Source organism: Patella vulgata, chromosome 5 (genome assembly GCF_932274485.2).
Source record: "Patella vulgata chromosome 5, xgPatVulg1.2, whole genome shotgun sequence".
In the NCBI taxonomy this organism is placed as follows: Eukaryota; Metazoa; Mollusca; class Gastropoda; family Patellidae; genus Patella; species Patella vulgata.
The window spans coordinates 17,555,070-17,627,158 of record NC_065883.2 but is presented as its reverse complement, the minus strand read 5'-3'; the positions used below and the strand labels follow the sequence as shown (position 1 = coordinate 17,627,158).

The 72,089-nt window shown below is 36.7% G+C and overlaps 2 protein-coding genes and 1 long non-coding RNA gene across 3 annotated transcripts; 1 reads left to right on the top strand and 2 right to left on the bottom strand.

Moving 5' to 3' along the window:
* Nucleotides 1-5,678: 5,678 nt before the first annotated feature.
* Nucleotides 5,679-8,414, bottom strand: LOC126820991 (thyrostimulin alpha-2 subunit-like). Its single transcript, XM_050549236.2, has 3 exons — nucleotides 8,164-8,414; nucleotides 7,597-7,772; nucleotides 5,679-6,373 (listed from the first exon to the last, which is right to left on the bottom strand). Exons 1-3 carry the CDS (start codon nucleotides 8,318-8,320, stop codon nucleotides 6,281-6,283), a joined length of 426 nt encoding a protein of 141 aa, XP_050405193.1. The 5' UTR covers nucleotides 8,321-8,414; the 3' UTR covers nucleotides 5,679-6,280.
* A 29,562-nt stretch (nucleotides 8,415-37,976) lies between these two features.
* Nucleotides 37,977-56,960, top strand: LOC130013003 (uncharacterized). The gene is made up of 2 exons (XR_008788276.1): nucleotides 37,977-38,173; nucleotides 56,748-56,960. It is a non-coding gene; the product is annotated as an uncharacterized LOC130013003 (long non-coding RNA).
* A 1,277-nt stretch (nucleotides 56,961-58,237) lies between these two features.
* Nucleotides 58,238-59,090, bottom strand: LOC126821573 (N-acetyllactosaminide beta-1,6-N-acetylglucosaminyl-transferase-like). Its single transcript, XM_050550028.2, has 2 exons — nucleotides 58,684-59,090; nucleotides 58,238-58,481 (listed from the first exon to the last, which is right to left on the bottom strand). The coding sequence occupies exons 1-2, from the start codon at nucleotides 59,088-59,090 to the stop codon at nucleotides 58,238-58,240; spliced, it is 651 nt and encodes a 216-aa protein (XP_050405985.2).
* Nucleotides 59,091-72,089: the final 12,999 nt, after the last annotated feature.

The following is a 72,089-nucleotide window of genomic DNA, read 5'->3' as shown; positions in this document are numbered from 1 at the left end:
GATGTCTTACCCGTGTAAAATGGTATGTTACGGCGAGTTTTTGGCGTGAGGTAAACCAATAGAAACGTCAACGCTGATTGATTAATCAATGTCTGACGTCATAAGGTTAAAAGCATGACGCGACCTTCCACTACAACTGGTCAGATAACGAAATATAGATCTGTAATTTAATTAAATTGGGCACCGACGGTTTCTTAACTGGAGGTTCGGACGAAGTTTTGGCGAAATGAACCGATTAACTCTATAAATTTAACTCCATTAATTTCGCATCTTGAATCTGGCCATTAGCCATGGTTTCATTAGTTACCGACTGCACGCCTTTCCTTAAACATACATTATGCAAGAGCTAAATCTGATTATTGCAAGTCTTAATTTAGGCTTCAGATGTTATAGAAATTATAAATTAGATCTTTTTTTTAAACAACAAGTCCAAAATCAACTCTGTAGACCCACGGATGGCTCGGCTACAGCTCGGATTTAAATATGATTTCACTAATTGATTAAATCAAATATGGGGCAAACTGATGAAAATACGTCAGTTAGATCGTGGCTAAATGATAGAGCGTTTCCGTATGCCATTGAAAACTTTACTTGATAATCGAGATATGTAGGTGGAGTTAACGCCTGTCAATCAAACAATCGGCCAACGTGAAGACGCATTTCGCTACCATTTCTAGTCAAATATTACAACGATGATAACTATGTTCAGAATAAAGTAATTTGACTGAATTTTCAATATATTCTTCTTTCATCATCTACATTTGAACTGTTATACCAAGAATGGCCAACTCTCTATAAAAATCTCCCATAATGTATCTTTAATGCTTCCAACTAATAGGGTGTCTAGATAAGCTATAACATTCAGAGCTTAATGCAAGACCCCAAACAAGAGAGTGTGTAATCCTCAAACATGACCGCAGGAATGGAATGGAAATCAACCATTCAGTATCCGGATCTGTTCTTAGTGTGTCCACCAAAAAAAATAGTTTACCCTTAACTAAAATCTTAAAGGCAGAGATCGAATAGTCCGAAACTTGCTTAATGGTGCCGTCAGAGGGCAACGATCTTTGGTTCCCCAACACTGGAGTAGACCGTTCGGGCGCATTCTTTTCCACCGGTCTACCCTGACCCACCTGTTGTAGAAGAAATGGTATCAGCAGGAGAAAAATGCCAGGTTCGTGACTAGAATGATCATTAACCTCGGACTGGCTATCGGAGTCATATGTTCATTCACCCTTCTCTGGAACATCGTTACGAAAACCTGTATATTGGCATTTGGTAAGTTCAACTTCAGGTTTGGTCAAAGGTCACGAGATGTAAACAGCGCTAGCCCTAATGCTTACCCTAACCTACAATCTCGCCAACAATTACGTGCCCAAACCTTATATTATTTACATCTCAGCAACCATGACGAAAATTGAGCTGACCTTAACAAATAGAGTTAGCCATGCACAGTAGGCCTATTTGAATCCCCGGCGTGTGCGTTCGTTGAAGGTAGTTAGGTCTCTCCCGCAACTTGAATGGTCACGAGGTGTAAACAGCGCTAGCCCTAATGCTTACCCTAACCTACAATCTCGCCAACAATTACGTGCCCAAACCTTATTTACATCTCAGCAACCTTGACGAAAATTGAGCTGACCTTAACAAATAGAGTTAGCCTTGCACAGTAGGCCTATTTGAATCCCCGGCGGGTGCGTTCGTTGACGGTAGTTAGGTCTCACCCGCAACTTGAATGGCACCCGCAACCTGAAAAATGTCTTAACGGAGTCTTAGTCCCAGCGATGTTACTCTTACAGGAATCAAAAACAAAAAGAGATGCAGTCTCTTAAAAATTGGAAGTACTTGGCCACGTCTTCGGACGACGCGACCATTGTACGTAAACCACCAGACAACGACGCGCCTCTGGAACAGTAACCAATAGGCGTGTTTTACGCTGTGTCGGGTGTAAGAAAATACTACCGTTTCACTATATAACGATTATGCTGCGTAAGGTCGCTGTCACCATATGACGATCATGCTGCGTAAGTCTATAACCTCTAAGTACGCCTTAGGATCCAGATCTTTACGAATCGAACATCGCCGTGAGCTTGAACTTGGAACTACTGTACAATCTTTACACGCCAACTGGGGGTCATTGGCTGATATAGGATGATTGCACCTCGGATAGAGTGGCCTCTTCTCAGAAACCAGTGTCTTATCCGCCACAATCGTCGCCAAGGTGATTAGGGGTGTGAGGGTAGTATGGAAACCTAGATATAACCCTTATATCTTGTATTGCTATACTTCAAGACACCATACAGCGCTACATTGAATGAGTGTAAAGGGTACTAATGAACGTCGTAGTCATTTTCTGGCCATTTTTGTGCTGGACAGTGTGCAAGTGCTATAGATTTTGCTATATCTACATTATTTTTAGAAAACCCGTAACAACTACTTTTGCACCATTCATGTACTTCCTTACTCTGATTTACCACATTTTGAAAATATTCGAGAGAAAGGTGATCTCTGTTAAAACTGAGCGTAAGAAAGGTTATTCGACAGTTTTTCCTTAATCATACGCCAATATGTGGATGTATTAGATGATATATACTATTAAAAAAAGTAGGGGATATTTGATTTTTAAGTGTTATTAAAGTCAACTAATGAAACTGACGAAGAAACAAATGACAAAATGAAATGAAGTTCACATTCATCGATTTATTCCAAATGATCGTTAGACTAAGTAAGGCACAGACTGACCATTATAAGGGTAAAATGATACCCGGGGTCAAACAGCAAAGTTACCACAGCATCACAACCAAGTCAGTAACGGGTAAATCCTCCTCTGTTTGCCAAACAAGCATTGATCCGACGTGGCACTCTCCTAATGAGACGTCTAAGGTCATTTTGGTCCAGATTGTCACATTCCTGTTGCAACGCAGCAGCAAGTTCTTGGACATTTGCAGGACGTTGTTGACGTTGACGTAACCTCTGTCCAAGCATGTCCCAGACATGCTCGATGGGGGAGAGGTAATGTGGTGATGTTCTGTTGTTTGAGGTAACCTGTAACGATCCTGGCCCTGTGACATCTTGCGTTGTCATCCTGGAAGATGAAACGGCGGCCATGACGTCGTGCGAACGGCACAACATGGACTGCCAACATGTTGTCCCGGTAGTACTGGCCTGTAACACGCCCTGCAACAACATGTAAAGCCGTTCTTCCAGCAACAGTGATGCCTCCCAAAACCATAACAGAACCACCCCCTAATCGATCATGTCTGATGACGTTAACGTCTTGGAAGCGCTCGTTTCGACGACGCCACACCCTCCTACGTCTGTCCAAAAAATCAACAGTGAACCTTGACTCATCTGAAAACATCATATTGCTCCAGCGTCGATTATCCCAGTGTTGACGATCCCTACACCAACGAAGTCTTGCCTGAATGTGATGATCTCTCAGACAAGGGATCACGCGAGGACGTCGGGCGCGAAGGTGACCCCTATGCAGTCGATTCCGAATCGTCTGGCCACTCACTCTCAAGGCCAAGGTACGGATAAATCGATCCTGGGCTTGAGTTGTCGACCTGAGCGTGGTCTGTCCTGTACATATTGTGTATCACGGTATCTGGACCATAGCCTGCTTATGACAGACTGAGAAACATTCATCGTCCGCGCCACAACCGCCTGTGTTGTGCCGATCTGTAGCATGCCAAGGGCACGTAACCTTTCATTTTGGGTAAGCCGACGCATATCAAAATTTGTTTTCTGGTCACTAAAACAATTAAACTGATGTTTCCACCCTGGAATTCAATGCCACAATGACTGTAACATTCAAAGTCAGAGTCGTGCAAATCTTGGGTTGGACCCCCATGATGATCCCAAGCATCACCTGCATTCCATGCGGTAGCTATTGGTGCGTTTGGGCGTCACATGTAACTGGAAATGTTTCTTCTGTTAGGTTCTATAGTGACTTTTTTCGTAGTCATTTGCATATTTTAGTATTATGCCCCCAAAATCAAATATCCCCTACTTTTTTTGAATAGTATATTACCGCCATCTCTGTCCATCTGTCGTGTAACCCATTGGCATAGTTAAACCCATTTGTTCTGAAATCTACATTTTATTGTGGTAGTTTATTGCCACCACCACCCTTAAAATGCTGGTATGATTAGTATATATGTTTCTGAAATGTTTATTGCATCCCCTATTTGTTACGAAATCTTGTTAGCACCTTAGCAGTTTGAATTGTGGTCTCTATCATTTTATAATTAGTGAATCATGTATTGACCCAAAGAACAACTCCGTAGATGTGGTCCTTTGTTACTAACTCTTTCGTTCACATTTCGAGTTGGTATCTAGATGTTCCAAAGTCCAAAATTGATACGGGTTTTCTAATCTATTGAAACGAAGGAAGCTATTGGCAGTCTATAACCAATCTAGAGTTTAGGCACGAAATCGTGTTAGAATTTTATTAGCTCTATTTCTCAAATTCACGATGGTATATCCTATAATAATTCTTTTCTTTTTTTTTACATAAATCTTATTAAAGTCCAAATCACACATAGAAAAGACAATTCAAACCAGGCTAAGAATAACAATCATAAAGGCATTCTGCGACAAGTCCATTGAGTATCTGGCCTTAGCTAGGTTTTCAGTAATCATGTGATTGTTGTGTTATAAGTCTTGATTAATTTTATTTTGTGGTTGATTATAAGACTTCACAATTTTCCAAATATGTCGCACCGCAGTCTTGTAATTAGTCACGACTTTCAAAGCCCCGTTCATGAAGATGTCGTTAGCGTATCAGATTACAATTGGCGGGCATGGGTGCATATCTCATCGCGGCGATGAGAACACGGGCGCCCAGAACATGAAATATTCGCTCACTACAGGAAGAATATGGGAATCCAAATTTAATAGATTTCATACCGGTTTTAACATCATAGATACAGTTTCTAACTTCTAAAGAAACTTTTTTTTATATGAAGGTTTTCGTTATTGTGAGAGGTCCCCGAGTGTCATAAACGTATGACCAATCTAAGCACGATGACCCCCATGATGAATTGTAGCACGTCTTATAATCAGTTTTTTTTTCATTTTGAACTAAACCTATAAATAGTTTTATAACAAGACATTTGCATAGCTTGTTGTGGAGCTGGTGATAGGCTAAACAGTAATTGTTTTGTCCACCAACTTTTAAAAAAAAATGAAATGGGATTTAACGTCCTACTGTTCTGCTCCTAAACTGGGCTAATGAAGACGTTTTTTTAAAAAAAAAAAAAAAAAATCAATATACGCATACACTTGTTAATAATCCATTTATATTTGATTTTGTCTTTCGGGTAAGCGCTATTGTAGACTGGCATAGGCAATGCAGTGTAGGCCTACTATAGGAACAATTCTCCCGGACAACAGCCCCACGGCCTATACTGTTGCTTCGAATTCCAACTTTAAATTGGCCTTTTACATCCTTGTAACGACTAAGGATAGAATACTAAAGATTATGCATGATTTCATATTTCATTTTTTTATTTTTATACATAAAATAGCAATTTAATACATACTTGCACAATTATCCATTTTCATCTTCTAATATAATAAAACGCATAATATAGTAAATATCAACAAAATGTAAAATAAACTAATATATTTATATATATATATATATTATACATATAGACAATAACTGGGTTTTTTTAACTATCAGATGAAACAACCTCTTGGGACCTGTACATTTTGTCTCAGTCTTAACCATATATATATATATACATATATAATATTGTATGCCTCTCATTCAATATAAAAAGCTATTCTATTTAAGTCTGATTATCTCAGTGTCACGAAGAGAGCAAAATGTAGAAATATATAATTCTTTCAATTTGAGATTCCAGCAGGGTTGCTAACAAAGGAAACGTACTATAGCAGATTATCGGGTTCTTTTCTTTCAATTAAGCGCGGGACTTGATCAGAAGACCTTCAAACCGATGGGCACATAGTATATAAGCTCGTAGCCTTCATTACTATTTCAACTGAATAAAGGAAATGTATTAATGGCCTTCCCATATCAACATTGCCATACCTGAATACAGAACCATATAATGTAATTCAAGTATTGGCCTCGAGTTCATCTTCAGCATCTCATCGCTACACAATGATATCAATATTACGTAGAAGGGGCTTGCTAAAAGTCATATTATCACAGATCACAAAATCACATCCCATTTTACAGTCTTTTCCCTGGAATTCATAGAATGCCATTTGTTTGTGCATTGTAATTGCTGTTAATGATATATCTAATTTATCAACCATGTCTACATATTGAACAACCACATTCTGACGCGGATTTGAACGTCACATTTCGAAAACCACCTACACACCAAACACGCATAGTTACCTGAAAAGACAAATAAAAAGAAAACATCAAATTACTGCGTGGTTAGAAACTGCGTTTGTGTGATATAATGCAGAACCTTGATGTGAGCAACTCTTCCACAACTTTTTTAGAATTCAGTCATTCAAAACAGACCCCCCCCCCCCATCTGCTTTCTTTGGAACGCAACATACTATTATTACCTTATTGCATAAATGCCGAGTAAATGGTTACAAATATGCTAATTGTCCATCCAAATATTTAGTTTGCATCGATTAATATGTATAGGTGGAAGTTCGGTTTGTATTTTAGCTCATTATCTAGCCAACGTTCTATTGAGGTGTATTTATTTTAAATTGATATTTCCATAACAGTGTTTGAGGATTAGACGGGGTCCCTACTTCATGTCAAATGTAAACATAAACGCCTTGGTATGGATGTTACAACCCCACCTCCAACAAAGTAATCTAAGCTTAGATGTCCAATGGCATTTAAAACCAACGAATTAGCTGTGGTGAGTATAATTACTTCTTGAACTATCAAGGTTGGAAAGGTCACGTAACATATTTCTATACTAGCAACCAATTCTGTGTCTTATTGTTCCCCGTGTATTCAAATCCAATATAATCGTCCAATATATTAGCACAATTAATTGGCAGAATATTTAATAAAAAGAACAAATCGATATCTGTTGTTATTATTTGTTGCAATATAAAAGACCTGACCTTATAAAACAACAGGATGTTTCTTAAAAGCTAAGTCAGACACATTAGCAAACAATAATAGAACAAAGTGATGCTTTCAAAACAGTAGGTGCATTTTCTGTGATCGCTATATCCCTTTTTTAGCGAAATATTCTGAGGATAGTCGATATCGCCCAGGAAATCTTATGAAATTCAAGCAACGTCGTCCCATTACATTTATTAATGTCTAAGGGTGCTGGAATATTAGCATCGGTACATAATTCTGAGCTCAACGTCTGATCATATTTTCTCCTAGAAAACGAATTTCCGTTCCACAGACTATAAACAATCATTGTCAGTAGTTACAACTACGATTCTCAGTTGATACAGCTTAATGCCCACTTTCGAAACTCCCTGGTCACTTTAATAGAATCAGGTATTTCTCTAATCTAACAATGTATGGAACAAAAACAATTGAATATTTCGTTTGACCCAAATCGGGGATTTAGCAGCAGAAAACGTGGATGTCTTTCTAAATCAATTAATATTGTAAGTGACACTCACGTCGTATGTTTGAAGAATACTGCAACATTCAGCCCGAGAAGTTATTTCTAATGACGGATTTGATGCTAAAGTTTGATCCGATGATGGAATGGCATAAGATACACAAAAACCTCTACAGGCATTCGTTGTAACACGGAACTCTACACAATTAGGAATGTTAACTGCTCTTGTATGGGCTGAAAAAAGAAATCATGTAGAAATTATATCAGTTAATCTTTGTTCTTCGACCAGTAAGTACAATAATATTCGTTTACAATAAACATTTACGTCGTTAATTATTTCATTTCCCTAGAATCTGAGTAAAACAGATTTTTTAATTGTCAATTCGTCTTCCGTTTTGTTCTTTTGCATTTAGGGTGTGTTACTGGGAAAGGGGTACTCTAGTAGGGCAGCAAATTATCTTTATATTTTTGGGATATAGGAATGATAATAATATATGTGTTGGGTTTACATATAGAAATAAAGGAATCGTAGAATGTCTACATCAGTGGTATAATTTGATAAGTGTAGAAATTCCAGAAAGGCTAAGCTGTGTACTACTATGACCAGAAACAGGTTTAGACTTACCAACTTTGGTGCATCCCGGTGATTCCCACGAATGACGTCTATGACCAGGAATTCTAAATGCTAAATTTGTCTGTGACACTATTAACAGTAAAAAGATTATCAACGTTCGCATAAACAAACACGACATAGAGTATATAAAGTTTTTGTTGCACCTCATCTCAAACCTCCAAGCACCCTTCCCCACCCTCTCTTCAGATCTCACGTTTGAGGAATTGTTTAGGTTTAATCTTGAATTCTCTAATTTTTTCAATCTGTTAAAAGGCACATGTTGTAATACAGCCACACTGGAGATTCTTCTATGGTTTAGTATCGTCCCCAAAACACACTCCTGAAATAGAAGTAGTATACAATATAAAACATTGTTTGTGCAATATGAATGGCTTATTAAATAATTCATCGATACCAAACCCCTAAAAATTAAAACTGAATGCCACCCTTTTGGATATCCTTGTTTATATGCAATTGTGAGAGAAGACGCTTTTTATTTTAATACATGTAGGTTGATTTAATATTACGAAATATTTGATTTCATAAGTCTAGATATATGATTATATAATCAAGGACAAGCGTCAAAAAGAATGACGAAATAATGATGTACATGTACCTTAAATTGCGAAACTACTTATTGTTTAAAACATATTATAATGTAGATAGTTTCCTTTTAGCGCCATGATGTATATTGTCGTCAATCTGTTGGGTTGCCCGTCTACAATGTCGTATCCAGTCATTAAAAGAACGTTTTCGGCTCTATATTAAGAAGGCGCCTAATGATTTTGATGTTCCTTGAACAAATGATTGCATTGTACTGTTAGACTGGATTTATATAACATTTAATTTGCAGAATACACTTTTATTACTGGGAAAATAATATTGTAACAATAGAATATTGCGTAACATCGGCAAATTGAATTCTACGAGTGTTTATGGAAGTTGATAACTGTGCGTATTTTAAACAAAGGTTGGTTCACTGTTTTGAAAATTCGTCATACAGGTCAATTGTCTATTTTCAGCTGTTTTAGAATGTGGTAGGAATAAAAACATTAAAACTAAGCATCTTTAGTACCAGAATCAGATCATTAATTATTGTTATAATATGTTGCTGGCTTTCTCATTATTTTTATAAACAGATATAAGTCTTTATAAACAGATATAAGTCTATCAGCGAATCTATTAAATCCGATTCAACATAGTAAATGTAACCAAGGCTACATTAACTCGGATAAATTCATTTCATTTCTATTAGCATTTGGTTAGAGTCATTCATAAAAATTACTTTAGTAAAAATAAATTTAATTGTGACATATCGCAGATAGCTTTTATGGATCTGCATCGCACAATATGTAGTAAACATTCTGCTGATGTAATATATTCTATTTGATGCTTAAAAGAGAGAGGAATTGGGTTTAACGTCCACTCGACACAAACTAGGTCATTTCGGGACTAACATATGGTTCAATTTTATTTCAATAATTCGCTTGAGCGTAGGGGTCTTTAGCAGTGCTATTTGTTGCCTAAACACATGTGTTGGATTTGCCACGGGGAATCTGGATAAGGCAAACTGTACCCGCCGTACATCACGAAAAATAAATCAAACCTGACGGAAACTGAACGTAAATGTTTCGTTCGTATGATAGTCCACCACACTTAATGTGACCCAGAAACGTATCTAATTGGCGTAGATGGTGGATATTGATTAAGCTTAGGCTAAGAGATGAGCAATGTGGTTGGTCGGGACTTTGGAACAACTCTGCTTCCAAATGAAGTAGAATGTTCTCCATTGGGGTATAGATGTTCATTAGATGAATGTGTTTGCTAAGTTCGATGCTTAGGCCCAGAGATATGTTTATAGGTTCGTCAGATTAATACTTTGACCGTGAGCATTTACTGCGTCGGTTAAGCGGAAATAAAAAGAACGGTTTAAACGATACTTTAAATTTATTATTGCGGTTTTACAGATTCCATTTGGTGTCTATATCACTACATTGATATATTTTCTTCGTACCCCAAAAACCTAGACCACCAAACATTCCTCTCATATCTTTTTGTGTTTTCGTCTTTTCCCAATTTTAACATTGCATCAGCGCAAATGGTTTGTATTGCTGGCAGATTTTTAGGAATATTCCTAAACTGGATACTGCGGATTTCAGAGTATCCATTGTTATGTCAGTGCTTTTGAGAAAACAGTGTTTCATCTGTGGTTGAAAGCGTTCCACCCAACCGAAAAGAAATGAAATGTGGTTTAACGTCCTACGTTTTGCTCCAACTGGGCTAATGAAGACGGGCATACGACATATAGTGTGCTATGAGGGACATTATTTCCGGACAGCGGCGCTGCGGCCTACTTTTATATCGAATTCCAACTGCTAAGGGATCCTTTACGTGCATGTCAATGTGTACACGGGACCTCAGGTTTTTAGTCCTATCTGAACGACTAGACAGCTGTCCTTGTCAGGCTCTCCGTACTGCACCAATGACAATGGGAAAACCATGCCGGAAAATCCGATGAACTCTCTCGGCCAACACCGGGAGCGAACCCCATGCTTCCCAACCGAAACGAGACGAGAATTAACATCAACGAGGAAAATAAAGGATGACCAGTGGTCATTTGATAAGTGACATACTGGTCGATCTGGTAAGCTTGCTTTAGATATAAATTTGCCACGTACTTAAAAGCTTATTGAAATGTGTGACTTTCAAGTAAATAGCTAGCTGTACGTATTGAAACACATTTGTTGGTAATCTCTTCTGATTTATCAGCGTATTCTCAGAAGCTAAAGTTTAATCCACTAATAAAAATAATTAATACCCATGAGGCCAAACTGGACAACTCGGTGATAAGAGTTGACGAAGACGATATTTTCACAAATTGTACCGAAATCACATTGACTTGTTTATATTTATTTCAATGATACTTTTCAATTTAAGTCTCATCAACCTTATTATGGGCAACTAGTATTGCATAGTTTGCTTTACGACCAATCAAAAAATATTCAGTGTATTATTTGTTACCTTGTAACATAATGCTGAGATTTTACAGGGGAGCCGGTAATAGATGTCACAGAAGGCAACAAAACCTCGGCAATATATAGCATCTCGTGATGTTAATGGCCTTTTTCAAGATGAACTTAACACAAATTGTATTGAGATATTTCAATCACAAAAAAGTGTAGATAGGCAAATGTCAAAAATAAATTGTACAGATAAAATGTTACGTAGTATGATTATCCACAACGCATTAACTTTCCAGGATTTTATCTAGTTTTGTAACTTTAATCATTGTTTTTCCATAGTTATTCTATATCTGCTTTCTAAACATAAAAATGACATACTTATTTAACCCGACGTTCATCGAGAAAACCTACGAGAATATTAAATAAATAAGTGCAAAAGAGCAATACACAAGGAAAAGTGTCAGTCCTATTGTGTGCAGTATTGCAGTCTGATCTTGTTTCTGACTCTTGCCCATTAAAACCGAGATAATGTGGAAAAGTCAATGATGATCGAAATTCTCAAATATTTAAAACTCGGTATAATAATCGTACCGAGAGACTATCGAAGCCATAGACAACATTCTCAGACGTTTACTCCCATTCCAAATTAGTTAATTCTTTTATCAAATTAGATCATTTCATATAACATAGTATATTTCAATAATTCGCGCCAGGGTCTTCAGCACTCGGGAGAAAGCTCAAGAACGGTCGTACTATGGACCAGGAACTGGCCATGTTGGATGAAATTCAAAAATTTAATTTACCAAATCGATGCAGAATTATGCAAAGAAGAAGCATGTTAATTTTCAAATCGACCGGACTTGCATTGACGGAGCCTTAGGCTTTTTCGACGAGCGTCACCAGTTCCTGGCCCGAAAACAGTGGGTTTATCAAGCTGCCCTTCATGAACAAGAGTAGTTATGGAATTCTGGTGCATAGCCCAAGTTTTAGAACACTAGATGGCTTTTGAGGTAAACCATTAACTACTGCCCATCAACAACGTGATTGCCACATGTGTCATACATTATCTAAAATGTCAGCATTTGGCGTTCAATATTGGATCTAAGAAATATCTACATATTTTCATCACTCTGCACTTAAAGATACATTATGGGATAAAGAGCTAGCAGTTCTCACAATAATGTTTAAGAACTAGATAATGTAAAGGCAATATGCTGAACATTTCGATCATCATTACTAAAAAAACATAGTCTCGGTTATCCATTTGATGATTAAATCATGAATGAAAGTAAATCCAATAAATATCGCAGGCTAGCGTTGACATCGAGAGTTGATTATGGTCTGGATAAGTTAATTAATGTCTAATTAATAATTTAGATACCGTTTCGGGTCTAAAGAAAGGCCTGGAATAGGCAGATTTAGCTCTTGCACAATGTATGTATAATCTACAAAATCTTTCCCATTTGAAATTATTGTTCGAATTATGAAACAACATTGATTAATTATGATAGCATACAGCCATATTATAAAAGTAAACTAAACAGCAAATAAGTATCTTATTGTGCAATATAATATAAACATACATGACGAAATCACTAGCCTCCGAGGGATTATTAATCATGTTCTTGTGAAATTCGTCTGCGTTGAATAAATTTGTAAATATTTTGAGTCCAAATGAAGTCCCCCATGTCAGATATGTAATATGTACATAAATCACTAGCCTCCGAGAGATTATTAACCATGTTCTTGTGAAATTCGTCTGCGTTGAATAAATTTGTTGAGTCCAAATGAAGTCGGATATGTCTATGAAATTTTGTGTACGGGATAGTGTCGATATGAATGTGTTTGGAATGTTATTCAAAATAAGATGGGGGTAGAGGCAACCTCTTGGTCATGTTGAGACTAACATGTAATTTTCATGTCTAAGTTTTAACATGCAGGTTTGTTTTTTTTAGAAGTTGGAGGAGTACCCAGAGAAATCCACAGTGTTTGGAGGCCCAAACACGTAAGAATAGGGGCTTAGATGGTTTTATTTGCTTCATCCTGGAGTACAGTTTTCTCACCGCATGGTCCAATGAGCAACATACTTCAAATACGCCTTTGTGTGTACTTCGCTTCCACATAAGTAATGTCACCGATGTCGTTAATTGATCTATTTACGTTTCGCCAAATGAAATAAAATGAAACGGAGTTTAGTGTCCCGCTTTTCTGCACCGACCGGGATAATGCAGACGAGAATACGCCATGCAGTATGATATGAGGCAAACTTTGCCTACTCTTAATACGAACGCTTTAGAGGGTTATTTTACGTGCGCACCAACAAGTACACGCTGTACCTTGCCCGGCCCGTCGTCCTGCATCACTGACGACGGGAAATTACGCTGGAAAATCCCAAGGAACTTTCTCTGCCAACTCCTAGATCACACCCGGGACATCATAAACCACTCGCCACGCCTTTTGCCAAATGAACTGGCTCTTAAATTTGTTTTATTAGGAATCATTACTCCCAATAGCCATGATTATTGGGATGAACATTCACATTTCTAAGATATGGGGTGGAGGGGTAACGAACGTGTACTCGTAACAAATTCTGCTATGTTTTAAATTCTTAAGTACTATTTCTCAAGTAGTTCGTTGTAATGCTTCCACTTTTAACATCCGAGGAACTACTTAAATAATCATGGCTCAGAGTGTATATCCAAAGCAGCGGGAAATAAGAAAGAATCGCGTACTTGTTGATTTTCAAGTGAGACAGATTAGATATTTTTACTGCCTTGTTGGGATTAATTGTGTCAAGCATTGTTGATTAAAATAACCTGACAGAATGAAGTGGACAAACTGAGATGAGAAAAGTTAAATTTAGACTCAGCCACCTACGAAAATCGTATTCTCTTTCATCTTTCAGGGACGTCAACTAGATGTTGATTAGGCAACATTTCCTAACACGGTGGTTGACAATGTGATTTGACCAGTCTTTCAATTATATACGAATAAAGATTTGAATGTAACTGATGTAGGAGTACCTAATGGAAGGAATACAGGGAGTTTCCGAAATATACTGAGTCGTTGTATGAAAGATAGTATTCTAAATCACAAAAAGGTTTATCTGTCAATACGAGGCACGACCGACAAATATCTTTGACGATTTACTTTCCCTAAACACATTGTTAACGATGCGACAAAATGAACAATATTGACTGTAGAAACACATTCCGAGGGAAGCTTTCATTCAGCTGATGAGTAAATAATCTCTTTCATTGTGAGAAAATATAGCATGTGTGGGAGTTAATAGTGCTATATTTAATTCGTTAATGTAGCGTAAAGTCTACAATCAAGTTAGGAAGCTTCAACAAACAGATCTATAAATAAATACTATTGACATCAAATGGAGTTAAACGACCAAGGAATCACTTCGTGTCGGTATTCCGTCAAAATAAATAAGTTTATGACTGTTTTCGACTTTCACATGACTTACCAGCTGGTATTTCTTTATTTATTTGTGCTTCTGTTAATCAAAGCCATGTATTCCTTAAATATCTATCTATTAAGGAGAGTCGCTTATAAATTACTAATAATATAATATTTGAAGAGATAGTGCTTTTTCATTTCGCTATCACCGTCCCCTTTAACATGTAACAGGGATTCCGCTTTGTCTGGCAGAGACCTGCTTTACACATGGTTATTCCAACAAGGGTGGTGTTTGAACCTGACTTTCCATTCGTGGTGGTTGGGATATTCTACCTCATCATTTCAGGCTTGGTTTTGACGCAACTATTCGTATAAAGCACGATGTGGACCTAGTGCTAACTTCCTTGTGATATTTTTCCCTTTACGATTCAAACACCCTTTTCAGTAGTTATAATAATCGTTTTCATCTGTATTATATAACTCGAGTGTTAATGTCAATTTTCAGATATGGTGACAACGATACCAAACCTATGTAGTGTGAAAAAATGATGACAATAACTTTAAAGATGTCTTTGATGTCGGTATGATATGATTGTTGATCTTGGGATTTATGGACACTGTGCATAGGTTTTACTGTAGGTTTGTTCATTTACTTGAAGTAAGATTAAACTGTTAGATATATAAGCATGTTTAAGTTCATTGTTGGCCGTTCAACAGACGTAAAACGGCCCTCCCAACATAATATATTATAATATATTTCCATTGTTACTAAAGGCATTTGGGTGTATGGTACCAGAGAGAAATTCACTTGACTATTTCGTGAATTTGTCAATTAGGACATGTTTGCACGGACATTGTGCGTAATGTTGCGGGACCGGTATTCAAATACCCAGGTATCTCGAGGAAAGCGGTAAATAGAAGACAGAAGATATATTAAACATTAAATCCTCTTACCTTTTGTTCATACAACCAACAATCTATCCGATTGCTTAAAACTATCCGATGAAATTAACTGCAATATCATGAATAAATTTCAGTTTAGTGTCCACTCTGTAATAAATCATTGAAAAACTGCATAAAACTATGATATTGGATTTTCTAGCATCATCCTGATTCTCGCAACAACACAAAACATTATACAAATAAAACAAAAGTTTTTCTACAGTTTGAGTCCCGTACAACAAGTTAACGTTACTCGATTAATCCCAAGAAAGTTTTCAGTATTTACTTGAAATCATATACATATATATATATTATCTACCAATTAAGTGGGTGTATATCAGAATCTTAGCGTTCTGACAATATTTCATTGTTTTTCATTCTATGAAAACATGGGATCGATAAGGATATCGTTCAACCTAGGTTTATCGCGAACACACGTACACTGACAGTTCTACGGGGATTACAATGAGCATGGAATTAGCAAATCGACGTATCCGTTCATTGAGATGACAGCCTACACATACTGACACTACGCCGACCCACTCCACCAAAACCAATTGTAATTTCAGAACAACATTACCACCTCTTAATGTTATTTAGCCTACGTACCATATTAAACACCCCCTAATAATTACTGTCAGTTAATCATTTGAAAGTATGTTTATTACGGGACTGTGTGTAGTAATGCCATGAATAGAACGGCGATAAAATCTGACAGAATTAAATCTACACATCTTTTAATAAATCATTATGTAGCAGCATAGTGGTCCCAGGTTGCAATTCGATTAGTCTCAACACGTTCTTATCTGTGTTAGTTTATCAGGTTTCGTTGTCCAATAACGAACCGTTTTCAGCTTAATCTTGTTAAATAAATGCCGTTTAATCCCATCAATTTTATACGCCAGTCACCATTAACATAACCGACACGATTTTCTGGTGGAATATTTGCAAGAAATCAAAGTATTTTCCCGTTACTTGTGCATATTTTGATTTACACACCTTGGGATGTTCTTTCCTTTGATCTCCATGCATGTTATGGAACATATCACCCTCTGATGACGTCGCAACAGGTTTACATCCCTCTGCAAAGAAAAGGGACACCGATTCTTTCTTTTAAGATTTTATTCACTTTTGTGTACAATGTTGTCAAACGACTGAGACGATGAACTGTGCCTGGCCCATGTTAGTTAGTTTCGTGATCTGACAATCAAGAACTTGTCTAAAACTCACAAAGTCTGGGTTGTTTAGTATTATGGAAGGGTATAGCTGCCAATATTAAATGCTCTGCGAAAATGTCGTTTCCATTGATTATATGTAAAAAGTACAATGTACAAAGTCCTAATACCGATAATGATTAAGTCAAAATACCTCTAAGGCAGGAGTTAAATCTAAAACATCAAATGTTAAGTGTTAAATGACAAATGTTTTTTTGGCGTGTCTACATTTTACATTTCTCTCATTCCATTTTACATTTGCGCTCTGCCACATCCCATTTGTCCCTTTTTGGCTCACTAACGTAAGGTATTTATGTGTGCGGCATTGTTGGCACATTCACTGAGGTCTTGTCACTCGAAATTGAAAAGCGTTTATCATTTTTATACGCCCACATTTCCATGTATCGGAAAATAACTTAACGGATTATGGCTCCTGATTGTACGTAAAATCACGATTTTAGCTTGTTGACACTCTAGCGGTCACAATTTTTACGAAACTTGTAATGCATGTTTATAACGCAAAGATCTAGGTTCCTTTCGATATTCGCGCATACTGGACGTTAACTTCCTGAATTATGGCCCCTGATTGTTCGAAAAATCGTGTTTGTTGGTTATGGTCCCTCTAGAGGTAACGATTATTATCCGATTTAAATCGTTCGAATTTCGTGTAAATCGGACCAAAACGCCCCCCGTCCGCAATAGTGTAAACATAGGTATATCAAGGTCGGGGACCCTCTAGAGGTCATAATGTTGATCCGAGTTTGATGAAACTTGAGACTGATGTTTATAACCCAAAGATCCTGGTTCCTCTCGATATTCGTAACTTCTGGAATTTGATTTACGAAAAATCGCGTTTTTAGCTTGTAGTCCCTCTAGAGCAAGCAATTTTATCAGATTTAAAACAACCCCTGTGAGTCTGATGATGATTGAGTTCGAATTTCGTAAAAATCGGACCAAAACTGCCGGACAAAATGGCCACCCCTTGTGATTGTACAAAAAATCTTGCTTTTTAGTTTGTGGAGTTTCTAGAGGTCACGATTTTTTTTAACCGATTTTAAAAACTGTTTTTAAAAATATATTACTATTCCACCAAAATGGCCACTCTTTGCACGCATAATGTGTAAAAGTATGTAATACGAAGGTTGTAGACCCTCTACAGGTCACAGTTTTTATCCGATTTTGATGGAACTTAAAATATATCTTTATATCTCAAAGATCTCGGTTCCTTTCGATATTTGCGCATTTCAGACTATAACTTTCTGAATTATGGCCCCTGAATGCACGAAAATTCGCTTTTGTTATTAGCTTGTTCTCTATCGATCTCTTACAAAATGTGGGCGTATCTTGTCTGGCAACTGCTGGATATCTTATTCGCAATGCGAAATATCTGAGAACATTAAATCCTTGCTAAATATTTCTGCATAAATTCTGCACTTTGACTAGCTTTAAATAATTCTTTTTCAGAATCTACGTTTTCTTTTTTCAACCATATTTTCTACAAACTGGCCTGCGCGGATAATTCGTCGTCCGAATCGTTTGACAACATTGCACAAAATGAATGCCAGTGTGTGAACACGTGGTTACTAAAATGTAATGCATGTGCAACTTACGACTTGTTTTCTTAATTTTGTCAAATCAGTTGCAGGGCCGATATGGGCTATAAACCATTGTCTTATAGGTGAAATCAATTCAGATAGATTTAACATTGATGTAGGTAGGTAAGACAAATATTACCCTAATACCCTCGGTCAATATGTGAAATAACCCACGGTCTTCGTTTATTTCTAATATCAATCCTCGATGAGGACAAGATTTATCTCGTAAAACACCATTGCCATAAATCAAAATTACTATAAACGAGTAAAGACATCTTAATGTCGTGACCTTTTTCTGTAGAATTTTAAAACGTATTAAGTTCAATGACATTACGACTCTGATCTTAAAGTATCTCTGCCTTTGTTTCCGGTTCTTTCGGTAAAGCCCAAGATTTCTCGGAAACCTATTAAACACTTGATTGGTTTCTATGAATAGATGTTTTAAATTATAAATGCACAATACAAATCTATTAACCACGTTGACTCCCAAGTGAGTAAAGACATCAGTATATCCTGTCTTTGCACGATATCCGCCTGTTAGTATAATGGTTCTGGACTTGTAATCTTACTGGGTAGACGAAAACAACCGGGCCAGCAGCACGGCGATTTAAAATAAAAGTACATCGACAGAATGGTGGTTTTGTTGGCCTGCAGATTTAGCGCTATTCCACAATTTAGAGTCTTTAAAACTGTTCTAAATATCAACACCGATGTCCATTACCACCAACGTAGTTCCTTAAAAAGTAAACATTGCTGAAGTTGTCCAGCCACAGTCTGCTACAATATGCATGCGTCGAGCATAGAGCAAGAGACGCTACCGATAACATATATTACCATAATTATTTCAAATAAAAGCGTGATTTTATATCAATACAACAAAACGCAATTTTATTCAAATCAGTAGCATTCTCCATTTGTAAAATGTTGTATTTTGCAGCTAGCCTCGCTAATTCTCACCTATACTGCCTCCGCTTCGATTTTAAACTGGACAAACTAACAATCACTGTGTAACTGGGCATTGCCTGAGAAATTCCAGTATTTTATGACATATTTATATTCGGATATCACACAGACGAAAAAGTCAACCCAGAACGTTAGGGATGCTATTTCTCATTAAGATTTTAGATTTGATAATTGTCGCGTGATGAATTCCCCGCTAAGACGAATCATTAATCTCATTGCAAGGTTTGACTTGTTCGATGAATAGTTTAATTTATTTTTTACTTTAGGAATTGCCCATCTATTGATGAAAAACGAAGGCTATATGCATTAATTTCTAAATAGGCTGTTGTAGATAGAGATATAAGCGTTATGGGTGTTCGACAGTTGCCTTTAATGTTAATTCTCGCCTCTTTGTCAGACTCTTACATTTCCCCAAACCGTCTTTGGGTTGGACTCTTACCACCACAGGTGGAACAACATATGGTAACGTATTGCTTTTAAAAAATGTTGGAAATGAAATGAAATGGAGTTTAACGTCCTACTGTTCTGCTCCGACTTGGCTAATGAAGAGCAGCATATTATGGCAACGTGTGGTTTTTTTTTAAAAAATAGAGATATAAGCGTTATGGGCATTAGACAGTTGCCTTTAATGTTAATTGTCGTTTCCCAAATCGTCTTTATGTTGGACGCTTCCTACCACAGGTGGAAGAACATATGGCAACGTATTGCTTTTAAAAATGTAGGAAATGAAATGAAATGATGGTTAACGTCCTACTATTCTGCTCCGACTTGGCTAATGAAGACGGAAATACGCCATACAGTGTGACATGAGGGAAATTCAGTCGGGACTGTGGCCTACTCTTATAACAAATTCCTCCTACGTGGTTTCCCCTTGTCAGTGATGCAGGACGGAGGGCCTGACAAGGACAGCTGTCTAGTCCTTCGGATGAGACGAAAAACCGAGGTCCGGTGTAAACATTGGAATGCACGTAAAAGATCCCTTGGCAGTTGGAATTCGATATAAGAGTAGGCGATAGTGCCGCTGCCCGGGCAAAATTTCCCTCATAGCACACTGTATGGCGTATGCCCGTCTTCATTAGCCCAGTATAGGAGCAGAACAGTAGGACGTTTAACCCCATTTCATTTCATTTCATTTATAACAAATTCCAAGGGATCTTTTACGTACACGACAATGTGTACACGGGACCTCGTTCTTTCGTCTCATCCGAACGACTAGACAGTGTCCTTGTCAGGCCTTCTGTTCTGCACCACTGAAAAGGGGAAACTACACCGGAAAAATCCTATGAACTTTCTCGGCCAACACCGGGATCGAACACGCGACACCAGGCTAGCCAGCCAGCGTCCTACTCATTAAGTCAGGGTGGCTCTTTAAAAAAATGTAGGATTTTCACCGTGGGAATGTTAAGATACACATAACGTAGGCTTCTAGTAGACATTCTGAGACATGACATTTTAGTAGTCATAACAGATTGTTTTTTTTTTCAACAAACCGCGGGGGAGGGGGGTCGCTTTCTCGAGATTTTCAGTTAATTTGACCTGATTATTTCATTGATAATAATCCGAAATTGGACGTGAAAAGAGTTTTTACAAAATATCCGAAGTAAAATAACACTGATAATTTCAAATTTGCAGTGAAATTGCACATCTTCAAAATTAATGTTAGTATTTCTGGTCTGGTCTTCCCTAAGGGTATGTATAAGTAATCATAAGTAGTAGGATTTCCCCAAATTCTATATATATATTGTTTAAACCTTAATCCAACTGTAAGTTAGACTGATCAATTACCCATAAATCTACGGTATCCGTATTTGTAATATGATTAGGAAATTAGTCCTCCACTTCCCCACGACAGATGCTTGGCGATCCCAACTGCGGTCTTGACCCAGAGGGCTATATCAAGCTGAAAGGGGTTGAGATAAGACTGAAAGATATGTTATTTGTAAATGTTTAAGTTCATAGATTTGTGCTTGTAAACTTTGTTTGGTATAAAAAGTATAATATAACAAGAACGGTGTTGCTCGGAGTCATATTGGAGAAGTTTCATTCTAAGTCAAATATTTAAGTAATAATTTCAACAAACGTGAAGTCCAAGAATTGAGAGCTGCACGAGTATCCACGCCAAACCTAGACGATCAGAGGCAAAAGCAAATGTAGGTGTAGCAGGAATTGGTAAGCTTGTGGTTTAACTTCCATATTCGACATAATCGCAGCATGAACTGTCATTAACCACAGCTTCAGTTGCTTATATCACCTTTAATTGTTATCTTTATTTTTGTCCCATTCTTTACTTTAACTTATGGATCGTAACATGGTGAGAACCGTGAATGCTTCCTCATTCTGCGATGTCTGCCAAGTCGATATCACAAGGCGTATTATTATGTTCATTTATTTACAAGCATTAAAGAAGTGAGGAAATATTCAAGTTTGCTGAATATCCGGAGATTTGCACTGCTAAATTATGTTATATTATACTATTCAAAAAAAGTAGGGGATATTTGATTTTTAAGTGTTATTAAAGTCACCTAATGAAACTGACGAAGAAACAAATGACAAAATGAAATGATTTATTCCAAATGATCGTTAGACTAAGTAAGGCACAGACTGACCATTATAAGGGTAAAATGATACCCGGGGTCAAACAGCAAAGTTACCACAGCATCACAACCAAGTCAGTAACGGGTAAATCCTCCTCTGTTTGCCAAACAAGCATTGATCCGACGTGGCATACTCCTAATGAGACGTCTAAGGTCATTTTGGTCCAGATTGTCCCATTCCTGTTGCAACGCAGCAGCAAGTTCTTGGACATTGGCAGGACGTTGTTGACGTTGACGTAACCTCTGTCCAAGCATGTCCCAGACATGCTCGATGGGGGAGAGGTCGGGACTCAGTGCTGGCCAAGGTAATGTGGTGATGTTCTGTTGTTGAAGGTAACCTGTAACGATCCTGGCCCTGTGACATCTTGCGTTGTCATCCTGGAAGATGAAACGGCGGCCATGACGTCGTGCGAACGGCACAACATGGACTGCCAAGATGTTGTCCCGGTAGTACTGGCCTGTAACACGCCCTGCAACAACATGTAAAGCCGTTCTTCCAGCAACAGTGATGCCTCCCCACACCATAACAGAACCACCCCCAAATCGATCATGTCTGATGACGTTAACGTCTTGGAAGCGCTCGTTTCGACGACGCCACACCCTCCTACGTCTGTCCAAAAAATCAACAGTGAACCTTGACTCATCTGAAAACATCACATTGCTCCAGCGTCGATTATCCCAGTGTTGACGATCCCTACACCAACGACGTCTTGCCTGAATGTGATGATCTCTCAAACAAGGGATCACGCGAGGACGTCGGGCGCGAAGGTGACCCCTATGCAGTCGATTCCGAATCGCCTGGCCACTCACTCTCACACCAGTGTCTGTTTGAAGACGAGCGCTGATCTGATTTGCTGTGATGACACGATTTCTCAAGGCCAAGGTACGGATAAATCGATCCTGGGCTTGAGTTGTCGCCCTTGGTCGACCTGAGCGTGGTCTGTCCTGTACAGATTGTGTATCACGGTATCTGGACCATAGCCTGCTTATGACAGACTGAGAAACATTCATCGTCCGCGCCACAACCGCCTGTGTTGTGCCGATCTGTAGCATGCCAAGGGCACGTAACCTTTCATTTTGGGTAAGCCGACGCATATCAAAATTTGTTTTCTGGTCACTAAAACAATTAAACTGATGTTTCCACCCTGGAATTCAATGCCACAATGACTGTAACATTCAAAGTCAGAGTCGTGCAAATCTTGGGTTGGACCCCCATGATGATCCCAAGCATCACCTGCATTCCATGCGGTAGCTATTGGTGCGTTTGGGCGTCACATGTAACTGGAAATGTTTCTTCTGTTAGGTTCTATAGTGACTTTTTTCGTAGTCATTTGCATATTTTAGTATTATGCCCCCAAAATCAAATATCCCCTACTTTTTTTGAATAGTATATTATACACGAACTGGAAGTAGCATACTTAATATAGTAAACATTTATCAATCCGATATTTTAATGTTAAAATTCTCATAATGTATTTACGAGAACCCCGAAATCAACACCTTTTTCAATTCTACATTGAAAATTCTACAAAAATCGCCATCTAAGTAGAATTGGAGTAATCTAGACTGATTTTCGCCATGACAGCCACAATGAGAGGCTGCATACAGAATTTAATTAGATGTACATTGTGAACAATCGTATACTGAAGGTTGACAATAGTATTTCAATTACAAGGACACTCATTTGTGAAATTTTCAAGATTGGTTCTCATTTCTCCAACGTTTTTAGTAATTCGTTAATATTTTGATGAGCGTTTTCATTATTACCCTTTCTTTGTCCCTAACAGTTATTACTATTTTCTTCTCGCTATTTATAATTACATCTAGAATGGTTATTTTCATTTAAAAAGTTGAAGACGTGTTTTCATTTTAAGCTTTAATCATGCTATTTCCAGTTGGATTGTAAGAATGGTTCTATAATCTAGTTACCATAATGTGAAGAAATACCTTATGTGATAACAAGATTTGATCTTGAGAAATGATAATTTGGTGAAAAGCAAACCATGGTTATAAAGGCGGTCAATGATATTTAGACTTAAACGTATACAGTACATCAACACGATTGTGGAATAAAACTGCTCTTTTCGAACAACACAAGATTATGGATTTACTACTATTTTGAGCTTTATTTCATGCAACTTTGCAATACTAATTATATGTCTCTTTATTAAGCGGAACCCCGATGTTTGCCTAGACAAATCATCGGGATTTTTCATCTTAGTTTGATCAAGCAATAAAAAACAAAAACGGTTTACAAACATAAATATTACAAGCATGGGTTATTTAATTTTTATTCCAGTATAGCATGATTTAATAACTAAAACTACTTAGTCTTGTCTTTCAATATGAAGTCGAGTTTTACCGTGACATCGGCCCAAGGCGATATATATAATGTCATTCCAAGGGTGAATCAGTCGCGTCTTCATATTTCCGACAAGTTACTAGATTGGTATTTTTAACAAAAAACACATGGCGAACAAAATCACATTTCTATCTTAATAACTATTATGTAAGACAGTGGTGAGGCACTAATTTAAGACACTTTTCCACAGGATTTTCCTTATCCCGGAACAGGTTTTACGCCCATTCAATTCCTGTACGACAACACATACATCTTGACGTGTGACCTGAAAGACAAATCAGCTTAACGCGATATGCCTTAGAGAATAACCCCAACAAGATTTAAAAAAAAAAAATCATGCTTAAATCTGCGGTGACTTCCGTCGAAAAATGTAAATGGGTGGGGGATATTTTAACTTTCCTTAGGGTAAACGTACCGTTTGTTTGAAAAAGTCAGTGCAAGTAGTAACCTTAGTGCTCATCTAACACAATTGAAGCAACGCTAAAATTGGTGGATAGTAAGAACTAACCAAATTTTAATTGAAAAAAAAGAAAGAAAAAAATGTACATTTATGAAACATGAAATTGTAAGAAAGTAAAATTTGTTTCTAATGCAACTGATTTGTTATACCAGTACCTGAAAATAGATATAAAATAGTACAACACGGCTTTTAAGATTTCATCCTACGAAATATTCAATTAAATCCAATTTAATTCTTAATAAATAAATAAAAAAATAAATAAATAAAATAAATAGATATTGGTTATTTATATAAAATCATAACAATATATGATATTATATAATAATGAATAAATAAATAAATAAATAAATATTGGTTATTTATATAAAATAATAACAATACATGGTATTATATAATAATAAATAAATAAATATATATATTTTTATATATAAAAAATAATAACAATATATGGTACCGGTATTATATAATTATATTTGGAAAGTTTCAAACAACAATTGTTTTTTGCTAGCTGTTTCTTTTTGTTTATCAACTAGTTGAGGTAATAATTTTTTATATGACAGATAGTCTGGTCACTGAACGCATGGGGCCTCTGCTTCAGAGTCTATCGTAAACAGCGTGCACAGAAAAAATAAATAAAATGAAATAAACTAAACAAACCAGTGCAAAGGATTAGTTTTCATACCCACCTAATCTGATGCTACTAATGTCTACTTACTAGTGACAAACATATTATTTTTACAATTTAAAAATACACTCTACTCGCAATATCGCATGACATTGTCATATATCAGTGATAATAAATTGGCCTAACATTTCACTTTAGTTTCTATGTGAATTATTCTTTAAAATACAAATTCTGCTTTTAAAAACGTGCGTTCATCTTGTTTTATTTATGCCGTTTCTTCGGGTCGGTTTCGGTCCATTTTCTACAGATCGAATAATATCGGCTAAAATTTTACCATTAATATATTATAAACATGGGTAGTTTTATTTTCTTAGTCATGTTGTAACCGATCTATGTAAAAAAAAAAGACAGAATAAGCACATTTTACGGAATGAAAACAAATAGCTACAGCGCTCGCCATAGGCTTCCATGATGGATATTGAACTTCCGGTTTATCGCCATGTACCGTTATTTGCTGAATTTTTACTTAATTCTCAATTTAACGCATGATTACGTCCATGACAATTCGGTTTTTATTTTTTTATGAATAGAATATTCTCTAAAGTGTCATAAAATCGTAAAATTATGGTGGAATATTCTTACGTAAAGAAATTGAAAATATTTGAACTTTTTAAAATTCTAGAAAAAATCGTTCCACTCACCTGATACGGGTCCAATTGTCATATTCCACAGGCCCAACATTCTCCCGAACATCTCCCGCCAAGTTACACCACCCGCCAACAAAAGTAAAGGTACGGTCAAACGTAATTCGATACCTACTTTTCCGCTTAAAATCATAACCAGTTTCTGGACCAAATATTAAGCCAAACAGAGTTAACTGCCCTTGAGCTTGGTACACGCTATTTAGAGTCTGGGCTGTCGGGAGAAAACAAAGCTTTAATTAGGTTAAATCAACTATCATGATTGTCTCTCAGATAATTGAAACAGTTTGAATATAAGCTAAGGCGTGATAATTTCAGACATTGTGAAATCTTTTCCTAAGGGATTACTGGAAAGCAATGAAAAATTGCATTCCCACTTCACAAAAAACATCAAACTCCCACCTTAATTATTAATAAGCTATTGCGTGAGAATTTGGACAAGGCTGGCACATATCAGACATTGTCAAATCTTTACCATAGGGATTACTTGAAATCGATGAAAAATTTCATTCCCACTTCCTAAAAACGTTAACATAAAACCATAAGTATTTTAATAAGTATTTTAATATTTAATAAAATACTTATGGTTTTATGTTAACGAATCTAAATCTAAAGCCAATCTTTTGAACCAATATTTTACATCTATTTCGACAATACAGGATATGAAAGTGTTACCCGAATTCTCAACACGCTGTACAACAATATGCCCTCCGTATTCCTTTACTATCACTGATGTCACAAATGTATTTAATTCAATAAACGAATTCAAAGCCAGCGGACCCGAACCAGTTAAAAATAAAGTATTAAAATCTGTAAAACATAGTATCTGTAAAACATAGGTCAGGCATAGGATCACGTGGCTAAGTGGGTAAGACGCTGGCTCGCTAGCCTGGAGGTCGGGTGTTCGATCCCTGCATTGGCCGAGAAAGTTCATCCAGATTTTCCGGCGTGGTTCCCCCTTGTCAGTGATGCAGGACAGGGCCTGACAAGGACAGCTGTCTAGTCCTTCGGATGAGACGAAAAACCGAGGTCCCGTGTATACATTGCAATGCACACAAAAGATCCCTGGCAGTTGGAATTCGATATAAGAGTATATATCGTATGCCCGTCGTCATAAGCCCAGCATAGGAGCAGAACAGTAGGACGTTAAACCCCATTTCATTTCATTTCAGAAATTTAAAGACAAAATTGTTTATATATCCTATTAGTGTATCACTATCTAAATGTAATAATACTCAAAGAAATTCTTATAGGTATAATATATGTACAATGACCACACACAAGCTATAAACAATAATTTTAAACCATTCTCAGGGCCCGAAGTGCTAAAACTCTTGATGGAATCTAAGCCAACCTGGTGTTTGCTGGATCCTTTTCCTACACAGATTTTATTACAATGTACTGACACCCTTCTTCCTGTGATAATTAAAGTAATCAATTCAAGCTTCCGATCTGGTATTGTTCCTGACTCCTTTAAAGTTGCAGTCATAAAAGCTTTGATAAAGAAGCCTTCAGAAACTATCGATGCGTCTCAAATTTGCCATTCCCTTCGAAGGTACTTAAAAAAGCAGTTAAAAAGAGACTGTTGGAATATCTTCACGAAAACGATCTGCTACATATTCAAATCCGCTTGTCTTCAATAACATGAAATTGAAACTGCATTAAATTGAGGTTCATACCATCTAAATCTGATGTCGGATGATGGCAATCTTGGACTGTTAGTTCTCTACCTTTCGACTGCTTTTGACGCTATCGACTATCAAATTCTTCTAGACATCTTTGGGTTGTGTGTTATTGTGGTTTGTCTTGGTACTCCACCGTTTATTAAAGTTTTCGAGTCTTCCTCAAAGGAGGTTTTGTCACCATGTGGTGTTCCCCTGGGAAGCATGCTTGGGTCAATTCTGTTTATATTGTACAAGTCAGCATTCAGGAATCTTATCAACACCCACGCTGATGTAAACCATCACCTCTATGCAGATGGTCCTATCAGCTCAGCAGCGTGATATTACCAATATGGAATGTTGCATTCTAGACATTAGTTCAGCTCTGAACATAGGTCTCATTACACTCGGCCTGTACGTTCAGGGTCTGTCCTATTGAATCCTTGGCGAAACTGAAATCGCTTCCCATTCAATTTTACTGGGCAACTTTTTACTGCTAAACGGTCGCGTGTCAGTCCCTGTGAACGCCTGAACAATATAAATGAACATCTTAGTGAGAAAATAAGACCTTGCTTACCTTGCTAGAACCAGTATTGAATCCAGACATATTAAAACGTTATATTTAAATTTAAATAGTGTGTAGCAAGCCCATAGAGCATACTTTAAGTGTGGAATTGGTGCTATCCTATGTTCATATTATTCTTATTATTAATGCTAGAAATAAGGTGGGGTGAGGATTATCTGGACCTATCTCCACTTTTGGTCAAAATGATATTCCACTACAAAATTAATTTCAATGTTAAGATCTATGCCCTGGTGTAACTTTTCACTAACAGTATGATGCTGGGGGAAACATCGAATCAATGCATAGAACTTGGTATAAAGTTTCTGTCCATTTCACTCCCGTTTTCATTAGTCCAGTCGGAGCAGAACAGTGGGACGTAAAACCCTTTTTCAGTTCATTTTCAAAGGTTTCTGTGTCCAGTTTGCCCAATCCAAGAGCTGGATCTATGGCCACGTGATCCGATGAAAAGCAGTCCACAGTAAACAGTAGTATCTCAAAACAAAAATTATAATTAATAGATCCGGAAGAAAGTTATTTGCAGATATTACTAGGTGAACATTGTTGTTGTTTTTAAAACTATAATTTTGGACATATAACTTTGTGGTTGATAATTCCTTGAAATAAAGGAACTTTTGAAAACTCCAAAGGTCTATCTCCATTTCATGTTTCCCAGATCCTCTACATCATGCATTAACCATTAGTTGTGTATAGTATGTTAGCTTTCTATGCTAAAAACTTCCTTAAACGTAAATATTTGAAAACATTGTTGGAATAGGTACATGTAGTTATGAGAGGCCAAATTTCAAATCCCGTTTTTTTGTCAAATATTGAGATAGTTCCGGTTATACTTCGCAGCCCACAATTATTAGAACGACATAATTGTCTAGCTCGTTTATGGAGAGTGTGATCATGTGTAGTAAAACTGGTGGAGTGGAGGGAACCCGTCACCTATATTATTTTCTACGGCAAACATCTCTAGATATTTTATCCCGCACCGAACGAAGTTAGGGAGGGATATTGAAATGGGGTCTGTCCGTCAGTCCCGATTTGGTTTCCGTAGCGTATATAATAAACCGTTCAAGATATATTTCTGAAAATTTGTACACACATCACCCTATCACAGTAGTTGTGCCGTTTGCTATTTAGGAATTTCTTGGATTTATATTTTTGTCAATTGACGTGGTTTCGATTCCCCGGGGTCAAAATATGTGGAAATCCCATTGTTGATTAAGAGTAGTCGGGTCTGCTTCAGACCCAATACTAATGCTTTCATCAACCATTTAAACTCTCTGGTCAACCACTGCTCACGGCGGAAGCAGCGTGGCAGGCATGACGAAAAAGGTCTGTCTTAGCTCGCTGTGGACGCAGCGCCGCGGACGTGTCCGATTTCGGTCATCAATCTCGAAAATTGAGCCAAGAAGGTCAAACCTATTAAAGCACACAGCGAATTTATTTCACAAAATAACTCAAATGATGAGACACGGATGGATCCCGATATGCAGTAAAAGATTTGATAATCAACTGCCCACTGTCATTCCGAAAATAACGGGTATTGGAGGCCGATAATAATGAGCCAATTAAGATCCCTAGCCTAAGTTCAATAATGAGCGTAGATAACGATTTCAATGGCAGAAAATTTAGGACAGATTAAAACTTGGTGTAAAGTTCCACAATGAGCCGATGGCGTGCTAGGGCCCCCAATTGAGGGTAGGCAGAGCAAAGTTAGGGCAGGATCGGGATAATATGTGTTCTGTAGCACATGGTAGAATCGATATGACTTCTATATGATCGATCCATGACATACCATACATTGACACTTGGTTAAGTGATTATGATTAAGTCCTAAAGATCTGAACATGAACATAGTAAGCTGCAATCAACGACCTGTGAGTAAATAAAAACAAGTATCAACAGGGACTGGTGTACCAGGGAGAGGTAGGCGGGTAGAATTGGAAGTAGACGATCAAGATACACTTAAAGCCAGGCCAAAAAAGTTACTGGTGTCAGATAAAGTGTCAATAGAGTTCGTGGTGTATGGCCCTTGAGTAATGCCAACCGGCAAACATATGTTGCGATGTTTCTATATTCATTTAGATAGACAAATAAAACTGAGACAAATTAACTGATTCTTAATATTGTTGAAATATTAATCCGGCTGTGAAATCTATTCTGGAAGTCATCCGTGGAAATCAGGGTCTGATTGAGCTTGTATGGGGGGGGGGGGCTTACAACATCATGAAAACAGACATTCTGTACGTACATTGAGTGCGATTGCTTTTATAATAATTATTGACTTACTTCCTTTGATCAACCACACCTCAGGTAGAGTTGTACTGCTGTAGTAGTAACGTGTTGATGGTTTGGTAGCTGAAGTAAAAATGTCTTGCCGAGTCTCAATTACGTCACCTTTAATCACGTGACATATTAAAACCCTTCTGGTACAAGTACATTCCTCCCCATTGTTAGCACATGGTCGGGGGCAACGGTTTGAAGCGAGCAGACCTCTTCGTAGATGTTTAATGTTGCTAGCCAAGTAGATCTTCGCACCAGATGCGGATTGGCTGCTCTTTGTAACACGAAGTGTTCTTCCAAGTTGAAAGGTTCTGTCGACTGCATTGCGGAGGGATGCAGCCAACGTTCCTCCACAAATACCAATAGTTCCTGTAGGTTGGCTAAATGCAGCTGGTCTTTAATGAACTCCGGAAGACCAATCATCAATTGGATCCACAATAAGAGATTGTTGTCTGTAAATCCTGCGCCACCAAAATGGCCTGAATATCTTGCTCTAATAAGGCATAAAGACGCTTCCTGAGCTTTGCACTGCCAACAAGCTATCTGAGGACAGCTTTGCCTAGTTCTGCTTTCTTCACCCCATTCAAAATGGAAGTAGATACCAATGATACCATGGCAGCGGTCTAAACTAGCCTTTGACAAAGGTAGGCGGGCAACATGAAGAATATTGTCATCATAAATTGGACGTTCTGATCTTACGACGAGTAAAATTAGTAACTGAAATAAAGCACTCATCTATATCAAATAGTAATTGTAATTTTTGGCATCTATGACCACCCATACAGTATTACTAAAACGGTCGTTAATGGCAACTAATCACGTGATCTACTATATGCTTAGTAAAATGATGCTTATTAACTCTTCTTTCTTCGTATATCTACAAATGAAACTGAATAGTCGCGTGAAGGACCTTCAGAAATCTGACCTAGTTTTCAAGCGTGAAATTTCCAACACATCTGGATTAACCCGACCTGATTGAAATTGCTGAATCAACACTTTCTTCAGTCCATTAACCTACATCCAATCGTAGTCGAGTGAATTTTTGGCGACGCCAATGTAATAATTAATGACTTACTTCCTTTGATCAACCACACCTCACGTAGAGTTGTGCTGTCTTTATAGTGTCCTTCCGGGTCTCAAGTACGTCACTATTAATCACGTGACGCATATTAAAACCGTTCTGGTTGGAACAAGGGAAGGACAGCAGAAAAGGGAGTCGCAGTGTTTTCATTTGAGTGGGTTTTCCCTTGAATATTTAAAATAACTGCCGAAATTCGTGGGCACATAGCCATCCCACCCACCCCGTAGGAAGTTTCATTTGTTTTTGTTTCGCATTTATGAGGTCGATTGACTGCCTGCTCAGCACGCCCCTGCAATGAGATTGTTTGCTTAGGTTTCACAGAGTAATGAACAATTTCAATGATAGGTGCTGATTGGTTAAGACGCTGGCTCGCTAGCCTGGAGGTCGGGTGTTCGATCCCTGCATTGGCGGAGAAAGTTCATCTGGATTTTCCGACGTGGTTTCCCCTTGTCAGTGGTGCAGAACGGAGGGCCTGACAAGGACAGCTGTCTAGTCCTTCGGATGAGACGAAAAACCGAGGTCCCGTGTATACATTGGAATGCACGTAAAAGATCCCTTGGCAGTTGGAATTCGATATAAGAGTAGGCGATAGTGCCGCTGCCCGGGCAAAATTTCTCTCATAGCATACTGTATGGCGTATGCCCGTCTTCATTAGCCCAGTATAGGAACAGAACAGTAGGACGTTAAACCCCATTTCATTTTATATATATGGCAGCCATGGTGCCTAAGTGGGTAGGACGCGTGTTCGATACCTGCGATGGCCGAGAAAGATCATCGGGATTTTCCGATGTGGTTTCCCCTTGTCAGTAGTGTTGGACGGGACGAAAAACCGAGGTCCCGTGTATAAATTGGCAGTTGGAATTCGATATAAGATTAAGCCATAGTGCCTCTGCCTGGGCAAAATTTCCCACATAGCACACTGTATGGCGTATGTCCATCTTCATTAGCCCAGTATAGGAGCAGAACAGTAGGACGTTAATCCCCATTTCATTTCATTTTTTATAAATATGTTAGATGTGCAAGTAATTAATGAGTGTCGTCTATTTAGGGACACAAGCCTCAATGTTGATTAATGTCCAGTCGTCTATTGTCCTGCCTTGGCATTTGCCAAAAAATAGGTAACACCGGTAACCGATTATATCTGTTATAATGGACCGTCTGCTGGTCTTTCCTACAGACCGGGTAAAAGACAACTATCCGCAAAAATGAATTTTGGCACCACGGACCGTCTAGATCTTGATACAGGCTCCTCCACTTCAATAGCGTTACAACATTGTGCAATAGTGAAAGTTGCGACATTCCACATGGTATTTCGCGCCGAGCTTGAAATCACGACCATAATTTTTCAGCTTAGCCTTATTAAAGCCCCCAATACCAGTTATTTTCGAAATAACGGTTGGGAAATCATTATCAAATGGTTCACTGCACATATGACAAACACGCAATACTGTATCCGTCGGTGTCTCAGCATTTGAATCATTTTGTGAATGAAATTTTCCACGCATTTCAATAGGCATGATCATCTTCCGCAGTGACCTGAGAGTGACCCCGGTCGATATACCCATACGCCGCTACCGCAGTGAGCAGGGAGACACTCTAAATGAAATTTAGCTGATACTGGATGAATGTCATTGTATTAGGTGTCAAGGCAGAAGTATCATTATCTGCAATTCCTAATCGGGAATCTAAATCTCTAATTGGAATTTCTCCTATATTGACACAGGGGAATCGCGTAATCACTAAAATGTGTACAAAATGGATTTAGCTACCTAGAAAATGTATATTGTGACACCAGACTTGATCTTTATGTACAATTCGAATTTTCCCGCCAAAACTGACCGCCATCTTGAGTAACCCCCAAACGTATATTTGATGCCAAACTCAATCATATTATGATAACTGGGTGGAAATTAGAATTTACTAGCCAAAATCGGCGGCTATTTTGGATTTTGACCAGATTGACCCATTTGAGGACGGATTTCGGACTGGGACATTTTTGGGGATAATATAGGTCTAGACCGACCATAAACCGTAGTCGGCATTTCTATTGCAGCAACTGTCGACACATTTGTTATCCAACCATCTGCAACCTGGATTATGGCCGCTTATTGTATTTTTTTAAGGGTGTTCTCTGTCAATCTCTTGCAAAATGTGGTCGCATCTTGCATGGCAACCGCTTGTTAACTTAGGGTGCTATAGTTGCCTACACTTATTGTTTTGTTTTTCCCAAGATGGAGTTCGTGAACAAATTGTGCGTCTTTATACTTGTGTTATTATCTAGATGATTAGATTGCATCAGGTGGTTCTTGCTTCATCACATATTTAATGATAAACAAAATGTCACGTAAGATATTAAAGGTGGGAAACTATAAGAAGAGCTTACACTTTAATATTTAATATAACTAGCATGAGTTTTAAATAATTAATCACCATTATTAGTGAGTGTAGGTGGAAAGTAGGCTGAACTCCAACATATCGTCATGTTAAAGAAATTATTTATTGCCTAAGACATTGTTAATACTTTTTACATAAGACACCAAAATGTACAAACATTGGAAGCCTCAGTTGCATACGCCATACAGTGTGCTATAAGGGCAGCGGCACTACGAGTTTTTTGTTCTATCCGAAAGACTAGACACGTCATTGTCGGGCCACTCGTCCTAAACCACTGACAAGGCGAAACCACACCGGATAAACCCGAGGAACTTTCTTGGACATGGTCATCGAGTCAGTGTCTTGCTCACTGGGCCACTGCGTCTCCCTTTCCTTATGGAGGTGGGCGAATGGTTTAAATTATTAAGTCAGTCATTGAGTCAAGTGGCGAGGTTTTGATTCCCCACTTGTACGTGACAAGCAGTAGGGTCGCGTATCCAACTTTGTGTGTTTTCTCCGGGTCTTCCCACTGTTTAGGACCCTACACGCAAGCAAATTATTGAATTACAATTAAACCATATGTTAGTCTCGAAACGACCGTGTTTGTGAAGAGTGGACGTTAACCCCATTTCTCTCTCTCCCGTTTTTTAGCGGTTTTATTGATATTGTTTTTAAAGCAAGCTCAGATGACTTATTGGTGGTGGGCGTATTACGTGGCCCTGTAGGTCCCAAACTATGTTAATATTTCGGGTTTATTTAATCAGTGATATGTGTATGAATAAAAATTACATTGAAATGTAAATGCGATGACTTCAGGGATTTGCTTAATATGTCTGAATGAATAAAAATTACCATATGTTATCAAGGATTGCATATTACACTATTTTGCCTATACCGTTTTTTTAGGACTTCGAATTTTGTCTAATGGTTTCGATTGTTCGTACTTGGTTTTATTTTATTGATCAATACGCGTGTATGCAATTGTAAACTAGATCATACAATTTAGTTCATATTTAATTTTGTTGGACTTGTTTGACCCTATCGAATAAAACTAAAAAAAAAAAATACTATTCTTCTTTAACAATTTATTGAATTTCAGTTACAAATCTAATGTTAGCACATTAATGTTCTTGTTGTCGCCCTGGGGAGCAATATCTTTGTGCGATTTTTTAAAATTCAATCCTTGACACGCCACAACAATCTCTAAATACCATATCAGCTATTCCATTTCATCGTAACGCAGTGCCGTCGGTGTATTTTAAGACTTAAGTCCAGTTATAAATAGACATTTTCTTGATAAAGACGAGATTACAACCGTCTAAACTTTCCATGTTGTTATTCCGTAGTTTTAGTGTACGAAATGGATATAGCTGATTAAATACAGCACTGCAGTTTAATTAGTAATGTCATATTTTCGACAGTAGACAGTATAATTATGGATATCAGAATTTAAAATCATGGCCGTACCCAATATCTCATTGTCACAACTGCAAATTTAAATATTGCGATAATCCTGACTTGTTGTTGCCATTCGATGTTTTGATTATTGTGCAGGGAGGGATCATTTATTGTGTGCATGGCTGTTTTATGTGAGAATAAAAGCTGCTGCTGACCATCTTTGTGACTAGATCTATTTCTTAATCAAATCAATGTAGCATTGGTTTATTGAACAACCGAGGTTGGCAATTCGCTGCACAAAGTTTTTTTATACCCCCTTTCTGGCCCTAAATATTCTGTCGGGGTTTGTGAAATATCCGTTGCCAGTACTTTGATTCCCAGTTATTAGATGTATCTAGGTTTATGGGGCCGGGTGGGGTGTTCATTGTACCTTATCTCGAGTCCGGAGGTTCAATGCTTTTTTAGTACCGTCGCTTCGGCCACCGATGTTAAAGGAGCTAAACCTTTTAAGTCAATTTTATTCATAATATTTGAAATTAAAAACATGAATTAGAATTTAATATTGGTTCATTGCAATCAATTTTGATCTCACCTTGAACATATGTGATCCTAATATTTAAGACACAATGACCATACACTACGTCGATCGTGTACTCTATGGTTTCGGAAGAAATTAAAAATTGCTGATTCAAAAACGATAATATAATAACAAAAAAGTGAAGAATGGATTAAGCAGGCGCAAACGACTGACGTACATTTTGGACTGTTAACGTATTTCGCCGAACAATAAAAGGTTTTTAAAAAATTGAATTTAAATCACATTACATGTATATACATTCATATTACATTAATGTGTGCTTTTAGAACGACTTTCGTCTATTTTAAAGTCCCAAAGAATAGCGCTATACAACATTTAAATATGTGCTAACTTGTGCTAATAGGAGTTAAAAACCTCTGTCTGGCTAAATCAGGTAGTGGGAAAGGTGAGAATTGAACAGTCCATAGAATATGTTTTTAGTTGGCAGCTTTTTGTTGTTTTTGTTGAAATGTAATTAACGGATATGAGCGCGTTGAATAATATACATTAGTTTATAGTATTCTTGATTAATCGTTGATTAACAAGTATTTAATGTGTTTGCCTGCAATCTTGATATTATAGAACTATTTGAAGCGGTCGACTGTTTGTATAGACAATAATATATAGGTTGGATGCATTAAGACGATCACAATGCATAAGATTGAAGTGTTTATGTGTAGGTGCACAGGAATCTGACCTTCTATCCGTATATATATGCATACACCATGTCGTACCAGACAATATATAATAAAAAAGAACAGGAATGCAATGCCTGTTGAAAACTCGATCTTACCTGCTCTCGCTTCGGCTCGTTTTTTTTTCAACAATTCGTAATGTCAGGCAACCAAACTTCTGTCAATTCACTCAGATATGTTTTTTCTTCAATCTAGTCGTTTTGATTTGCATAAATACTCCCACAAAACGATATCATCGCCACTTGTTTCCAATATTTACATCGTTTTCGCCCATTTTCATTTTGTCACGACCGCCATGCGCTGACGTCACACAAATAGACGCATTCGACAGACCTCGTTTTTGTTGTTGCTGGGGTTGAGGGATTCTACCGATATAGGGCTTTGGCAGAGTAACACAAGCTGTGACAGATCTTGTAATTGAAAAAATATTTATAAATACAATATTATGTGATATCAATATAATTTTTAGTTCATCTGATTTAACATTTCTTATTCTAGAAACAATTATGGAAAAAATATTTGATACCGTTCTTTGGTAAATACCTTAAAATTAATATTCCTGGAATTCATAACTGCTCTTCGGCATTTTGACAAGCCTAAACCGACTATTAAATTTATTATATTTTCTAAAACATCATGTGGAAAATCAGATGAATTTATTTTTGGAATTTTTTTTTTAAATTTTAATTTATGAAGCGTCAATACTCGAATATGTGCAGGATTTTTTTTTTTATATAGGCCTATATATAAAGTTTTTTTTTTCTTTTAAAATGCTGTTTGGTAAATCCAACAAACTACAAATGGTTCTGTTGAGGCCCTTCAAACTTGAATGGACGATTTATTTATTATAATTGTTTTGTTTTTTTCTTAAATAGTAGGCCTACTTAGCCTATGCAGAATTGAAATTTTTACATTAGTTTTAATTGTTTCTAAAATACGAAATGTTAAATCAGATGAACTAAAAAAAACTTCAATTACAAGACCTGTCACAGCTTGTGTTACTCTGCCAAAGCCCTATGAAGTTGATTTAAAAAAAAAAAAAACATTGTTTAAATCACAAAAATTAGGCAAATTTTATCCTATAGCCCCCATTTTAAAATTGCTTACATGAAAAGCTACGGTACTAAAAAAATTAGGCAAATTTTATTCTTTAGCTCCCATTTTAAAAATGCTTACATGGAAAGCTACTAAAATGGCCGAATGGTTAACACATAATAAGGAGTAGGGTCGTCTCATGCGTCAGTGAAACGTCTATACATATTCGTCGAATATCGGTAGAAATACTAGAATCCCTCAACCCCAACAACTAAAAAAACGAGGTCTGTCGAATGCGTCTATTTGAGTGACGTCAGCGCATGGCGGTCGTGACAAAATGAAAATGGACGAAAACGATGTAAATATTGGAAACAAGTGGCGATGATATCGTTTTGTGGGAGTATTTATGCAAATCAAAACGACTAGATTGAAGAAAAAACATATCTGAGTGAATTGACAGAAGTTTGGTTGCCTGACATTACGAATTGTTGAAAAAAAACGAGCCGAAGCGAGAGCAGGTAAGATCGAGTTTCCAACAGGCATTGCATTCCTGTTCTTTTTTATTATATATATTGTCTGGATAGAAGGTCAGATTCCTGTGGTAGGTGATTAAGTGAGAAATGAAATGAAATGAAATGGAGTTTAACGTCCTACTGTTCTGCTCCTAACCTGGGCTAATGAAGAAGGGCGGGGTTAGGTATACTGAGACACTCACGATGTCAATGCACAAGCCTGCTAGTGTGAGACAGGTGACTGTAACGTGGAAAATATTTCAAAACGTTCACTACTCTAGGTCACATGGACAATATTTAAAGGGACAATAACACTCTTGCAGGCTTGACAGCTCCAGAAAATGAAAAAAAAGGCCTTATTCTAAGTACTAGATGTGTTAGTGTCCTACCTGTTGTGTAAATTATCCATTAAATCCTATTTTACTTGTCCAAAGGGTTCAAAAATATTTTTAAATCCGAGTCACATTTGAAAAGCTTTACGTCAGGCTTTTCAAATCATTTAGTTGAATTTTTCCAATTTTTTAAATTAGGTGTGTTAAGATGAAATTTGTATCATCAATTAATTGGAATATTGTAAAATAGTACAATTTGTTGTCCAGAATAAAGATTGGGACATATTATTCAGTTACAACAAGAGTGGTATTGAGCCTTTAAACGTGATCGTAGTCTCAATTGTCTACCTAACGAAAATTAGCGAGTATTGTCACTGGTTGACGGAATCTAGAGTAGTGAAAGTTGATCTTAATTATGTAATTCCAACCCGTTTCTCACCTACGTATTATTATATCTACTGAAAGGTAATCGGTTTCAGACGAGTAATTTGACCCTGAGTCAGAAATCAGATACAGACCAGTTAGGTCCCTATTTGATAATCTCGCTTGCGAACATGGACGTAACAGACTTTAGACATTATACTTAGTCATAGCTTAATGTTATTTTTATACGCCCACATTTTCATCTGGACGCATATTGTCGTCGCCCCTGCCCGTCCGTCCGTCCACAATTGTTTGTGAACACTCTAGAGGTCACACAATTTTTATCCGATTTCAACGAAACTTGAAATATAGGTTTATCACCCTGAGATCTCGGTTCCTTTCGATATTGGCATGTATCGGACTGTAACTTCATGGATTATGGCCCTTGATTGTACGAAAAATCACGTTTTTAGCTTGTGAATACTGTATAGGTCCCAATGTTTATCCGATTTGGTTTAAACTTGACATATATGTTTATAACCCAATTATCTCAGTTCTTTTTGATATTCGCGCATATCGGACCATAACTTCCTAAATTATGACCCCTGATTGTAGGAAAACTCGCGTTTTTAGCTTGTGGACCCTATAGAGGTCATAATTTTTATCCGATTTAAAAAACCGTTTTAGTATATCACTATTACACCCTAAGGATGACCTAGTTCGAATTTCGTGAAAATCGGACCAAAACTGACTGAAAAAATGGCCGCCCATCGTTCTCAAATAGCGTAAAAATATGGTATTTCAAGGTTGTGTACCCTATAGAGGTCACAATTTTTTTATCCGATTTTGTTAACACTTGAAATGTAAGTTTATAACCCAAGGATCTCAGTTCCTTTCAATATTCGCGCGTATCGGACCGTAACTGCCTGAATTATGGTCCAAGATTGTAGGAAAAGTCGCGTTTTTAGCTTGTGGACCCTATAAAGCGGTCATAATTCTTATCCGATTTAAAAAAAAAACCGTTTGAATATATCACCGTTATACCCTAAGGATGGCTAAGTTCGAATTTCGTAAAAATCGAACCAAAACTGGCAAATAAAAAGGGTCAGGCCTCGTAGTCAAATAGCGTAAAAATATGGTATATGAATGTTGTGGACCCTGTAGAGACTTGAAATGCATATTTATAACCCAAAGATCTTTGTTCCTTTGGATATTCGTGCATATTGGATCGTAACTTCCTGAATAATGGCCCTTGATTGAACAAAAAGGTCGCGTTTTTAGGATGTGATCCATCTAGATGTCACAATTTTTATCCGATTTAAAAAAACATTTGAATATATCTCTGTTACACCCTTATGATGGTTGAGTCCGAATTTCATACAAATAGGACCAAAACTGCCGGACAAAATGGCTGCCCCTCGTACGCAAATATTGTATATATATGGTATATCACCCTCTAGAGAGAGGACACAACTCCTAACCTTCAGTGGTGTAGAACATTACACCAATTCAGGTGGAAACTAGTTGCCACTTCCAGTAGTGTAGCCTGCCTGATACATTACATTCGGGTGAGTGTAATGTTACTCAAGGGTGTATTGTAAATTACACTTTCATTTTAATTATTACACCAAAGCGGGTATAATTTGTTTTGTTGAAAATACGGTTGTAGAACATTATATGGTTGGATGTTTATTTCAAGCCAACGACGTTTAAGTTCAGAAAAAGGGGAATTGACTAGAGGCCTATAATATAATTAGTACATGTATGTATAGGGCGTTTAGCCCCACCCAGATTTGCCTCATTTTATAACGACATTAAATTGACAAATGTCAATCAGACTGATTCAAATTCAACCGCTGTTGGACAATTAGACATCAGTATCAATTTACAATGAAGATAAATCATGAGGAAAAATCAATACACATATCCTTACAACTTAACTGAATAATGTGGTTTATTAATTTATGCACCTCATCTGAATTAAGAATAATTAAAATATCGTATTTGGTAATTTTTTGAAACATTTACACGTCTTTAAGTGTGAAAAAGCTAACATAATCTATACTTGAGGCTTTATGAAAAATGTATTAAGATTATTAAACATGATAATATTCTGGTCGACTTATATCCGTTACGAGTAAACATACTAAAATGAGTTATACCTGGCAATAAAACGCTTGTAGAGGGGTAGCTCATCCCAAACACCCTTTAGCGGCTACAATTAGACCTATCCTCGTGTTCAGTACTCATGAATATCGATTACACTTTTGCAACCCAATAAATGGTGTAAAATTAACACCATTGATAGTTACACCCTTTGATGTAAATGCAGTATAACACTGATAGTGGTGTAGCTTATCCAAAACACCCAACAATTACACCTATGCAGGTTGGGTGTAGCTCTCTTAGTTGGTTACCCTTGCAAAAATGTTACAGTTTAAAAACGCTAGCTTTGGTGTAAAATTTACTCTTAATTAACACTGCGTATAGTTTTTAATTACACCCATTTTTAACAGGGTATGTGTGGCCGTAGCATAAATCTACCAAGCTCCTACTACGCTAACAAAGACCTCGCCACATCCATGCCGCCCCCAACGACGACCTGGCTGATTTGTTAGGCTGTAGCGAGATCGTGGTTGGAAGGGGGGGGGGGGGGATACGGAAAACTAACTACGCTGACAAATACCTAGCCACATCTATGCACTCCCGCCCCCCCCCCCCCCCCCAGCGACGACCTGACTGATTTGTTAAGCTGTAGTGGGAAGGGGGATTTACGAAAAATTAGGAGCGTGGTGGGAGCGTAGCATAATTCTACCAAAACTCTTACTACGCTGACAAAGACCTCACCACATTCATGCCGCCCCCAGCGACGACCTGGCTGATTTAAGCTGTAGCGGGATCGTGGTGTCTGTGTGAAACCGGTGTTAATTAGTCGACAAGTCATTTACTAAATAGAGATAAGAATTGTGACGTCACGATTTTACCCGAAACTTAAATTAAGCAAGCAAAATATAACGATAACCGATAATAAACATTATACGCTACGTCTCCACACACTGAGTAAAGTAATTTGATTGGAATTGTCATTATTTTCATTATCTATTTTTGAACTACAATAGCACGAACGGCCAGTTATTTAGTTACATCTTACATAAAGCACTCCTAAGATTAGACGGAAAACGACGTTTTCTCGTCGGTATGCCGTAAAAGAATCCTTGACCGATGGAATTCGATTAAGAGTAAATGAAAACGCCGCTCCGTGATGTATGTGCCCGTTCTCATTACCCCGGTTGGTCAATTCATTTCATGTTGTTATATGCATATAAATTAAACAGAAATGTATATCGATATTTTGCTACGTATACAATATTGTCTGTCAAATAATGCGCGCGCTGTATCATAAAGTCTGTCATTGAGTCGACTGGCGTGGTTTCGAATCCCCGGTTGTACGTGACAAGGAGTAGGGTCGCCTGTCCAACCTCGTGGGTTTTCTCCGGGTCCTCCGGTTTCCTCCCACTGCTAAAGACCCCTACGCGCAATTGAATTAAGTAAATAAAATTAAACCATATGATATTCCCGAAATGACCTAGCTTGTGTCGAGTGGACGTTAAACCCCATTTCTCTCTCTCTCTCTCTCTGTCAAATAATGACACGGTATTGTATGTCATTTATTTTAAACATGTTTATCGCTAACGCCTTTCACGTGACTATACACTATGACGTTTAGAAAAGTCTCCTAGTATTAACATTGCTGCATACATATAGAGTACGGCCTTGACAGTTGGAATTCGATATAAGAGTAGGCCGTAGTGCCGCTGTCCGGGCAAAATTTCCCTCATAGCACACTGTATGGCGTATGCCCGTCTTCATTAGCCCAGTTCGGAGCAAAACAGTAGGACGTTAAACCCCATTTCATTTCATTTCATTTATAGACTACGATGTGTCGTTTACAATGGCTGAACTCAGTGCTCGAAAGATGGATAAGTATATTTTCTAATTGGTAAACCACCACAAACATCAATAGTAAAGAAAGGTTAAATCTTTACAAGATAGCAAAATCTTTGCCGAGAAAGGAAATGTTTTAAAACCACCCATTAAAGATATATGAAACCCAAAGAGCATTACAGCTTTATTTAACGAATTTGTTTTATGGAGAGATCTGCCAATATTGTTAAAAGATATGTCAAAGTTTCAGCTGCCTTTGTTCGAAGAATTCATTGAATATTGCAAAGGGAAGGATGGCACTGTGTGGCTTGGATTGTCATGGAAACATGTTTTGCTGTTTTCATTTTGCTGACAAAAATTGCTTTCCTTATTGTGAAATCATTAATTGCCCATCTCTAAATCCACCTGAGCAATTATTCTGTGTTTTAAATTACAGTTTCTCGACAACTGAAGTCTATAATACAACCGTCGGTTTGAACAGTTACTTTAAGCGACATTTGTTGTTCATTGCGCTGCGGCCATCGTTACATTATATTATATCAATATTGCCTGAAGATGTTCAGTACGAACAGAAAGCGCTAGCACACACACCCAATTAACTTCCTGCCCGCAGTAAGAATACTTACAATATATCAACGATAGACGAAGTGGTTAACGTTTTGTAATAATTAACTTTAAGTACATATTAGGCAATATTTTTTTTTAGAATTTGTATCATGCAGTACTTGTATATTTGAAGTTTTCCTCGTTACAAGAGAAATATACATTTGAAAATAAAAATAATATTTATTAGTCGAATAGGTGACTTCGCTATACTCGAAGGCACTAACAATAAGGGGCAATTTTTCTCGGATGTTAGGTTGACCCACGATAAAAAGATCTCTAAATATAACAAAAGTTATGTCACCATATTCATATATTTTGTAGCCTTTCATAAATGAAAAATGCAGGTACAGGTAGCGGGGTATATGTCTGTCACGGCAATTATGGTATACCACGGGTTAAGATACGCTTCCTGGACTCGACATTTGACTTAAAAGCTAATTCCAGAGGCCTTGGATAGCTTCTTGTTATATCAGTTATTTTGTTGTACCATACATCAGCAGTATTATAAGTTTGTCAAATGTTGATGTCTTTACAAGAGGACTTTTATGGTTCTGGGTGGTGTATATTTATATACAAACACAAATTTATATGGAAAACAATCACTGAGTGTATTTCACACTACGTATCAACAAAATGAACTGAATGATTGTTTTCCATATAAATTTGTATATTTATATTATATGTCATAGTTTATCTCGGTTGCAGGTAGAGAATTTCAAACCACTCTCTCCGAATGCCGAACGTTGACCCATTCCAATTCCACCGGATTACTCTCCAGAGAACTTTTTCCAGTTATTGAAGGATTACTAACTGCTACTCTGTCGCCAGCTACACAGCTAGTTTATAATCGCGCTTGGTCTGAATTTTCAGTTTTCGCATCGACCAATAATTTAAACTCCCTTAACACACAATTATTAACATCCTACATTGTCTTGTTTATTCTCTTTTTGTTCAAAAAAGGTTTTTCTCCAACAACTATTCGAACATATTTATCTGCTATTTCTTACGTTCAAAAAATCAATTTTGATCGAGATCCAACGTCTCATTTTCTTATAAAAAAAAGATGCTTGCTGGGGCTTTTCGTCTGTCATCATCGTTTGACAGTAGATTACCAATTACTGTCGATATTTTGAATAAACTAATTCAGAGTGTTAAGGTCATTTGTATTTCTGAATACGAAATAATTTTATATACCGCAATGTTTCTTTTTTCTTTCAATGCTTTTACACGAGTAGGTGAAATTTGTTTGGCTGGTACCTATTGTAATATTCTCCAGCTAAACGACATTCATATTGAAAGAGGCAAATCGTCAATGACTGTTAATGTATGCTTTAGAAATTTTAAACATAATCTACATCACACTAAACATAGATTGTCCTTTGGTCATGGACTCACTTTCGTATCGGCTGCTCTACGTTTGAAAGCCAGAGGAAATATCCCAGGTCCACTCTTTATCATTAATGCAAATCCAATACCAAGACGTTATTTTGATAAGAAACTGTTTTCTTGTTTAAGATTTTGTAAACTTAACCCAAAGGTTTATAAAGGCCACAGTTTTAGGATTGGGGCTGCAATACATGCCTCAGAAATAGGTATATTCAGACGCCAAAATCCGTGCTTTAGGTCGTTGGCACACTAATGCCTTTAAAAAGTATTACGAACATTTAATGAAATGAAATGGGGTTAAACGTCATACTGTTCTGCTCCTAAACTGGGCTAATGAAGACGGGCATACGCCATACAGTGTGCTATGAGGGAAATTTTGCCCGGGCAGCGGCACTATCGCCTACTCTTATATCGAATTCCAACTGCCAAGGGATCTTTTACGTGCATTCCAATGTATACACGGGACCTCGGTTTTTCGTCTCATCCGAAGGACTAGACAGCTGTCCTTGTCAGGCCCTCCGTCCTGCATCACTGACAAAGAACATACAACGATAAGGACTGATGGATGTTATGCGCGAGGCAGGATTACGATTCGCTTGCTTCTTTGAATATGTAGTCAAAAATCAGAATTACCTTGTATGTGTTGATTTTATCATTACAGTATGTCTGCTTGGGCCGACATAATTTTTATTTAAAAGTGATGATAGATTTTAAAGGATTGCAGCTTGTTTTAAAGGGATTTGATACATATTCTATAGGTTGTTTAAAGGGATTTGATACATATTCTATATTTGCAACTAGGTTTGATGTATATATGTTTATGTTGTATTGTTATGCGTAATTATACCATTGGAATATGTCTGCCTGGGCTGTACATAATTCACATTAAGGCTTTTCACTTGATTATTAATATGTTTTAGTCTACGGTATTGATTTCAACACTCCCTTTTATCGTTAGTTGGCCAATTTATGGATTGCTGTCACTTTTAATAATTTTAAGATAAATGTGTGACTCCTTGCCTTATTTAAAGTGAATCATGTTCTATAAAGAAATCATGTTTTAGCTTTTCGCCTCTAGTGGGGAAGCTTATGGATGTCCATAATTTTTATAATCCATAATCTTTATGGCGGAATCTTTCAGATCCCCACCTTGGCAGAAAGCTAAATTGTATTGTATCCTCTACGGTTTTCAATTTAAATTAGTACATGCTTATTTTTCATATGCTTTTAATTTCATATTGCATTTTATTAAACGTCACCTTTGGTGGCCTTTTCAATTTCAATATTGTGTTTGTTATGATATTGAAATAGAGCATAAATTTATATTATATGTTCAATTACTAAATGCCGTATAAGGATTTCATCAGATGTGTATATTTATGTTGTAATTGACAATGGTAACTTGGATCTAAGTAGTAAAAACATTTGTAGCTGTTCCGTTCTTGATTTTAATCGAAGCCAGTGGAATTTCTGTAAAAATTGTGTAATATGATCAAATTTAAGATAACCTGATGTTGATGCAGGCAGCTGGGTTTTTGATTGATTTTAGTGTTTAGTTGATATATTAGTAATAATTTTGTAAGCGATATGCGATATGATGATGGAAAGTACATATGTGGTTGCTGATGATACGATGAGGTGTATATTTGTTGCTTGATGATGTTCCGCATTGAGCTTCTGATCAAGCCAAACGCCAAGATTCTTGAGAATGAAAAATATACTAATGTCCAAAAGAAAGTATACACTGTGCATTTCATGCTGCATCAATCAAAGTCGTTTTCCATCGTATGCGGCATTTGGGTACAATGTCAATCTGTTTCGCTTTTTTTATTTTACTTAAAAATATTGAGTTTGGATGCAAGAGACAAACCCAGTAAAGTTTTGTTGAATGTTTTTAATCGAAATAAAACTTAGTCATATTTTTAAGGTGTATACTTTCTTTTGGACATTAGTATAGCTTTATTTTAGTTTATCCGAAAGTAAGAGGAGGTTAGTAGTTTTGAGTGTGGACCAATGAAGACGAACTGTTTTGTCATCATTCCGTTTGAGTAAGTTAGTATTCATCCACTCATAACCTTTACACAGCATGCTTCGAAGCCTCTAACGGAATCTGAAGATTCTTTGACAGTGAATACGGTGTAGGGTTGACAATCAGTTGAGTACTGGGTCCGTATTAAAAGGTTTTCTTAACGTTGAGTAAAAATACTTTATTTTTCCACTTGACTCACTGTGTTAACTTAAATCGGTATTCAAAGGCTACATGTTACATCCCCTTGGCTATGTGAAAAACTTAACCCCACTTGAATTATGGAATACCCACAAACGCCAAAAAGCATGAATTTCTAACTTACGGAATACCCACCACTGCCAAAAATCACGAATTTCTAACTTTGCACGCAAGTTATGTCCCCTTAAGAGCGCCACCATACCCATACTAAACTTACCCTGTCTTTACAATTAGCTCCACTTGAGAACAGACACTAAGCTAATGGATGGACATTTTAATTCCTAAATCGATGGTTTTAATCGAAAACTCTTAAGTATGCTTCGATAAATTTGAGAAATATTTATTCCGCTTCAATTTAATATCATTTAGTCCCTGTATGTATGGCAGATACCACAACATTACAAAATACATGTAGCATACTAGTTTTTGGATAGGCGGCCATTTCTGGCAGAGATCTATTCTCGAAGAAGATAGTTGTCTGCGTGCAGAATGCACTTTACTCTATTAAAATCTTAGTCGTCATTACTAGGAAAATATCGAATTATTACATTGTAACGCATGAAAATAGTATGACTATAACTATAATAGTCCGCATCCTTTGCAGAAACAGTTGTGTTCGTCGATTTTTAAATAAAATTCAATTTCAATAAATTTGAATTGCAGTTATCGTATAGTGGTAGTATAATGAGGAATATTGTAAACTTTATTATTTTAAAAATGTATAACGAATATAAAACAAGATTTTAGCAATACCCAGGGCCCTTTGGCTTTAAAGTTAGACTGAACACATCATTCAGTATTTGAGAAATTTATAGAAATTCTGTCAGTGCCTACACTTTAGAATCCGAAACGTGTTGATAGTACTAAAGAAGCATGTGACATTATTTTCTACCTAAATAAATACTATTGATTAAAACGCTATTAGTAATACAAGAAACTAATTGCAAAACATTGATGGCATCCTGAGGTCAGCAGTCATCATCATATATTTGTAAATTTATATACAAACGAAGACAAGAACATGTTGCAAACAATACTACTACCAATTCGCAGCTAACTTCAAATATGCATATTGGAATCAAGTCTTAAAAATAAATCTTGCCTTGTTTCTTATGGTAGTATAATTGTTTATCGAAATGTATACAATGGCATGTCATCACAATATCAAATTTTATAAATGAATTTAACGCATTAAACATATATGACAGTGGTGGAAAACATGAATAAACAAAACGAAAAGAATAAACATGATCGGTAAAAATATATCCTTGACTATTATGGCACTACAACACCAAAGCTGACGATGGAAGAAAAAGTTTTGAGGCCAGCTACGATCGGCGACATTGTCTTTGTTTCCCTAACTTTTAAAATCGCGTTTACGGGCCTGCTACAACATTGTGTACTCCGATTAAAAGAAGTCATTATAATCTCACTTAACTTTAAGTTACCTCCCATAGGTCACTTTAAGTTAAGTGGATTTTTCTCATTTAATAGGCCTTTGAATACCACTAAAAGACTAACCTCTTAAAAGTTAAGGCAGCGTAACTTAAGGGAAAATCTTATATTTAACACTGCCTTTGAATACCACTTATCCCCCAGGTGTCGACGCAGTGATCTCGTGTATAGGATTTGACCGAGTACCGACGCTGGGGGAAGTCCGCTTTTTTTAAGAAAAAAAAACTTTAAGACTTTGGTTGGTTAACTGTGACAGTGTGTTCCCATCAAGGTTCTGTTTCGTTTATACGAAATGCCTGCTGTGAATACCAAGTCAAGATGTTGTGATCGATGGTATCGAATACAGAGGACAGGTCGAACAGAATAAAACTTGACATTACCACCATCCGCTGCAAGACGGTTGTCTGCAGTGCCCCTCAGCAAAGCAGCTTTCTTCAAGGACTTTAGACGTGGAGCGCAGGTCTCAAACATGTCGTTTTTCAGAGATGGGGATACCTTTGCTTAGAAACATGTCCTGTAGACACAGATGTGTTGATGATTTGGTAATTACTGAAAAAAATTCATTTAGGTATTCAAGAAGCAGGTATGTTAGAATAGGGCCAAGTTCACAGTTCTTAGGAGGCATTGCCTTGATATATTCACAAAGCGCGACCCCATGAAATTTAGTACAGAGTTGTTCTTGAAGTTCAGCTGGATTGATCAGAAGTTTCTCGTGAATCAGATTAATCTTTTCAGTGAAACAGCAAAATTGTTCGAAAACACTTTTTCAGAAACAATTTCATATATGGAAAGTACTTTTCATTATTTTTTGTTTCAAATTGTTGGGATGTTTTGGAGCAGTTACTTTGAGTTGGTTTCGGCTTCTGGTTGTAAAGACAAATTTTAGTTTGAAGGATTAAACATATCCAGTTTAGATTTCATCCACACAGTCTCTAGTCGATGGATCATGTTTTTATCAGTCTTAATTTCGTTAGTATACCATGGAGCGATTAGCATGGATTCAGGTGCGGATCCACAGGGGGGGGGGGGGGTATCACCTACAAATATATATTAACTGGACTTTGTTTCCTGTCAATCTACATTGAAGGGGTCTAAGTGTTTAAGATGCATATGGATATTTAAAACCCATCTATTGCATTATAGCAAGACAAAATTAATCACTATTTATAATTCAAAACAGGACAATTTTGACACATATTTTATTTATGGCTAAGTGAAAGGCTGTAAGTTGTTCAAAATAATGCGCCGTAACACTTCTTCTACATAGAAAAATAGGTCATACATAATACGCGAAAATTACAATAACCTTTATAGGTCGCAAGTATGGCCTTATCAATTCTGTTAGAAACAGCGCTTGATATGACTTAATTAACTTTGCTGACAATATTTGCAGATAAACGAAAGTTGTTTTAACTACATTAGGCTGGGTAATGTTTTTTCTTTACTAGTCCCAATAGTATAAAAATAACTTATTTTTAAGATGTTGCACGCATTAATAAAAGAAATTAAGTTTAAAAGATTTGTAGCTGCATGGGTTTTGGTTTATCAATTTACAGCAACTTTGATAATAGAAACTGCCGGATAATGGTGGGCGATGCTGTTATCCATTTATATGGACATTGACGTTTTTAATGCAACTGACAAGTAGTTCAAAGGACAGTGCTTCGTAAAAGCAATCTTATTTATTAAACATGATCATTATAGTTCTATTAGGCTTGATGGAAAGGTTGTGCCAAAGTCATCGTGAAACTACATATATTTCAAATTTGCAATTGTACACATCATCTTCACATGCTATTGTCACGGGAATAAATTAACATTTGTGTGCACTGACTACTTAAAGTAAAGCTATTAGGGTACAATGTCCCGCCGGTTCCTACAGACAGTATGTAGCTTCTGTGATCATACTTTCAAGTGGACTTCCCAATTATTGTTATGTTATGTTATATATTATATATGTTATGTTATGTTATATATTGTCTGGTTATAGTTTATATTGCATTATTGCTTGATAATGAAACGTTGGTGGTTTAAGTATGTCAGGATTACTCCAGTCTTTGGTCACTGTTTTGGAAATGGTTTTGATTTACGATATCCATAGTATACTTTTAACAAAATGCTGCCAACGTATTATTAAACAAAGCAACAGGCATTGTTCGTCAAACATATATGGCTTTGACTAACGTAATTGACTAAAGGGAGATAAATAACTTTTTACTAAAAGGAAGCAGACCACCATTAATTTCCCCATTGGTTTCTTTACTTCAAAGTTTCGCTGGGCTGAACGCTTTACACTACAGGTTGAGCGACTAATGTTCATGTCTTTGCTCCAGGTTTTGTATATGGTTGATCAATGAATTTTGAGATACACAAGATACCAAAAACATGTAAATGTCCGCCGTACATATCACCGGAACCAATCTCTTAACTCTGTTATCTTTGCACCTCTAAATCATGAATAGTTTCCAAAACTTGGCAGAAAATGTTCCTTCAAATACTCATCTTCCTTACTAAACCAGAAAATCAGCTAAAATGGCTATGTAAGGGGAGAGTGAGAAAGAGAGACAATTTTTATAAATAAATAAATAAATAGGCGAACTACCGATAGTGAAATTGATTTAGTTATACATGTAGTTTATTAAACGGATACCAAAGCACATACATGACATATTTCGGACGTGATATTATCAAAATGACTGATAACGTTTTGGTCATCTATGTAGTACTATGCAGTGCTATGCGTCGCTGGGAAAACTCCCCACAACCGACGTGTAACGCACACTCCCTTCTGCCACATATTTTAATAGTCTTGGGATCGTCTAGTATTGTCTCTGGTTATATTTGTTTCTTATTCTCTTCTTAGGACCCATGTTGTGTATATATTTTTATCTCAGTCGTTAAGACGTTTACCTACTAGGAATAGCAATACATCGGTTCGTTTCTATATGTTATGTCAAGCATTGGATACATAGATTACACGCTTAGGTCGCATTGCAATACTTAAAATTAAAGGAGCTAAATCGCTAATATTTGGTACCTAGAAATTGACACAAATGGGTCGCAACGAATATAATAATGTAATATGAATGTATATAAACTGATTTACATTCGGCGTTTTCGTTTTTACTCTTATTTCAAATCAGATATGTTCGGCAAAATACGCCAGAAGTCTCACCCAATGGCAAACTCTAGCGTCTGGTTATTCCAGTCTACACCGACATTATTTATTACGCATGCTCTCCAGATAAGAATATGACGTCACCGTTTGACATAACGTCCCTTGTTACAAATAGCACTGTACCAATGGTAAAATATTGGATATCAGAAGCCCATCTTTTCCCGGTAAGATCACAACACTCAATGTTGATTTAAATTGACAAATAATTCATGTTTTCAATGTCGAAGACTTTGGATGCTATTGAGTTAGAGACTTACCTACTTTAAGATGTCGTTCTCAACCACTTACTCATTCATTTGAGAGCATCAGATATGACTTCTCTATAATTTGAAACCAATAATTAGTCAAAGCCATATAGTTAATATAATGCTATTAATTTAAAGAGCAAAAATTCAATAATAGTCTTACATCAAGGATTTATAGAAATTTACACTTTTGCACATAAAAGAAATATTATCTAGATCCGTCCGGTATTGTTAAGGAAACAAAATCGGTTTCAGTTTGTATTTAGGAAGTATTGTTTTGTATTTAGGAAGTATTGTTTCGTATCATCAAACTAAATCCAGAATAATATAATTGAATCTTGAAAATTACCTTCTATCTAATTAGCTCTTTTTGTTGTTTCACTTTTCGATATGGGTAACATAATGATATAAGTTTAAACGGATGAGGTTATATTGTCGTATATAGGTTTATTTGTAGTTTGGACTGACAATCTGTCTTGGTTACAAATTTAATTTTACGTCTATACACAAAGCCAGTTCTGAGATATAACCGATTTTGTGTCCCACTGTCGACATATATAAGTAATATTAGCAAACAAGCCGACCACCGCTTAATATTTAGAAACTAAAAGGTAATCTCCCATCACTAAAATAAAAAAAACGCAACATATCATTCAAACTCACTGCTTTGTTTTATCTTAAAAGAGGTTTAGCCTATTTAATTGAAAAGACGAAAAGTAAGTGCAGGATGAATAGTAAAGATGCGTTATGTAAGATTTGGTTATTGGTTAAGATCTGGTCGTTCTTTCTGTAAAAGTTCAAAAATACATAATGAATGTATGAATATTATCGTAGCAAATGTATTTGATAATCGAGACTGTCTCGATTATCCATTGCATCGTTAAATTTGAAAATCTAGCGGTTGTTCTGATCCATTTTTATCTCGGCCATCTGGTGTTCTAGAGAGTTGAGTATGGGCTTGGCATGTAAACAAATAATAATAGTTTAGTTTAGATAACATTTGAAGCCAAAGTAAAGACCTATAATAGGCAGATTCAGCTCTTACATAATACATCTTTAAGGAACCTTAATAAATATCAAAGGGTGTGTAGTTCGTTTAATTTTAAATCACTTCCTTTAAGTAAGGCATTGTTTCATAATAACTCGTATTAAACGGAACGCCATATGTAGAATTATATTCGTTTTCGATCATTTTTCTGTGCCATTCTTCAATGCAGTCGAAAGTTAGCGATTGATAATCCCAATAAAATTTGTTGGCAAATAGTTCCATTCGTGAAGTGAGACGAGGTAAATCACCTATTCCAAAAATACAGATACCACGCTTTCGCTTTCCACTACATGGAAAATTGAAATATCTGTTAGTACACTGTTTGCCCCAATTTTTGTAGCGGGCGATATATGGTTTGGTTTCCCAGCTTGTGGTGATGTTGATGCCTATAAAACAAATAGATATAAATTACCTACTAGTGCACTATAGCCCTGTTCGCATGCACAGCATTTATTCGTGGATGTATGCAAAATGGCTTGTATGAAAAGTGTAATACTAAGTTTACTATGCGTTCGCGCGAGTTTTAACTAAGTAAATATCAGGAGATACTTTAAAATGTTATCACAAATATGACCATTCGGTTTTGCTATTTCATAATGGATAGTCTAATATCTTACCGCCCAAGGATAAGACAATTCCTTAACAGCCAAGTCCTTAGCTAATGGCTGTACAGACGAATGTTGACATCGCCGTTTGTTGGTTAACATTAACAGGAGAAAATAAAACAGTAGCAAACATTTTTGTTGTCGGGAAAACCACAGTGTTCGATAGCATCCATGAAGTATGTGATCTCTTTATTGACCATCTTATGGACATTTATGTAAATCAGTTTATTATGTGTTCGCATGACAAATTGCTGAAACCATGATAAAGTGTATCCAGACTAAACGTTAAGCTGTTCATTGCAGGTAATTAACCACCAGAATATACATGATGGACAAGTAAAAATTAGAACTAAGGGAAAAAATCACAACGAAACGAAGAAAAACTATGTGCTGATAATACGAGAAGGCGTCTATTTTAAATACCATTTAAAGACATGTCTTCTATTCACTTAATACATTTAGGAGATAAACACTAACAGCTCAAATATTTAGGGATTTTCTTCGGAACTATTTAGGAAACATTTTTACACCCATTTTAAAAAGTCGTTATTTGGCGACGTGCTTGCGTTCATTTTCAAAATATTCTCAATAGAATTAGCCCGTCCTTGCTTTTCTGCAAATTTAAAGTCTCGAGTTGCTGGTAAATGAATTATGAAAGAAAGTGTTATTTAGATATCGACAAAAAAACATTTTTAACGTTTGAAGATTTTTAAATGAACAGGAAATTAGTCTTATTGCTGGGGGTTGATACGATAGAGTTAGTCGTGATTGGCGAAAAAGATGACTTTGCTTCGGGTGCTCCATGTAAAGTTTCCAACCTTTATTACTTTATCTGCAGCCTGTTATCACAATTTTGTAGCTAGTTCTTGTTCACACAATTGCAGTTCGTACTTACATCCTTAAAAATACCTTACAAAACTATGACAGCTAACATTCTAGCGGTTGGTATGTATAGTGTTCTGACGTGTTGTCAACAAAATGTCAATTTTGGAACAATGATTAGGCCTATATTTCAGCTACTATTTTCAACTCCCTCATTATATTTACAATCGACTTCTTGTAACTAATTACTTATGCTAGTCTGACTTTGATCAAAGCGTGATTTTAAAACAAATCCACCTGATTAAGTAACCAACGGCTGCCAGGCAGGATACGCCCACATTTTGCGAGATATGGATAGAGAACAAGCTAAAAACAATAATCCAGAAAGTTATAGCATGAAATGTGCAAATATCAAAAGGGACAGAGATCTTTGGGATATAAAGATATGTTTTAAGTTTCATCAAAATCGGATAAAGATTGTGACTTCTAGAGGGTCCACAACCTCTGTATTACACACTTCTACACAATATGCGTACAAAGAGCGGCCATTTTGTCGGGCAGTTTTATTTCGATTTTCCCGAAATACGAATTCAACCTTCATTATGGTGGAATGGTAATGTATTTAAACATTTTTTAAAATCGGAAAAAATTGTGACATCTAGAGAATCCGCAAGCTAAAAATGCGATTTTTCGAACAATCCATTCCGGGGCCATAATCCAGGCAGTTAAGTTCGGGTATCCACGATTATCAAACGGAACCAATATCTTAGTGTGTAATGGTGATATATTCACACGTTTTTTTTTTTTAATCGGATAAAAATTGTGACCTCTACAGGGACCACAAGCTAGAGAATCCGCAAGCTAAAAATGCGATTTTTCGAACAATCCATTCAGGGGCCATAATCGAGGCAGTTAAATTCGGGTATCCACGATTATCAAACGGAACCAATATCTTAGTGTGTAATGGTGATATATTCACACGTTTTTTTTTTAATCGGATAAAAATTGTGATCTCTACAGGGACCACAAGCTAAAGCATGATTATTTGTTCAATCAAGAGCCATAATTCAGGAAGTTACGATCCCATATGCGCGAATATCAAAAGGAACAAATATCTTTGGGTTACAAATATGTATTTCAAGTTTCATTGAAATCGGATCCAAATTGTTGCCTCTAGGGGGTCCACAGCTTTGATATACCAGATATTTACACTTATTGCTTACGAGGGACGGCCATTTTGTCCGACAGTTTTGGTCTGATTTTCATGAAATTCGAACTCAACCACCCTTAGGGTGTAAAGGTCTTTTTATAAAATCGGATAATACTTGTGATCTCTAGATGGACCACAAGCTAAAAACGCGATTTTTCGTACAGTCAGGGGCCCATAATTCAGGAAGTTATGATTCGATATGTACGAAAATAGAAAGGAACCCAGATATTTGGTTTATAAACATGCATTTCAAGTTTCATCATCCTTAGGGTGTAACGGTGATATATTCACACGGTTTTTTAAATGGGGCCACAAGCTAAAAACGCGATTTTTTCGTACTATCAGGGGCCATAATTCAGGAAGTTATGGTCCGATATGCGCGAATATCGAAAGGAACCGAGATCTGTGGGTTATAAACAAAACATGCATTTCAAGTTTCATCAAAATCAGATGAACATTGTGACCTCCAGAGGGTCCACAATCCTGATACACAATATTTTGACACTATTTGCGAACGAGGTGCAGTCATTTTGTCCGTCAGTTTCGGTCCGATATTTACAAAATTCGAACTTAACCATCCTTAGGGATTGTAACGGTGTTTTAACTCGGATAAAATGTGTGACCTCTATGGGGTACACAAGCTAAAAACGCAATTTTTCGTACAATCAGTGGCCATAATTCAGGAAGTTATGGTCCGATATGCGCGAATATCGAACGGCACCGCGATCTGTGGGTTATAAACATACATTTCAAGGTTAAACCAAATCGGGTAAAAATTGTGAACTCTACAGTGTCCACAAGCTAAAAACGCGATTTTTCGTACAATCAAAGGCCATAATCCGTGAAGTTACAGTCCGATACATGCCATTATCGAAAGGAACCAGGAACTTAGGGTGATAAACCTATATTTCAAGTTTCAATGAAATTGGATAAAAATTGTGACCTGTAGAGTGTTCACAAACAATTGTGGACAGGGGCGACGACAATATACGTCCACATGAAAATGTGGGCGTATAAAAATTGGAGAGTGAAGCTAGCCTACCAAAAAAGAAAACAAAATTGTCCATACTGTCACTGCCTACTTACGAATATATTTGGATACCTGAAAACGGTTTTAATTAATTTATGACTGATTTTCTACTGTTTTGTGTATTTCAGAAACGTTAAAGATGATGTATGAAAATGGTGCAGAATTTCTTGAAGATATTTGCCAATAAAGGTTTGAGTTGAGGAAGATCATTGAGTACAAAAATGAAAAAAGTAATTCGCCTTGATAATTTAGAAGGGGTTTATTGTCCATTCGAATACACTTTACGACCCATCAGAATCAAGGAAATTTCTAATTTGTGCTACAATAAATATTCGCTTATATGTCTTTCTTTTTTTTTGTATGAAATTAATAATCGTCATATTCGTCATTGATGTTTTATCTCTTTTTTGGGTTTAAATTCAGACATTTTTTACTTTAAAGTATTCATTGATCTCTAGTTTGTATTTATGTTTCTTCATTAATCTAATTCCTTAAAATACTACAACTACTAAGCAATGTAACCACAACTTTCAACTTTGTCCGTTCTTTTCTTTCCGTTTGCTGCCGTAATGGCTCAGGCCTATAAATACATTTATTTGGTTCTATACTATTAATGCCTATATCCAATAGACCCACTTGCCTAATAAAAGCAAATCCCCGGTCTACGACTTGTCAAAGGGCCACGTTGGCTCAGTGAGTATGGTACTGGTTCGCTAACCAGGAGGTCTCGCGTTCTCTCCCAGTGTTGGCCGAGAAAGTTCCTCGGGACTTTCCGGTGTGGTTTGCTCTTGTCAGTGCCTAGGCCTGGCAAAAATAAAATGTAAAACGAGGCAAACAATGACATATACATCATTGGCGGCAAAGGCCTGTTTTTAAGGATGGGGTAACTCTGAAGAGTTCAGCCGTTCTCATACTATTCTAGGCTAGAAATAGCAGAAGGTCACAGAGATTATATTATCTGGTTATCTAATTTTGATAGAAAAACTGTAAATAATAAATAAATAGATAAATAAATAAATAAAACATAAGGGACTTTTAAAGAAAAAGTATGTCCGTTTTCTTTCAAACGTATTTCTAATGATTTTTATAAATTCAGTCTTTATTATTATAAATATTTTTAGTTTATGTTTGTAGAAAAAAAACCTGACAGAAATTGAAAACTTAACCACAAAATTAACGTGTGTGTTGTTTTGGTTTTTTTTTACTTATCATTTTATCAGCTTAGATTTATTAAAAGAAACTTTGGCTATCCCCACTGATCGGCAATGTTCCTTTTACATTTTTTAATTTGACTACGCAGTTTAGTCGGACATGTTTACATTACAAAGTATGCAACAATTCTGACATATTTAAGTTAGGAGAAAACTGTCTTAAATTATCTTGAAATCTAATTAATGAATAGAAGGCATTTAAAATAGACGCCTTCTCGAATTATCAGCACACAGCATTTCTTCGTTTCGTTGTGAATTTTCCGGTAGTTCTAATTTTTTATAGCAGAAATAAAGGAGTCCCGATCATTATCCCTATTTTTGGCGTTTTGGGAGAATCACAGACACCGTTCAGACTACCCCACCCTCTTCCACTCCCCAGCTTCGCGAATAATTTATAGCAGGGATGTTCAATAAAGATACATACCTTTGAAAGATCCAGGAATACCGAGATGTGGATTATGATTCAATGAATTAAAGAAAAATTCATCCGGAACTTTAGTTTTTTTAAGCCATTCTATAAAATCAATAGATCGGTTGTCATTAACTGCAAAATCAACAAAGTCTCTATTTATAACAACATGCACGTTCCCTTTTACAGGTTTTATGCCATGTGGTGGTTTTCCCGCCATTTTCCATCGCTTTGTCCATTTTCTATAGTGATAAAAGATGAATATACATTGTATTAAGTATTCCATTAACTGTGACTACATTTATGTACATACATCAGGTATAATTATTTTTTATAATCCACGTTTACTGTACTGAAAAAATACAACTGTTTTACTATAGAACATAATATTAACAGTTTAAGGACTTGTCTATACATATTTCGACATTAAGGAATGAAACCTACCTTTCAGTAATAGCGTCAACACTGTTTGCACCATGAACAGATTTCAGAATTTTAACAATTTGAAGATTAGTTTTTAAGGGATATTCCTGGCCTGTTAAGTTAATAAAATATTTCCAGTCGCCATATCTTAGTAAATCTTTCATACATACCAACTCTGGTTCTAGCACCGAAAATTTTCCCCAAACCACTCGGGTCGACTTAGTAGCTTCGTATGCATTTGGTAAACAGTTGATTATCTTGATCATGGCTTTACGAACTGAAGGGTCAGCTGAATTATCTACGTGTATACAGTAGTAATTGTGGGGTCTATAAATCGCTCTCAGTAACCGCTCAACCTGGTTTACATCTTTATACATAAGGATACTGAATGCGACAGGAAAATTGAACTCCTCGTCTGTAGCATGCATGATGTATTTTCTGCTCTTCAGAAAAGTTGTACAGTCACTTGCCATCGTTATGTAGTCTTCGGCTGATGGACCATCTCTTTTGCATACCCTAGTAAAGCTGCGCGCAAGACGTTGTTCTTTTTGATCTGCGGAAATTAACAACGAACAGTTTGGGGCGTGTGTTAAGTAATATTTATTTTTGCATAAATATTTGTCCTTGGTATAAAAATCATCGATAATGCTAGTCTCAAAACTGCCCATATTACCATTATGGTTACTATAGTATATATTTTTGATATTTGTCGTTGAGCTTCGAATTCCGTCTGTGGTTACCATTGTAAACTGTAACGTGGCAAAAAACTCGAGCAATAAAATTATTAGAACCATGAACACTAAACTTCCGAATAGGCATTGTTTTGTTAATAGTACAACACCAACTGAAAAAAAATGGAAAATGTTGCTTGAAAAATGATTTCATATACGCATAGGTATTCGTATTAAAATATTCCTACTAGTACTACGCACAGAAATGAAATGGACAACTTCTTAGTCAATGTTTTACATCAAATACGAAGTGCAACATAGCTATGTGAACTTCCCAAATGAAAAGTGGCATTGGGTGTTCTAAAAAATAGTAAGCGTGATGAGCATATAAGCGAAGTATATTAGCTTCATTTGAAAACTTGTTGAAACGTTGCAGTGTAATAAACATAGTAATTGCATCCATACCAAGTATTCTTGATATTCCTAAATGCCCCTCAGTAATTTTATATAAGCGAAGTAGTGTGTTCATTGCAGAATTACGCAAGCATAAATTAAACCCCACCAATTGCTGAATTTACAGTGGTATTATTAAACATGTATCAAATCATCACGTCGAGAAATAGGGTTTAACGGCTTACGTTTCACCGCCAACCGGGCTAATAAAGACGGATGCTCGTCGGGGAAATTTGTCTTCAATTTCAAAACTGTCTGATGATCGTTAACGTGCTGCTAATGATATACACGGTATTTCTGGGTTTCGTCTTATGCTTGTCCACAGGGGAACTAAGGGGCAAAATCCCGAAAACCTTCTTGGCCCGCACCGAGAACGATCCAATGACTCACTCTTCTGGTTGATAAGCCCAGAAACATTCTCACCGAACAAAGGTGACTCTCTCATTAAGAGATAACAGTTATCACATTTACATACATAAATATTAAATACAAAACTGTTAGCAAGGTAGTTAATATGGTAATATTAAATTATTCACTTAAAGCAATAAGTAGCTCTTTCATACTTACACATTGTTAATACATGTATACCCTCACTTGTATATATAATAAAAATAATTATATATTTTACAAACGCTTTATCGACCAGAAATGTTTATTTATCATTACTGACAACCTATACAAACAAAATGTTTAAATTGTCACGAACTGATAGGTGGGTTATTAGAGAGGTTGAGATGTGTTCCGAGATCGATAATTAGGTGAAGTCGTCGTCGTTCTTCTAGACGTGACGCACTTTCATGGTTCAGAAATATCCGCATTACGCGATGGTTAGTTCATCGTGATAACGATAGATGGCCAACATTTTTGGCTTTATCGATGGCACTGTGCGGCCAATCTGTAGACCAGTAAGGAACCAGAAGATGTACAACGGCCATAAGAGAGTGCATGCGGTTAAGTTTCAGGTTTGGAATGCTTCAACAGAAGAAGCCTTGAATCCAGTGACTTTTCCCCAGTTGGAAACTTGGTAATGGTCATCCCTCGTACACAGTACAGTTTTTAGAGACAAACATTGAAATAAAGTAAAACAATACATTATTAGTGTCTTCCTCAGCTTAAAACGTAAGCTAGGTGGGTCAGATTTAGTTACTCGAAGTCGCCGATAGGTCTCTTCTATTTCACAGAACATCGAGATTATTCACACACATACCCACACCCCGGCCATAGTTCTTTTGTAATAAACATAAGTCAGGGATCATCATGTGGAGTATTGATTTGGGGACGTGGCACCATATTATTGGTTATGTTCTGACATATATATGCCATACGTTTTGTACTGACTTGCCCAATGGTCCACTGTCGTGGGGCTTGGAGTGTCTTGTCGCTATGTTCCTTATTCAGAGTTCGCTAGAAAATGATTTTCTTGGTTGAAAAACGCGTTTGTGGCCGTCCAATTTTCAGATTTTCCGCGGGAGGACACCGGTAACCCCCTTTGTTCGGGGTGGAGAGACCCCCCCCCCTCCTAAAACGTTCACTGTCTCTCTGCAGCCAGCAGGCTAAATCTGTTCACACGTCACACTACCAAGAATATACAACTGTACAGGTATTTATCGCTGAATCAAAGTGACCCAGTCCCCAATTGTGCATACCAATCACTTGAATGAGTCCACCAATTTGACCGACTAGCTCCTGCCTATACTCCCCCTTTCATTTGTTTTAACCACAGGAATGGTACAACTAAACTTAGATGATACCTAAATGGGACTTTACGGTGATCTAGCATATATCATTAGACCTACCTTGTACAGTTCCTCCGGTGGCGCACACTTGACCCCACTTGGAACAGATTTTCAACAAAAAAATTTCTTCGATCAGACAGTGGGTGTAGTTGGGGTTTGGAAAACGCCTTCGCGAATTTGCTTTTCTAGACTTCAAAAAAGCCCTTAATCTTTATTTACAGCCTGTGGCTAAGTACTACCTGGTTGGGGCAATTTTAACCAATGCTCACACTTGTTTATGGCAGTACAACTTCAATTTTAGATGGTGCCACCTACATCAGAAGAGTATTTCACAGAATAATGAAAAATCCATGACCATCCCACCACAAGTGTTAAGCTCCCCAAACCCGACGTTACCATGGTAACATAAATATATATTATTGTTGAAACGTTTAGGTAGAATTGATTGATACCTAACCAAAAAATACATATTAGGTCGGGTATGATAAAAAAATAAAATTTAAAGGCTGTATTGAATGGCCCCCTATAATATTCGGTGCGAACATAATTCCATGCTAAAAATCTTAAAATCGGGTCAAATTCGAGCACGTTTTCCTCCTTTGTCATTTTAGCCTACCACTGCCCTTAAAAGACCTCTATCACCAAAAGCAAGGCCGATTTAGAATTAAAAATCAGTGTTTTCTCAGTTGGGGTAGGGTATATCAAATCTAACCCGCCAAAATTTTCAGGAAAATTGAGAAAATGTGACTTTCATCCCCTCATTAAAAACTGCCTGAGGTTTCCATAATAAATCTCTAATAATGAAGTGATTTCTCGCCTGTGATGATTGGGGTTGGTTTAGTGTTGAAAATTTTTAACGCTTCCCTTGTCACGCCTTTTTCAGAAATCTGCTGCAACCGACCAATTTTAAGGCATTTGGACCCCTTTTTTCCAATTCAAAAGAGAAAAACTTCTAAGAAAGTTATCACCCTGAAAAGTCATTTTGAGAACTGCTCCAAAATACCAATGGTAGTGTGTGACGTCTAAGAACGTCATTTGGAAGGGAAAGTGTTAAAAGGCGGTGTCTCCCACATTTAGGGGTGTGAGCTGTCATGCAAGAAACATGCCTTGGGCTAGGCAATTGAATTAATTTCCTTCGTGTCTCACCAGCAGAGCACTACATGTATGTCGGGTACAGTTCTCACTGCATATGGATGCATGTGACCCTTTAAGCGCAAGTGGCTGTGTGAAGTGCGAACTATTTCTGACATTTGTTTACATTAATCACTTAAAGCTAGTTGTCTCCCTTTCATAGCCTTTTGAACTATGCGAGTCCTATCAACAGTTGAATGTTGTATGTAATTATATTAATTGTATATTATTTTTAAATGCTGGCCTTGTGCTAAGTAAGCCTTTATAGCAAATATCCCCTTGTCTTTTGCATTTTGAACCCTGCCCCTTTGTCTTGAAAAGTTTATTACATACCAGTGGCAGTGTTAGTTTTTAAGTACATTATTTATCAATGGTAGTTTATTAGCTGAAACTTTATGTTATTTTGACAGAATTTATATTTTCAGTTAATCGTTAGACAACCTTATTCATCATCCTACACCAATGTCAAATTTAGATTACATCGTCATTATCATATATTTTGTATTAACTTTTGATTAAAGAAAACTCTTATATTCATCTTTACATCTTGATTTAACTAATTGTCGAGGCATTTGTGGTGCAGCATCCCTAATGGCAGTTTTACTCCCTACACAAATTAGTAACATTTTATACAGTGTAAAAAATATAGCTTGCAAACCCTAAAACTGGAAGGACTGACATTCATTGCTAAGTCTTTTATTAACCCTTTCACTGCCAGTGTTGAATCATCAAAATTTCAGGTAAGAAAACTTAAAAACACCTTTGGAAATCATCCAAACCATGACATCGCACTCTTTGGACAGACCTCTGTCGCCGCTTTTTAGCAAGCAGTTAATGTTCTTTGGAGGTTTTAATACAGTAACCACTGGCAGTGGAAGGTTTTTTTTAAGGAATACATGGACAGCTTCGGCACAAACTACAGTGTAACTGGACAATTATTGCTCTCACCAGTTCCTTGTTTTTTGGCGTACAGTGCAAGAGAGGGCGATTGTTCAGTTTTGGGGTCAGTATTTTCAGGAAAGATGTGTCAAAACGGGTTCAGAAAAACAGGTTACTGATGAACATTGCTCTTGTTTAGAAATGGACAATCTTGCTGCCGGGCATTGTAGCATATATAATAACTATGTCTAATGTATGGTGTGTTATAGGTTTATTTAAATATGTATCTAGTCATTAAATGTTTGTTCACTTCACAATCACGCCTTATAATGTGCCTCTTTAAATGCATTCTTATGTTCTCGAACCCCGAGTTCTTTTTCTCGCAGGCGTATGTTCAACATGGTCCTTTCATGGACGCGATCGATTAATTTTTATCTCCTTTTGTTTTGATTCCCTCTCACTTTTCTCTGTGAGACAATCCATTATGGATGACTCAGTTGCTTTCCGTCGCTTAGTGGGTGTGGCCCCTCTATCATTACCTGAAAATACACGACGAATTTATGTAAAATACCATCCAGTTTTATCCGACAATCAGTCACGGTCTTGCTGGAACGAGAAAATTCTAGGAGATATTAAGACAAATTAGCTAGAGAAAGCTAATGGCCAAAAACGTGGGCATGAAACTTTGGCGAAGCTTAAAGTTGGGGAATAGCTCATTTTTTATTAGGTGTAGGCGGACTAAATGTACATGCTTAAAATGCATTAGTCAAGTTCGTTGACAAAAACTGCTCGTGACTATTATAAGATACAGGTGCACTGACTTCATTGTACTTAGGCACTCAAAGAAGTTAATTCATGATGGACAGTTGGTATTGGGCTTCGGTGCCTTGTTGAAGTATCTGAGCACATCCTGCCATCACCAGGGCCATATGGGTTGTGGGGGTTGAAATTTAGAGATAACCTTTGTTTATATATGACACTAACAACATTCTGATAATGCCTCACAAAGGTTTGCCCCTGAACAGGCCAACCACCATCAGGTTTAAATGTACTCATTAGGAAAGAGGGGGGTCTGTGAGCAGGCGTATACTAAAGATAACCGTTCATTTAGAGCGTACATGGCCCATGCGTACATGATATGCCTACACATTGGACTGTAGGGAGTTGTGAATTCGCGGGCCACATTAAGAGACAAGGGGGGGGGGGGATTTGAATTTTTTTTATTTGCCGTAAAATGTCACTAAGTTATGCATCAAGAATAAAAAAAATAGGGTCAATATCCGCCAAGTTATGCATCAAGAATAAAAAAATAGGGTTAATATCCGCCAAGGGTTAATTGACTTAAATGGTCCCCAATTTGTTTACGGTACCCTATTACAGCAATTTGACACGCCCCACCCCAGAAAATAACCTGTAATTAAGTATAAATATAAGAACATATTATAGAATATTTTTTTTCCAGGGTGGAGCATTCAAATCCTTGTGTTTACAATACTCTGCTCAAGCTTAATAACTGGGCCAATGCTATGAAGGGTGTTACTCGAACAAACAATTGATGATAGGCCTATCTAAGTTTTGGTTGTGTCGTAACGGCGTTTCCGCGGTCATCCTAATCAGCGTCACCAAAATAAAAATTTAGTAGCCATAAACGAAATAAGTACCGGTACACCATAAAACACATTTCCTGAAAATTAAAATAGGCCTAAAACAAAAAGTACAGCACTGTTTGAAAATGTCAATTCGTTCTATCATTTCGCTTTTATTCGACCAGTCAAACAATACCTAACAAAGGTTGGTATATTTGAAACGAATTTGTTTCGGTATAATTATGAAAAAGATTGTCTAAAATAGAATTAAACAACCACGGAATTCAAGTCGTTTTCACAAGCGAGTTCGTCTGCTGCCGTGGGGAAGCCCACGAGAACTGATGACGTAGCATGCAAAAAGGGAATCACCTCGTTCTCGATCTGGGGGTGCATCTGAACCTCTCTAATAAGCAGTAGTGCGCGCGAAAGAAAGAGGCGGACGACCCCCCTGGTTAAGCACATTTTTCATTGGTGCCTTTTTAAATTTTGTTTAACTCTTTAGTGTCGCAAGACATTGAAAGAACTTCCTTTATTCGACCAGCCTCCCAGTGTTTAGAATTGTCTACATAACGTCCTGCGACTCACTGGTGGCCGGTGTTATCTGGGGAACCAAATTAATTTGTATCATCGTTGCGTTTTGATTTTAGAAACAAAATGAAAATGTATAATATCATGGCGTCTTTTTTTGTGCGCTTTCCCGCCTTAGACATTCGCCAATGGCAATAATGATTTACATTGGCGATAAAATATGACATCCTGTCGAAAATTGTGGCGAATGAATTTTAAGGGACGAAAATATTGTAAATCTCTGAATAGTGAAGAAAACATCGAGTTCTTCAACACTTCGTTCGATAATAGAACTATAAGTGAAATCTATATTTTGATGTATCGAGATCAACCTATTGTTATCTGGGGTGAAATAAATGCGCGTTTATTCGGCATCGCAAATTTTATCATATTATAGGCAAAATAATTTAAGCCGGGGAAAATTTCCCATGGTGCAGTTTGTCTCTTTACAACACTATCTAATTTTCCCCGACAATCCCTTTCCAGGTAATTTCTGTTGAAACATTCTAACGTATTTCAAAAGTTTCAAATAGTAAATTGATAAAGAAAGTTTTATGTATTATCTTAGAATTTTAATGCTTGCTAATCCGGTACAAAAGAAAATTGAGGCATTATGGGGACTCCTATCGAAACTCAATTAATTTGTTGTCAATTGTGCTGTTATCTCCACATGTATGCTTCCCTTTCACATCTTGTGAACTCCATGCATTTCATTAAAAAAAGTGGGATTGTTATGTTCAGTCAAGCACAATAAAGAACCACGTTATATTTCAGAATTTTTTTCAGATATATTTTCCCGTCTATGTTTTGAATTTTAAAGTTTGTGAACGTTAACCAACGCCCACATGGAAATGTGGACATTGTGTTTGTGGACACTCTACAGCTCACAATTATTATCCGATTTTAATTAAATTTAAACCTTATATGTATATCGCAAAGATCTAGGAATTTGGCACGTATCGGACAGTAATTTCCTGGGTGATAGTACGAAAACATCGCATGTTTAGGCTGTAGGCCCTCACCATATTGTTGAATTTCGTTAAAATCAAACTTCCGTCAAAATTCCCCCCTCCCTTTTGTGCAAATAGTGGCAAAGCATGTAATGTCGGATTTGTGGATCCTCTCAACCCCACTAATTAGATGAAACTCAATGTGTTAAGAATCAAACTATCTTGAATGACACACAAAACACATCGTTATGTATTGCTCTATCCAGTTATACCCCCATCAGACAGGGGTGGCGTCCTTACTACGCTGCTTCGGCGACGGAAAATGGTCTCAGAGCGCGCCAAGATCGCCATGGTAAAAGCGTGGTGGAAACGCCAGATATCGTGCTGTGGTCTCCATGGTCGCAAATGATTGTCGAGTCACGGCGTTTGTTTTTAGCATGTTCAAAATAAACGCCAAGGTTCTGCGATCTGAACTGGAAAGCTTGAGAACGCGGCTTTTGTCAAGTTTGTAATTTTGGGGGACATTTCCTCTCGTTGTGTTAAAGGGACAATAACACTCTTGCTGGCTTGACAGCTCCAGAAAATAAAAAAAATAGCCTTATCCTAAGTACTAGATGTGTTAGTGTCCTACCTGTTGTGTAAATTATCCATTAAATCCTATTTTACTTGTCCAGAGGGTTCAAAAATATTTTTAAATCCAAGTCACATTTGAAAAGCTTTACGTCAGGCTTATCAAATCATTTAGTTGAATTTTTCTATTTTTTTAAATTAGGTGTGTTAAGATGAAATTTGTATCATCAATTAATTGGAATATTGTAAAATAGTACAATTTGTTGACCAGAATAAAGATTGGGGCATATTATTCAGTTACAACAAGAATGGTATTGAGCCTTTAACGTTTGCCGGCGACACTGTGCATTTACTGTTCGCCGTACTGTCGCAGTAGCGCAGTAAGGACCCCACCCCATTCTGAACTAAATGCCTCTAAAAGATTATCTTGAGTGAGTTAAATATCGGTATGCAAATGTAAATATGTACAAAGTTTGTGGGCCCCTCTAGAGCCCACAATATTAATGCGTCTTTGCGACAAACGCTATGAATGCGATAGAGGTCGCAGTTTTTAACGGATACCCCCCCCCCCCCCGTTTTTTGTTTAGTCGAAAATGTTTGAAAGCGATAGAAGCTCCAATTGTTAACGGATTTATTTCAAATTTGGTGTGAAGCATTAGGACAATGAGATGATAAGTCCTATCGATTTTGCTATTCTCCGTCCATTTATTGCAAATGTCGGTATATCTTGCCGATTGTTGTAATAATTCGGAATTATCTATGTGATTAGGTGTTGACAGGGCAAAGATCATAATGCATTTTCTTCAAAACTTGCAATGCGGGATTTCTGTTAGAATGATGTTAGAGCCATCACCGAAGTCAAAAGTACATACTCTCGCTTTATCGGTGCATTTATGAATCTATGAAAAATGGTACCATTTCCAACTAGTATTTGAAAAATGCGATCGAATGTACGAGGAACTTTGTAATGGGGTTTGACACAAGGATGGAAAGACACCATCTCATAACCCCCAAACAAATGTGTGTTATATTTGTTTATCTAATGCGTCGCTTGATAAAATAATAATGATATTTATATGGAGCATTCTTCGCGGGTTTTTTTTATGTTTTTTTTTTATAAAGACTATTTGAAAGACTTTTGTATTGCTCTTTATTATAAGTCAGTTGCTGTATTTAAACAGTTTTAAGGACACTTGGAAAGAGATGGAGGGAGAAAGTCTCATATTCCTAGGAAGAGAAATCCATTAAGTGTCTATACAATTTAATCAGAAATATTAAAATTATAAAGGTAGTTATAATGACGTGGAATGTAGTATAGATCAAGACAAGAAAATTAAATCACAGTGTAATCGTTTTCTTGAAATTTTGGTTTCGGCGTTATTGGAAAACAGTTAAAGGAGCTAAATCGCTAACATTTGGGACCTAGAAATTCACAAAAGTGGGTCGCAACGCATATAATACTGTAATATGAATGTATATAAACTGATTTACATTTAATGGTTTCCGTTTTTACTCCAATTTCAAATCAATTATGTTCGGCGAAATAAGTCAGCAATCTCAATCGAGTGCAAATTTCTAGCGTCTAGTTATTCTAGTCTACATAACTCCATTTGATTTGGTGCAATGTGTCTAGCCTCGTCCCTCGGGTATCTCAATACAACTGGGGCTGAAGCGCATTATGGTACACGATTCGTGTACCAATGTTAAAAATTTTATTTTATCTTAAATATCGGATATCAGAGGCTCATCTTTTCCCGGTAAGTTTACATCATCAATGTTGATTTAAATTGACCAATAATTCGTGTTTTCGATGTCGAAGATTTTGGAGGATTTTGAGTTACGAACTTAGGTCTTTTAAATATACCGAAGTTAGCGGGTAGGGGCATCCTTGCTTACAGCGTGGGATTAACGGAATATACAGTATTATATCTTTCTTATTTACTAATCCAAATAATAATAACCAATGACGTAATGAATAGGATAATATACCCATTAATGATACAAGGGCATACTTTAAGTATAAAATCTCATGGTTGATCAGACTATTTAATAGAATTTTTACATAATGTAAATATTGTTCGTTCTCAGAAGTTGTTTAGGAGATATTGCAATTGCCGTGGGGTCGCAAAAGTCCTTTTGGGGTTATAAATTTACGTATAGTAGTTTAGCTTGAAACCAAAAGCATGCTAATCAATTGATGAACAAAGAGAATTATCTATATACCTATCAATTTTTCGATACTGAAGATGTTCAGCCCGGGGACTTACAAGACTTACATCTGATCATACTAAACAACTTTCCGCGTATTAAGACCCTGGGGCTAAGGTGGATACCGGGCTTTGTATTTATTATTATGTACATCTTATCAATTGATATGTTACAACACTCTGGATATCAGGGTATGAATATTTGAATTAATATTATACCCGTCAAATCTTTCCAGTAGCTGCTAGTTAAATATTATTGAATTTATCTGGCATTAAGAAATTAGCTCTATTAGAGATCTAGTCTTCGTTATTCTACAAAATCCAAGACGCTGAAAACGTATACGTATATAGCAATTCTAATACCAGTGATTCGATTCACATTTATAACCTTTTGTTAGGTAATTGATTTAATATTTGACTTTTCATCTATTACGTGTCAATTTAATTATAACCATTTAGTGGATGCGTGCTATCGACAAACTGACTAGGGTGTTTTTACTGTGATAAAATTTGACACGAAATATCACCAGAGTACTATTTTCCGATGTAAGGACATTCACATAGATTGCTACCTTGACGTGTGGTTCACTATTATCCTCTATTAATTACCATTAGAGATCTTTTGTTAAATTAAAAAAGTTAATTGTTTTCTAGCGCCAATAAATGAAAGGTATGTTTCCATTGACCACTTGCAAAATTTTCGGAAATATCAACCGTCCAAATACGTCAGTAATGTTGCCAATGCCATGTAACGTTAAATTTTAATTTTACGTTTTAAAATCGTTTGACAATCCTCGCGTCAGTAATTTTATAAACTGTTCCATTAGTATGTGGGGTAGTAATCATATAACAAAGCTGTTAGACCCATAATTTCTTTAGCAGTCCGAAATATCAAAATGGACTAAATAGGAGACCATTTTAACTGTCCTCTGGCATGGTAACATGGAATAATACGGGAGTCCTTTCATATTTTATGACTGTTTTCAGAAAGAAACACAACCTTTCACTTTATCACATATTCATTTTAACGAATTTTTTTTAAGGGACTCGATTTTGTGTTAGGTTTGCCAACAGCGTGTGACTTAGATAAACTATGTACTCATTGTTTGCAGAGCCTTTCAATTGTTATAAAGATATTTTGCTAATGAAAGGGAAAACATGAGCATTAAAGCAGATAGCTTTTTTAGTCATTAGAATATATTATCTTATAGATAATTCCCATTGTATTTTCATTCAATTGTTCTGCGGTAAAACGTGTTTAACGATAATTGCTATATAATTCTTTGTTTAAAATATTGAAAATTTGTGAATATAAACCATACTATATGAATACATTACTTTCATGTAAGGGTGACTGCACAAAATTATATCCCGAAAATACACGATATTAACATCAAGTAACTGGTTTTTGTTCCGATTGTCGTATTCATAATCCCAAACGCACGTATAATATTTAATATCAAAAGACCGATTGAATTTATAATGAATACCTTTTTTGTGATGGCAAATTAATTAAAATGTGCAAAGGGTTTGAAAATCGAAATTTAAAAAAAGTATACATGTGGCTGTCTCTATATAGCCAGAGCTGTCCAATATTAATTCTTCATACTAGAACTCCGAAGAGTACTGACGTGTTTCGGTACGTCAGGTCACGCCAACAATCAAGTTTTAGCATGAATTATTGAGTATAGTAACATCCAATACCTGTTGAAGTGGAAAACCCTGTCATTTTGAACTCTTTAATAAAACCGGAAATTATACTTGAAGAACAAACTTTTTGATATTATAAACTGTTATTTGACATCATGGTCATCAAATATACAAAGGTCAAGGGTCAATAAAAGGTTAGGTCACCAGATAGAAGGTCAAAAGTCGAACAAGGTTCAAAGTGAAACCGGAAGTAAACGAAATTGAAATTTTAAAAAATCGGCTGCCTAAGAATTGTTGCAGTTTGGAGTAAGTTCACAAAAAGGGGGGTTTTCGAAAATCGGAATAAAAATGACGGCTGAATATCGATTCGTACTTTTTGGGTAAAATCCAATATGGCGGTCAAACGGTTGAAAATGTTACTGAACAAGGTATCTGAAAATGTCATTTTTGGTCTATTTTTTTTTTTAAATTGGGAGAACTATTCATGTTTGGGAAAATCAGAAGGCCTCGGTAACTTCCAAAAGTTTCCGGAAGCTGTTATAAAATTTCTGAATATGCCCTGTCAAGGGCATTGGTGTGTTTCTTATTCCTACCAAGTTTCAACTCAAATAATGACGTGGATACGCCATCTTGAATGTCGAAAAAAAAATGAAGAAAACTTTCGCGAATCTTTGATGCTAAAACTAATCGAGCGAGCTTCCGAATTTCGAAAAACCGTCAGTCAGAGCCCATATGGGATTCGTCCAAAGAATTCAGAAATGAAAACCAGACGAAGATCAATTGAGAAATCTAAGGTTATTTTGGTCACATCCGTAAAATCTAAGGTTATTTTTGTCCCATCCGTAAAACACTTCCCGTTTGTCAAAAATGACCCAATATATATTTAATAAATAGATCCATGGAGGCCAACCACTTCTACTTTAGCAGAATGTTTGCACCATGTACAGTTTTGTCTGCAAACTCTGACTAAAATCCACTAAAAAATAATACGAAATCAATCCATAAACACGATCTGTATTTTTGAGTA

Bases quoted from the DNA above. Each gene is read 5' to 3' on its own strand.
- LOC126820991 (XM_050549236.2), bottom strand. From the start codon at position 8,320: ATGAGGTGCAACAAAAACTTTATATACTCTATGTCGTGTTTGTTTATG. The intron at 7,773-8,163 runs GTAAGTCTAAAC...TTCTTTTTTCAG, and splicing joins ACCGGGATGCACCAAAGTTG to CCCATACAAGAGCAGTTAAC. The intron at 6,374-7,596 runs GTGAGTGTCACT...TTGTCTTTTCAG, and splicing joins GTATTCTTCAAACATACGAC to GTAACTATGCGTGTTTGGTG.
- LOC126821573 (XM_050550028.2), bottom strand. From the start codon at position 59,090: ATGCATGCTACAGACGAGGAGTTCAATTTTCCTGTCGCATTCAGTATC. The intron at 58,482-58,683 runs GTAGGTTTCATT...TTATCACTATAG, and splicing joins GTTGACGCTATTACTGAAAG to AAAATGGACAAAGCGATGGA.